This window comes from Bubalus kerabau, chromosome 4 (genome assembly GCF_029407905.1).
Source record: "Bubalus kerabau isolate K-KA32 ecotype Philippines breed swamp buffalo chromosome 4, PCC_UOA_SB_1v2, whole genome shotgun sequence".
Classification (NCBI taxonomy): domain Eukaryota; kingdom Metazoa; phylum Chordata; class Mammalia; order Artiodactyla; family Bovidae; genus Bubalus; species Bubalus kerabau.
Window position 1 is genome coordinate 116,493,772 of NC_073627.1, and position 72,089 is coordinate 116,565,860.

Consider the following 72,089-nt stretch of genomic DNA (forward strand, 5'->3'; position numbering starts at 1 on the left):
TGCCGTTAAGGCTGCAAAATTTCTGTGAATTGAGTATGATTATTCCTGTTTACAGCTTTTGAATCTAGAGACTTTGAGGATTTTAGTGACTTATCCAAGTTCATATTTTTACTACAACACAGTTCACTTCCACAGATGTGTAATGAAAGAGGAGAGGGGGAAAGAGAAAGAAGGAAGAGGGGAGTAATAAAGGAAGGAAACAGGAAGGAGAGAAAGAAGGAAGGAAGGAGGGAAAGAGGGAAGGGATAGAGGAAGGGATGAAGAGGTTGTATACATTTGTATGTTTGTGTGTGTGACTGAGTATGAGTTAGCAACTGTGTACATCCACCAGGTGCCAATTGAGTCCTCCTGTACTCTCTCTCCAGGATGGGCCAAGGTTAAGGGTTGGTGCTGTGGCTGCTTGGCATAAGTATGGAGCGTTAGAGGAGAGTAGAGAGGGCAGACTATTCCCTGCCTTCCTTCCAAAGAGATTGACTCAGCTTGGCTCACTCTTTCAAGCAAGGTTCACTGTTTTCCTCAAAGCTGCTGACTCTGTTCAGGTCTATCTTCTCCACAGGCCTGGGGATGGAAGGTTCAGGTCACTGCACACTGAACAGACCTTGTAGTTTCCCAATACTTGCTCTCTGCAGTTAATCTCTTTGTAAATCAAATTTTCTATATTAATAGTGCCATGTGTTTACTGTGGGAAGCAGACGGATGCATCAGTTTTTTGTGTGTGTATCAGTGTATATCTATTGTCTAATTATTTCCCTATATTCTACAGCATCATGATATTATAAATTTTACAGTGCAATTACTTGGCTGTAGTGGAATTCACAAAATAATGACAAAAAGCACAGTTTTCTGTTAAGGTCCATGAATTAATCTGTAATATTTTTGCTGGGTATAGCCAATTGCTCACATATAAATGGAATCCTGTCTGTTAACCTTCACATTAAGCAGATTTCTAGAGGAAAATGTCTCAGTATTTGCAGCAAGGTTTCCTTTGGCCTTCAAAAGGCCACAGCTATTATTCTAAAAGAAAGCTAGGGTAATAACAACTGTTGCATTTTCAATTCCCATATCAGCAGTGATTATAGACTAGCATTATTTACATCCACTTTTGGATAGATTCTGTTAGCACTGTCAAGATCAAAGCTGAGCAAAACTCTCCCTTCTCACCACTTCATTATCCTTACCCTTGCATGCATAAAAATGAAAATTCTTCCCTGTTATGGAGTAATAATCTTGCTATATTTATAAATGTAAAGTAGATTTATCAAAATAATTGGAAACATGATTCTCCATCACGGTTAACGATTGCAGAGATAGGTTAACATGAAAAAACTAAACTTTATTTTTTTTCCTCTTTTCCTCACCATTTCTTCAATTTATACACAAAGCACTTCATGATGTATATACTAACAAAATTTTATCTCCAGGATGATTAGGTATATCATAATTTATAAGTTTTTATATTATATATTGCATATATTATAAACACATATGCCCTAATAGTGACTACATGATTTATTTTTTATCTCTATAAAGCTTTGAATAGAGTAGATGAAGTGTGGGAGAATAGGAATTAATGAATCAGTCCATGACCTGCTCTTTTTTCATATGATGATGTATTTTACAGCTGAAGTGATTGCATCACACCAAATTTATGATATACTATTCCAGAACGTGATAAGAATATAATTTCAGCTCATTGTAGTGTAATAATAAGCTTTCTTGTAGTTTCACTGCATTGTTTTTATTAAAGTTACAAAGAAAGCAAACTATAACTTTTTTTTTCCCCCCTTTTGCCAGTTAGATTTAATAACTTCTCATTTTCCTGGGACATCTTCACTTATTAGATAACCAAATTCCTTTGGATCTTTCTTATTTTTCTAATATAAATTTAAATCCATTTTTCCTTTTGATTTGTTAGCTATACATATTATTTTCTTGCCCACAAGTCACATTTCATTAAAAAATTGTGATTCTACAAGACACATTATACTGATACTCTGAACTAAAAACAGTGCACTCTTAGAATATTTTCACCTGAAAATGTAAGGATATATTGCATACAGTTCAAATAGCTTCTGGTTAAAGGCAATAATCTCACCCAAGAGTTGAAAAAATTCATAAGAACATAAAAGATTTATCAGTAATTTACTAAATCTAAAATCTGTATGACCTGAATAACCTGTGTTTTCTCCAAATCATGTAGTTTTTCTCCAAACTGATGCTTCCACATATTGTAGCTATGAAGAGAGACTCTGATACATACCAATCTTGTTCTCCCTCTGCCCCTAAACATTCCAAGCTCTCTATTTTCAGGGTGTGTCACAGGATTGCACTTTCTCATGAGCCCAAGTGACTGGTTCTAAACAAGGAGTTGGGAGTGGGAAGGAGGTGTCCTTCTTCTGGTTGAGTATTCATAGGCCTCTGTGAGACATTCCAGAGAACTCTTTTCTTCATTTGTTACCATGACTAGCTGTATTCAAGACAGTCCCTTGTATCCTTGATTCTTGAAAGAGTACAGTGAGCATATCCTCTGTTCCCCTACAGTGGACATATAACTTAATGGGAAAAATATACCTTTGTAGTTTTAAGTCACTAAAATGTGGGACTGCTTGCCACAGCAGAGTAATTTATTAATCTTAATTAACACAGAGGCAAAACACAGAAAAAAATAGTGAAAAACATTCTTGGCAAGGACAGATTCCAATAAGCTAGGGAAAGGGGAAGATAGGTCTTTTAGAGGAGTGCTATAAGCAGGATTTAGGAAAGATATTGTCAGGACTCACAAAACTGAGAAGTTATAACCAGTGTAGGTTTTACCTGAATTGATTAGGGAAAAGTTTAGTTGATGGTTACTACTCATCCATTGTCCAGACAGATTTTGACAGAGATTGCAGAAGAAAGTTTAATATGTCTGTGAGTCCTCTTAAAGGCATAGCTAAGACATTGTAAACATCAATATGAAAGGGCCATTTCCTTTAAGAAGACCAAATATCTGATCTGATTAAGTCCAACAGGTGGAGGACAATTATCAAAATGTTAAGCAGATTTTTAAAAATATATTAATTGAAATGAATTTATATTTTACATAATTGAAATGCTTTATCTACATGATTCTAGATCAACTCAATAAACTAAACTTACATTTTAAAAATCATCCTATTAATTTCTTAAACTTTTATTATCTTACCATTTCTAGACATCTATATCTATGGACTTTTATATGTATATACTTTCATTTTTCTAGGTTTTCTTTTCACATCTTATATAAACTTAAGATTGCAATTTTTTTCTGATAATAACTAAATTATTTTTATGGGTGATTGGTATTATAAGAAGTCATTTACTATATGTCTTTAAGCTTGGAAAACAAAGTATTTTGGGGGTAAATATTTTTAAATTTTGTATTAGACAACTGTGAGTCAGTGTATACTATAAAATATTTAGCACTTGATCATGATTTTTTATGTTTTAATTCTTTTACAAAACTGAACTAATCAGCAGAATAATTTACTACTATAAATTAAGAAGGAATAAAAACATAATATCAAAGCATAAACCTTTATTACTAAGATTATTTCAAACTTGATTCCTAAAAACATGAATAAATAGCTAATAAACTATTGGTTTATATTATTTCCACAAAAATGAAGATGGGCTCTATAGGTCAAATCCAACCCTTTTCTTCTTAATCACATATTAATTTGCATGTAAAGAGACCTTTCAGTTCAGTCGCTCAGTCCTGTCTGACTCTTTGAGACTGCAAGAATTGCAGCACGCCAGGCCTCCCTGTCCATCACCAACTCCCGGAGTTCACTCAAACTCAAGTCCATCGAGTCGGTGATGCCATCCAGCCATCTCATCCTCTGTTGTTCCCTTCTCTCCCTGCCCCCAATCCCTCCCAGCATCAGAGTCTTTTCCAATGAGTCACCTCTTCCCATGAGGTGGCCAAAGTACTGGAGTTTCAGCTATAGCATCATTCCTTCCAAAGAAATCCCAGGGCTGATCTCCTTTAGAACGGATTGGTTGGATCTCCTTGCTGTCCAAGGGACTCTCAAGAGTCTTCTCTAACACCACAGTTCAAAAGCATCAATTCTTTGGCACTCAGCTTTCTTCACAGTCCAACTCTCACATCCATACATGATTACTGGAAAAACCATAGCCTTGACTAGACAGACCTTTGTTGGCAAAGTAATGTCTCTGCTTTTGAATATGCTATTTAGGTTGGTCAAACTTTCCTTCCAAAGAGTAAGCATCTTTTAATTTCATGGCTACAGTCACCATCTACTGTGATTTTGGAGCCCCCCAAAATAAAGTCTGACACTGTTTCCACTGTTTCCCCATCTATTTGCCATAAAGTGATGGGACCAGATGCCATGATCTTCGTTTTCTGAATGTTGAGCTTTAAGCCAACTTTTTCACTCTCCTCTTTCACTTTCATCAAGAGGCTTTTGAGTTCCTCTTCACTTTCTGCCATAAGGGTGGTGTCATCTGCATATCTGAGGTGATCGATATTTCTCCTGGCAATCTTGATTCCAGCTTGTGCTTCTTCCACCCCAGCGTTTCTCATGATGTACTCTGCATAGAAGTTAAATAAGCAGGGTGACAATATACAGCCTTGATGTACTCCTTTTCCTATTTGGAACCAGTCTGTTGTTCCATGTCCAGTTCTAACTGTTGCTTCCTGACCTGCATATAGGTTTCTCAAGAGGCAGGTCAGATGGTCTGATATTCCCATCTCTTTCAGAATTTTCCACAGTTTATTGTGATCCACACAGTCAAAGGCTTTGGCATAGTCAATAAAGCAGAAATAGACGTTTTTTTGGAACTCTCTTGCTTTTTCGATGATTCAGCGAATGTTGGCAATTTGATCTCTGGTTCCTCTGCCTTTTCTAAAACCAGCTTGAACATCTGAAAGTTCACGGTTCACATATTGCTGAAGCCTGGCTTGGAGAATTTTGAGCATTACTTTACTAGCATGTGAGATGAGTGCAATGGTGCAGTATTTTGAGCATTCTTTGGCATTGCCTTTCTTTGGGATTGTAATGAAAACTGACCTTTTCCAGTCCTGTGGCCACTGCTGAGTTTTCCAATTTGCTGGCATATGGAGTGCAGCACTTTCACAGCATCATCTTTCAGAATTTGAAAGAGCTCCACTGGAATTCCATCACCTCCACTAGCTTTGTTCATAGTGATGCTTTCTAAGGCCCACTTGACTTCACATTTCAGGATGTCTGGCTCCAGGTGAGTGATCACAGCATCATGATTATCTGGGTCTCGAAGCTCTTTTTTGTACAGTTCTTCTGTGTATTCTTGCCACCTCTTCTTAATATCTTCTGCTTCTGTTAGAATCATACATTTCTGTCCTTTATCGAGCCCATCTTTGCATGAAATGTTCCCTTGGCATCTCTAATTTTCTTAAAGAAATCTTTAGTCTTTCCCATTCATTGTTTTCCTCTATTTCTTTGCAAGGAGACCTTTAGAGAAGTACTATTCAGGGCCCAGTAAGGAAATGGAATGTTTTCTAATCCTTTATGTCATTTTGCATTGGCTGAAAGGAAACCTATAGTTTGAGCAATCTGACCTGCATATGGGTATTGTGATAAGGAAAGCCCCGTTAGGCTTACCAAACATCCTACTTCCAGTCTTACTTAGCATGAAATATTCTGTATCATATAGGAACCCTAAATAAAACACCAGTACATTTATTTAGCATGAAATCTTCTGTTTTTTTCCTTATCATACACATATCATTTGTAATTTGTTGAGTGTAAGAAGGTAGCTAAGGGGACTTCCTTGGTGGTCCAGTGGTCCCAATGCAGGAAAGCTGGGTTTAATCCTTGATCAGGGAACTAGATCCCATATGCTGCAACTAAGAACTCTCATGCCACAATTAAAGATCCTGCACACTACAGCTAAAAAATTTGAATGTCCCAACAATGACCTGGCATAGCCGAATAAATAATAAATGAATAAATATTTTTAAAAGGAAGGTAGATATGGGCATGATATTTAAAAGTATGAGAATCTTTTTTTCATATTACATTATAGTGATATTAATATAATATTCAAGATTTGAAAAAATACATGTATATGTAATCCAACAACTTAAATCTATGATTCTATTATTTTTTAGTCTAGATGTCACTTTTGTTGGATTTAATATGTTAGGGTATGAGATGAAAGGGAAAGTATACAAGGTCTTTTTCAATACCTCCTATATGCTGTCAATGAAAAAAGTAAGACAAAATCTACATGAGGTGGAGAGTTTTGCACATTTATATATAGCAAGGTAAAAAAATAATGTGAAAGGTTCTAAGAAAATGAGAAAATAATTTTAAAAAAATTCATGAAGGATCAACTTTTGGAATGGTGTACGGAGTACCTTAGTCATAGTTCTCCCACAAAAAACAATGAAAATACTGGCAAAAACCCTAAAATAATTTCAGAACTCTGGAAAATACCCAAAACTGAAGCAGAACAAATAGGATATAATCTATTAAAAAGAAACTGTTGACCTTAGTAGCACAGCAGTATCTGTGATGCTTTAACTTCCTCTTTCTCTAGCATAGAGACACAGCAATAACAAAAAATAAAAAATTTCTTTCAGCCAACAGAAAGGACTGAATCATTCTGTAATTCTGTTAAATGCACCATCCTCAGAAGCATAGTCAATATTGTGCCCAAATTTGAATCTCTCTGGAAAATATCCCTTCTAGGGTGTTATGGCTATTTTATTTAACTCAGAGTTCAGAAAAGGAAGAGGGTAAGGAAATATCCTATCTCAAGGATATTACCAAGACAATAAAATTTTGCAGACAATATCACTGGTGTCTAAGATTGTGATTTCGGGCAAACAAACAAAATCTTTGCCAGGAATTTAAAACTAAGCACTGCTGAATAAGATGACCACAAGGAACTTTGAAATTTTTTCACATATTCCTAGTAATTTAAAGCAGTGTACATTCATAAGTCTATGTGTATGCTCAGGAAACACTTGGAAATATAGAAAGCTCCACACATCTGTAGCATATGTTGAGGTGTTGAGGCCCTGTGTAAGCAGGAAGTGAAAGTTAAAGTGTATTGTAAACTTCCTGAAGCTTAAAGCATACTTTCCCACACATCTTTTTTTTTTGACAGAAAGTGAAAGAAATAAAGGTAAGGTATTTTAGAAAACCTTCTGATCAATCACTGATTCTGCGAATCAAGTTTGGAATATATTTTGACCAGCCACTGACTAAATCATACTGACCTTGGGTTGATTCTAGGAAGTTACCTTAAAATTAAAACAACTACTTAAAAATCTTATTAATAGTAGAACTCAGTGACTGCACAAGATTTGAAGAAATAATTGCCAAAAACTTCTCAAATTTGATAAGAGATGTGAATCTACATTTAAATTTCATGACTCCAAGAAGAATAAACCTAAAGAGCTTAATACCTAGATGCATCATAGTTAAACTGACAAAATTCAAAGGCAAACAAAAACTTAGGAAAGCAGCAAGAATATATCTTATTATATACAAGAAAAGACATGGATGCCAGAAGATAATAGGATAATACTTCAAAGTACAGAAATTAGAAGACTGTCAACCAAGAATTTGATATCCAGCAAAACTATCCTTCAAAAAACGAAGGGATAAAGACATTTCTAGAAGAGCAAAAACTTAAGAGAATTTGTTGCTAATAGGTTGAAATGTAAGGAAACTACATAGTAAATAAAATTTGCAGAAAGAAATAATGAACATTCATAAAAGGTACTATCTAGGTAAATATAAAAAAGTACAAACTGTAACTTGTTTGTAATTTTTGTATTCTACCTGATTAAAAAGTGACTACTAAAACAATAATTATAACACTGTATTCATGGACTTATAATATACAAGATATAATTTTCATGACAATAATAATACAAAGAAAGGGAGAGGGAAAAGAAGTGTATTGGGTCAAAGTTTTGTATACAGTTGAAATTAAGTTAGTATTGATCTGAACTGGACTATTGCAAACTCAGATACTAATTATAACATATATATCAGCCATTGAAGAAATAAATTTAAAAATAATATCACACACACACACATACACGAAAATTTAAATGATAAATGAAGAAGTATCTAATACCAAATTTATAATAATCAAGGAATAGATGAACAAAAACCACATAGAACATATAGAAAACAAATAGCATGATGCCTGACATAAGTATTACCATTTCAGTAATTACACAGAGTGTAAATGAATTAAACAATGCAAACAAAAGACAGAGACTGACAAAATGAGGGGGAAAAAAGTCAAAACATGATCCAACTACACAAGAGATTCACCGGATAAAAAGACAAATTGCTTGAAAGTGAAAAAAAGAAATGAAGGAATATATAATATTCAAGTAGTAACTGCTGTGGTCTAAATGTTTGTATCCCCCCCCACCTAAATTCCCTGGTGGCTCAGATGGTAAAGCATCTGCCTACAATGTGGGAAACCCAGGTTTGATCCCTGCGTTGGGAAGATACTGTGAAGAAGGAAATGGCAACCCACTCCAATACTCTTGCCTGGAAGATCCCGTGGATGGAGGAGTGTGGTAGGTAAAAAAGAATTGGACACTGAATGACTTCACTTTCACCTAAATTCATATTTTAAAATCTTAACTTCAAAGGTATTAGTAGGTAAGACATCTGAGAGGTGTTTTAAGTCATGAGAGTGGAACCTTCATGAAAGGGATCAGCACCTTAAACAAGAGGCTCCAAAGAGATCCTTGGCCCCTTCTTCCAAGTGAGGATGCAAAAAGAAGTCTGCAACTTGGAAGAGAGCCCTCACTTGACTATGCTGAAACCCTGATCTCAGACTTCTAGCCTCCAAATTGTGAGAAATAAACTTTCTGTTGCTTATAAGCAGTTTGGTCTGTTATAGCAGTATGACTAAGACAATAACCAAAAGACAGCTGGGGTACCTAGATTAATTCAGGCAAAACACATTTTAAAACGAAAAAGATTTTTGCAGATAGAAACTCTTCTAAGGGCAAAAGAAATATAACAACTGTGTGTCTACCTAGAAACAACTCTCCAAATTACATTAAGCTAAAACAGACAGAATTGAGGGAGAAATAGACAATAATAATTGGAGATATCAAAACTACACTTTCTATACAAAAATAAAATTAGCAAAAGATCAGGAAGTATAAAAGACTTAAAAAGCATAATAACTAGACCTAACAGAATTTACAGAAATTCTTATCCAACAATAGGAGAATATACGTTCTTTACAAGTGTACATGAAATATTATCCAGCATAAAGATTGTATGCTCTGCCACAAAACAAACCTCAATAAATTTAATTGTTTGAAATCATAAAAATCTATTTTTATATTTTAAAAGATATATTTTATGGCCATATGGAAGTTAAATAGAAATCAACAATTATAGAATTTGTATAAAATTATGATAATTCACAAATATGTGGATATGAAACCATACACTATCAAATAAGCAGTCAGTTATGAAAGAAGTCTCAAGGAAAATAGAAAATATTTTTAGAAGAATGAGAACAAAAACACAAATTTACCAAAACTGATGAAACACAATTAGAGGAGTGATTTAGATGGAAATTTATAGCTTTTACCACTTACAGTTTTTTTGAAGAAAAGCTTCATATCAACCCTCTGATTTAATAAGCTAGAATAGTAAGAGCAAATTGAGTGAAAAAACAAACAGAAAGCAGTAAATAATAAAGGTTAGAGCAGAAATCACTTAAATGAAGAATAGAAAACAAAAGAGAAAATCAACAAATCTAAAAATTGCTTATTTAAAATATAAAACTGACAAAACCTTCAGCTAGACTGCTCAAGAAGAGAAGGAAGCAGATGCAAATTATTCAAATAAAAAATGAGAATGGGGGCGTCATGAAAGGCTTACAGAAATTAAAAAAAAAACAATTGTAAGAAGTACTATGCATAAATGTAAGCGATGAGTTAAATAACTCAGATATAAATAACTCAGGTGTCTAGAAAGACACCTGACAGACCTATAATAAATAAAGAGATTGAATTAATAATTCAAATATTTCCTAAAAGAAAAATTCAGGACCAATAGCTTTACCAGTGAATTCTAGCAAACATTTAAAGGAGAACTAAACTCTTTAAAATTTCTCAAATCATTATATGAGGTCCATATGACCTGACATCCAAACCAGACAAAGACATCACACAAAAAAAAAAAAGAAAAAGAAAGAAGGAAAATCATACATCAATAACAAGGTGAGCAATTTTTTAGGACAGTAGCTCAACATACAAAAATCAATGTATTTTTCTATGCTAGCAATAGACAATCCAAAAACAAAATTAAGAACAGAATTCCATGTAAAATAGCATTAAAAAAAATGTTTCATCAAAGAAGTGCAAGACTAACACTGAAAATTACAAACCACTGTTGAAAGAATTTTTTTTAACAATTAAAATAAATGAAAGCTATCTTATGCTCATGGGTCAGAAAACATTGCTTAAAGTGATAATATTTCAAAGGATCGTCAGATTCAACTAAAAACCTTTTAACATCCCAGCTGGTTTATTTTTGGTGGAAATAGACAACTTGATCCAAAAATTCATATGGGAATTGAAGGGACCAGAAAAGCCAAAAACAATCTTTAAAAAGAGCAAAATTGGAGAACTCAGACTTCTTTATTCTAAACTTAATACAAAATTACAGTAATAAAGATAGCATGGTACTGACATAAGGACAAACATAGACCAATGGAATAAAATTGAAAGTCCAGAAATAATCATAAATTGATTTTCAACAAGGTGTCAAGACTACCAAATAGGGAAAGAAGAGATTTTTCAAACACTTGTGAGTCAATTATATATCTTCAAGAAAAAGAATGAATTTGATACTCACCTCACATAGTATAAAGAAAATTAACTCAGATTGGATTATAAACTAAATTTATCACTAAAATTATTAAATTCTTGGAAGAAAGCATACATGTAAATAATTATGAACTTGGGATAGGTAATGGTATCTTTAGGACACAAAAACACAAATGACAAGAAAAAAAATAGATGAGTTGGGCTTCTTCAAAATTAAAAACTTTCATGTTTTAAATGACAACATAAAGAAAGCAAAAATACAAACAATAGAATGGGGAAAAAATCTAACAAGGGACTTGCATCCAAAATGTATAATTATTATAAATTACAAGTCAATAATAAAATCAAAACTACCCTAATTTTAGAATGGGCTAAAGCTTCAACTGGCATTTCGCCAAATAATATATCCAGATGGCCTATAAGTACATGAAAAGTTGTTTAACAGCATTCAGTTCCGTTTAGTCCAGTTGCTCAGTCATGTCCAATTCTTTCTGACCCCATGAATCGCAGCACGCCAGGCCTCCCTGTCCATCACCAACTCCCAGAGTTCACTGAGACTCACGTCCATCGAGTCAGTGATGCTATCCAGCCATCTCATCCTCTGTTGTCCCCTTCTCCTCCTGCCCCCAGTCCCTCCCAGCATCAGAGTCTTTTCCAATGAGTCAACTCTTCGCATGAGGTGGCCAAAGTACTGGAGTTTCAGCTTTAGCATCATTCTTTCCAAAGAAATCCCAGGGCTGATCTCCTTCAGAATGGCCTGGTTGGATCTCCTTGCAGTCCAAGGGACTCTCAAGAGTCTTCTCCAACACCACAGTTCAAAAGCATCAATTTGGCAAAACTAATACAATTTTGTAAAGTTTAAAAATAAAATAAAATTAAAAAAAAAAAAAGCATCAATTCTTCAGCGCTCAGCTTTCTTCACAGTCCAACTCTCACATCCATACATGACCACAGGAAAAACCATAGCCTTGACTAGACGGACCTTTGTTGCAAAGTAATGTCTAACAGCATTAATTAGCAGGGAAATGGAAATCGAAATCAAGGTGAAATACTACTTCACATTGACTAAAATGGTTCTAGTAAAAAAAACAAAAAGTAGCAAACATTGTGGAGAAATTAGAACTATCACAGCACTGCTGGTGGGAATATAAAATGATGTGATGCCTTGAAAAACATTTCTTCAAAATGTTAAATACAGAGGTATCATGTGACCCCAGTTCTAGTCCTAAGTATGTGTGTGTGCTAAGTCACTTCAGTCCTGTCCGAATCTTTGCAACCCTATGGACTGTGTTCCACCAGGCTCCTCTGTCCATTGAATTCTCCCGGCAAGAATACTGGATTGGGTTGAGGTGCTTTCCTCCACGGGATCTTCCTGACCCAAGAATTGAACCTGGGTCTCTTGTGTCTCCTGCATTGGCAGGTGGGTTCTTTGCCACTAGCACCACCTGGGAAGCCTCAGTCCTAAGTATATGACCAAGCAAAATAAAAACATTATTCCACACAAAACTTGCACATGGTAGTTCATCAAATTATTTATAATAGCTAAGAAGTAACAGAAACAAAACAAATGCACATCAACTGACAAATGCCTAAACATTAAATGGTGCATCCACACAATGAAATATTTCACACAACTGATGTGTACTACACAAAGGTGAATCTTGAGAGCACTGTGATAAGTGAAACAAACTAACAATAAAATACTGCATATTTTATGATTCCATTTAAATGAAATATCTAGTATAGGCAAATCTGTAAAGACAGAAAGTAAACTAGTAGTTGGCCAGGACTAGGGTATTGGGGTCGCTAAGAGTCAGACATGACTGAGCGACTTCACTTTCACTTTTCACTTTCATGCATTGGAGAAGGAAATGGCAACGCACTCAAGTGTTCTTGCCTGGAGAATCCCAGGGACGGGGGAGCATGGTGGGCTGCTGTCTTTGGGGTCGCACAGAGTCGGACACAACTGAAGCGACTTAGCAGCAGCAGCAGCAGGGTATTGGGAGGAAGTGGGTAGTGACTGCTAAAAGATATAAGGTTTCTTCTGGAATAATGAAGATGTTCAAAACTTAGATGTAGTGATTGTTGTCTAAAACTATGACTACACTAAACCTATGGAACAATACCCTTTGAATGGTGCATTTTGTGATATATGAATTGCATTTCAATTAAGGGATAAAAAATTCATGGACAGATATTTAACCCTCCATATTGTGTTTCAAACAGTGTACTTAATCTTGACTAAATATAATAAAAATATGACGACAACAACAATAATAAAATAGCTGCCCTTTACTGATTGCTTGTTACAACGACTATGTGACTATCAGATAGTGATTTTGGTATATTAAGTCTGATTTTTAAGACAACCTTGCAGGATGGATAATATTAATCAACATATTAGAGATGAGCAAATAGAATGTCATATACATTAAGTCAGGAGGTCACAGCTAATTACTTGATAAAATGGTAGAGCCAAGATATAAAATCAGTATAAGACCCAAGTTCCATCTGGCCTTGACAAATATCTAGAGCAACCTTTCATAAAGTGCCTTTGCAGTATTGTTGTTGTTCAGTCACTAAGTTGTATCTGACTTTTTGCAACCCCATCGACTGTAGCACAGAGTGCCAAAAAGCATTCAAGATTTTGTATTTTAAAAGGATTACATGGTTAAGACTGAAAAACACATAATAAAAAAAAAAAGGAACATTTTGTATTGAGAGTCTATAATAAAGAGATTAAGCTAATTCATTCTCTATAGATGAGCAAATGAGCCCATATTAAGACAAACCATTTTCTTAGCATTCTTAATCTATGGCAGCACAAAACTGCCTCTCAAATAGATGGTTTATTCCATTGTATCAGATTTATACCAAAGACAAGGGCTTAGTTAGATTTGTAAACTATTACGTTTGCAGACAATTAGCAACTTGATCACCACTCTCTTCAAAATGAGTTATTTCACCTCTTACCACATGTTAATACATTATCATATGCTGGCTTAACCAATGTCAAGCAGAAATGATAAACTGTTTCCTAAATACCTTGTCAGGCATACAAGAATATAGGCAGTCTCTGCTGCTGCTACTAAGGCGCTTCAGTCATGTGTGACTCTGTGCGACCCCATAGACGGCAGCCCACTAGGCTCCTCTGTCCCTGGGATTCTCCAGGCAAGAATACTGGAGTGGGTTGCCATTTCCTTCTCCAATGCATGATAGTGAAAAGTGAAAGTGAAGTCACTCAGTCGTGCCCGACTCTTAGCAACCCCATGGACTACCAGGCTCCTCTGTCCATGGGATTTTCCAGGCAAGAGTACTGCTAAGTTGCTTCAGTCATGTCTGACTCTGTGCGACCCCATAGATGGCAGCCCACGAGGCTACCCCATCCCTGGGATTCTCCAGGCAAGAACACTGGAGTGGGTTGCCATTTCCTTCTCCAATGCATGAAAGTGAAAAGTGAAAGTGAAGTCTCTCAGTCGTGTCCGACTCTTAGCGACCCCATGTACTACAGCCCACCAGGCCCTCTGTCCATGGGATTTTCCAGGCAAGAGTACTGGAGTGGGGTGCCATTGCCTTCTCCACGGCAAGAGTACTATTAGGGTCCGATTCCTTTCAATTTATTACAGGAGAATTAATGCTATTGTTCATATTTCCTTTACCAAATCTAGCAATCTCTAGGATTCTGATTTCATCAGTTAAGGAGGAATTTTCATAACAAAGGCTGGAAAAAGCCTGGACTTGAGATCCTCTCTTGTTTACATAAAAATTGAGGCTGTATATTTCACATGCACTCATATGCCCCATGAAATGTGCTAAGCATTGTCACTTTTTTTTCCCAAAATAAATGAATAAAACATTTAAAACTTTAACTGTAAACCCAATAAAATACCTACCATTCCTTATTCTACTATTCCCTACTCACCACAGCTATATTTATCTTTGAAGCCCAGTCTGGCCAGTAATCATCTACTTAATAACCATGCATAGTTTTCCTATAGTCTGCAAAACAAAATCCAAATCAAATCCTGTAGCCTGTCATTTATGATTTTTCCCAACAGATGGCCTCAGGCTGATTCACTATTCACACATAATTTCCAGAAAGCATCCCAACTTGCTATTCTTCCAAATAAGATCCATACTTCATAATTGCTGGGTCTTTGCTGATTTCTTCCTATGCTCAAAGTTCTTTCTTTTCTCTGCTGCTTAGCAAAAGTCTATTCATTTTTCATCTCAAAGGTAACTTCCATGACAAATTTGTTCTCAATTCCCAAATCAGAAATAAGTTGCACTTTTTCTGAATTCTTTGGAAAAATTTTTATAAAACTTATCTGATATATTTACAAATATCATCTTATTTATATTTTGCTAAAATCCAAGAGGAAATAATTTACATCCAAGCCTTCGGTATGCTGCTACTGAAGAAACTGATGGTTACAAAATAGACTCAGGTTAAGCATACACTAAAGACCAGAAATTGGGTTCAAAATAATTTAGCTATATCCAAAGTGTGAGCTTTGTGTTAATGATAGTAGGTGACTTTTTTTTCTGTCATGCCAACTGTATTTTAGGAACTGTACTCTTTACTTTAAAAACAGTTCTTTCTTTCTTGAAGCTCTTTACTTTCTGGCTCTGGGACCTAATTTTCCTCCCATATCATGTATATTCTTTTTCAGTTTCTTTTTCAAAAGATATATATATATATTTTTTTTTTTTTTACCTCATCTCAATCCCTAATTCTTGTAATGTCTCAACCTTGGACTCTTTTATCTTCTTTATTTATACTCATTGTGATAGTTTTAAATACTATCTATGTACTTGTGACTCCACGATTTACATATCTAACTCCAATCTCTCTGCTGAGCTATGGACTAAAATATTCGACCACCTGCTCAGAACCTCCATTTGGATGTCTAATTTAAAATTAAAATATTCAAAGGAGATCCTCTCTTTGCCTCTCTTATCAAAGTACATTCCTATACCTTCTTTCTTCCCATATCACTAAATAACATACAATTTATCCAGTACATCAGATGGAAAACTTTGATTCCTCTTTCACATTTACCATCAGTAAGTTCTGTTTGAGACCATCACAGTGCATCATCATTTCTTACCATTCATTTTCTTACTGTTTTTATCAAAGCCACAAACATATCTTACCTAGAACTCATCAAGATTTTGTAATGAGGTCGTCTTCTTTCAATCCTGTGTCAGTACTGAAAAGCTTCCATCTTCCACTCACCACCATTCTCTAACTCTCTAACTTGATCTGAACAGACTGAATCATCAGGCTCCTTGTACTCTAGGTTGCATTTGGTTTTGGCCAGTGGTGAGTGGGTGAGTGAGGCATCAGCAAGAGTGAGAAGCAAGATGCAGATTGACCTCAGGTTGACTTGAATTTAAGGTCTCAGTTTGTATCAGACACTCCTCTTCACACAGCTCTTTCTTTCTCCATTTCACTAACTCTCCATTCTTCTGTGCTTTTGGGCTCAGTAGTGGTAAAACCTCCCTTGGTCTTATTTTATTGCACTGCTGCTGCTGCTAAGTCACTTCAGTCATGTCCAATTCTTCGCGACCCCATGGACTGCAGCCCACCAGGCTCCTCTGTCCATGGGATTTTCCAGGCAAGAGTACTGGAGTGGGGTGCCATCTCCTTCTCGTATAGTTTGCTAATTTGTTGCTTTTTAATAAACAGTCTTTTTATTAAGCTCTCCATACAGTAGCCAAATTGAGGGTGACATTTTGGTCTAGTTAGAATTCCAGGTGACACACACTACCTATAGCTTGCGCTATATATATCAACTATAATTATCTTAAAGTGAAATCACAAAATTGTTTCTTATTAAAGAACTCTCCTGTGATTTTCTAGTACATTTAGGTTAAGATCCAAATTTCTAATCATGACTCTCATACAAGAATGAGCTGGCTCTGGTCATGACTCCAGGTTCATCTCTCACTCTCCCTGCTTTCATTTATTTCATTCCTGCTGTGTTGACTCACCATTTTTTTCCTCAAGCAAAAATATACCACACTAAACCTCTTTCTATCCTAGAGTCTTTGCATCTTACTAGCTCTTCCTGAAATATTCCTCATACACAGGTGACCATTGCTTTGTTTCTTCATTTTCTTTAGGTATCATTTAGACAGGTCTCCTTAATTCCTCTTTCAAAAACAGTCCCCCATTTGTATTTAATATCTAGTTGTTTGTCTGACTTTAGTTTTCTCCTAGAATTTATCTCCACCCAAAACTGTATTTTACAGTTATTTGTTTATTTGACAATTTTCCGTTTTATTCGCCAGAAGTTTCACAATGCCAAGAACTTTATGTTTCGTGAAAGTGAAAGTGATAGTGATAGTCATTCAGTCGTGTCTAACTCTTTGAGACCCCTGTACTATAGCGGCAAGGTCCTCTGTCCATGGAATTCTCTGGGCAAGAATAATGGAGTGGGTCAATCAGTCAGTTCAGTCACTGAGTCGTGTCCAACTCTTTGCGACTCCATGGACTGCAGCACACCAGGCTTCCCTGTCCATCACCAACGCCCAAAGCCTACTCAAACTCATGTCCATCTCATCAATAATGCCATTCAACCATCTCATTCTCTGTCATCCCCTACTCCTTCTGCCTTCAATCTTTCCCAGCATCAGGGTCTTTTCCAATGAGTCAGTTCTTCATGTCAGGTGGCCAAAGTATTGGAGTTTCAGCTTCAACATCAGTCCTTCCAATGAATATTCAGAACTGATTTACTTTAGGATGGACTGGTTAGAGCTTCTTGTAGTCCAAGGGACTCTCAAGCATCTTCTCCAACACCATAGTTCAAAAGCATCAATTCTTTGGCACTCAGCTTTCTTTATAGTCCAACTCTCACATCCATATGTGACTACTAGAAAAACCATAGCTTTGACTAGATGGACCTTTGTTGGCAAAGGAATGTCTCTGCTTTTGAATATGCTGTCTAGGTTGGTCATAGCTTTTCTTCCAAGGAGCAAGCATCTTTTAATTTCATGGTTGCGGTCACCATCTGCTGTGATTTTGGAGCCCCCCCCCCAAATAAAATCTCTCATTGTTTCCCCATCTATTTGCCATGAAGTGATGGAGTGGGTAGCCATTCCCTTTTCCAAGGGAATTTTCTGACCCAGGGATCAAACCTGGGTCTACTGCACTGCAGACAGATTCTTTACATTCTGAGCCACCCAAGAACTCTATATTAACACACCTTTTTTATTTCCTTGAAACCCTGATACAGTGCTTGAGCATGGCAGTCTCTCAATTGATTTATGGTCATTGATGATGGAAGGTTTTTAAAGACGAGCAATGTGGAAGCAGTATGCAGACTGGCTTTTGGAAAGACAGCTATTAATAGTTAGAAATTTATCTTAGTACTAGGTATGTAGTTCCACATAGTCTCAGATAACATAAATTGATCATTAAAAAGGTATTTTAATAAAGGGTTAGGATTATTACAACCAAGTGCTATGGATTTACATATATTTACTTACAACTATTTATCTTGTTTGCAGATTATCCAGGCTTTTCTTGCTACTTGTCTTTTGGAAGATCTGCTTTTTGGCTCATTAATAAATTTATCAGAGTTTGTGTAGGAAAGGAAAGTATCAGAAATTCACTGCAATCACTTTAAAATTTTCATTAGTAGCTCTGATACTAGGAAGTAACAGCATTTTAGAAATAAAAGTGATATGTAATTTATGTAATATTATGATTACTCTTGAATTCAGCTTCACAACTATTTTTCAAATCTATACTAAATATATATTTGTTTATAATTTGAGAATTTTTTTTAAATGTGGCTCTCAAACCCACTCTGTATTATTTGGCTAAGTAGTTAGAGAACACACATGAAACAAGTAGATACCTAGTTCAAGATAAGATGTCGTGCAAGCCCACAGGATATAGTGGATCAAATTTGCTCAGGAATTCCAAAAACACCTCATATGTTTTTCAAGAATAACTTTAATTTGGTTTAACCAACTATTTACAGCCATAGCATGTGACATTTATAGCTAGAGCAATTGATATTTTGTTATGCTTTGCAGAATTTTGAATTTGGTGATTTCAATACTAGTCTAGTTTCTAGGTACATTCTTTTTTCCTGCAAAATAAAAAAATAGGTGCTAGTCTTCTTGTCACAATACTGTAAAACTACTTAGAACATGGTAGTTCCATGAAATGAAGATACTTTCTAAAAACAAAAACTTTAGGATAAAAAATATCGTTAGAAAATTAAGGATTTTAGGAACAATGCTCTCAGGTTAAGAACAGACCAGGACTCCCAAAACTAAGTATCAATCTCAAAAAAAAAAAAAAAAAAAGAAAATAATTATTTCTTAAGGGTACATAAAGCTTTCATATAGCTATTTTATGTAATTCTACATACTTATGTTCATCTTAACATAAAAGATTCTCTAAAACAATTTTAAACATTATTGTTTTCAGCTGGAAAAATGCTACTAACAATCTAACAATTCTACCAAAGGACAGAGTTTCTGTTTTGTACAATGTCTATTATGTTGAGAGGTTGTTACTAAGTCACGTCTGACTCTTTGTGACCCCATGGACTGCAGTATGCCACACTTCCCTGTCCTTCATTATCTCCAGGAATTTGCTCAAACTCAAGTCCATTGAGTTGGTGATGCCATCCAAGCATCTCATCCTTGTTGCCCCCTTCTCCTCCTGCCCTCAGTCTTTCCCAGCATGATGGTCTTTTCCAATCAGTCAGCTCTTCGCATCAGGTGGCCAAAGTATTGGAGCTTCAGCTTTAGCATCAGTCTTTCCAGTGAATGCTTAGGGTTAATTTCCTTTAGGACTGACTGGTTTGATCTCCTTGCTGTACAAGAGACTTTAAAAAATATCATTATTGTGAAATATTTAATGGACATTAAACTTAAAGAAATTCTGTGAGACTTAAGTTAAATAAACAAAGAATAAAGACAAGTTTAAATTCAATATCATCAATATCAATAAGCACAAATTACCAAATTTTAGTTGATACAGGTTAGAATCTACACTGAAAATATTTATACAGCAAATAGAACTGTGTTTAAAAAAACCACAGGAAAGAAAATCAGAAACAATTTTTAAATATTTATTTTGTATTTCAGGAAAGTTTAGAAGTTGCATAAATATTAGCCTCCCTGTATACCTCACACTTCTCTATTGTTGAAATTAACATTATATTTGTCACAACTAATGAACCATTATTATTAACTACAGTTAATATTTCATTCAAATTGCTTTAGTTTTTGCCTCCTGTGCTTTCTCTGTTCCATGACTGCATCCAGAATATCACATTATATTTAATTTCCTCAGGCTTCTCTAGATTATGAGTTTCTTAGACTTTCCTTTTTTATTTTTTTGACAGTTTTGAGGAGTAGTCACCAAGCATACCATAGAATGTCCTTCAATTTGGGCTTGTTTTATGTTTTTCTCGTGGTTCCATTGTTTATGGATTTGATAAGGAAGACCACAGATGTAAACTGCCATTTTCATCACATCGTATCAGGGGTACATGCTATTAACATGACTTTATCCCTGAAGATATTAATCTTTTTCTCCTGGCAGATGTAGTACGTGTTCGTTTTTTGTTTTGTTTTGTGTCTTTCAAAACTTTTGAAAGTTTTCTTCTTTTTTTCCATAATATACTCATTAGTGGAAGTTACTAAAGCTAACTCTTGAATAACATGGGGATAAGAGTTGCTGGTCCTTAGTATAGTCTGAAATCTGTCTATAACTTACGGTTGGCCCTCTGTATTTTTGGTTCTTTCATATTCGTAGTTCCTCCTTATCTGAGGTTCTGCATCCAAGAATTCAACCAACTTCAGATCATGTAGTATCATAGCATTTATTATTGAAAAAAATCCACATGTATTTGGAACTGTGCAGTTCACACCCGTATTGATCTGGCTCACACATGAGGAGTGAGACTTTATCATCCACCTCCTTGAGGGGACATTAACTACCTAATTTATTTGTAATTCTTCTGCATGGGGGATTGGTCTGCTCTCATTGTATCTTTTTATTTATTCATTTATTTATATCAGTCTAGCACATGGATGCTTATTTTATGCTTTGGGCTAAAATCCAAAGCTACCATATTTATTTTATTGCTCAAATTGTTCCAGTTGAGAACCATTGAGAGTTTTTTTCAGTTGGTTCCTGTGACCCTTTGACACATTCCCACTATTATTTATTTATTTTCTGAGTACTGTTTTATATTTTGGCATGACAAAACACCAAATGACTCATCTTGCATCTTCCATGCCTCCATATTCCCTTTGTTCAACTGGGAAAAGTTTTCAAAATCATCTCCTTGTGAATCCTTTTCCCCTAGAGATTAGAAATTCGTTAAGATGCTGGATGGGTTTCAGGATGACTGTTATCCCTATTGCCCAACTAGCACCACGAGGAATCATTCTCATATTCTCACTAGGAGAAATTGGTGGGTTCCTGGAGTAAAAGTATGAATAATTGTGGGGGCCCTCTTTTGACTGCAAAACCCCAAGAGTTCTTCACTTTTAAGTTAGACTGCACTCAGCCTCCAGCAGTTCTTCAAGACTACCATTTAAATGTCCCCACCAGATTAAGGATTCTTGTATGTTCTACAGGTAAGTGCATCTCTGGAGCTGTCTTTCTGGATGTGACTGTTTCTCTAAATTTGGGAGTTTCAGCTTGCCTTGTGACCTTTGTTCAGTGATGGGTCAAAAATGATTGATTTTTAATTCCTTTGAGGTTTTTTTTTATTATAAGAATGGAATTAAGAATTTCAATCTAGTGAAGCTGAAACCCAGAGTCTTTAGAAATAGATACTTACAACTCATACCATGACAGATTAAACTGACAAAATGTAAAACTCCATAAATAATGAAATTAGTAATGTTATACTAATAGTCATGCTTTGAAATATATTTTCTGAAAATTTAGGAAATTTTTATTTTCAAATATTTATCCAATATTTACAAAACTGATCATTTGCAAATATGAGACCACAAGTAAAACTTTAAACTTCAAAGCTAAAAAAGATATATGCTCTATTTATAGTTATGTAAAATAAACTGCTGCTGCTGCTAAGTCGCTTCAGTCATGTCTGACTCTGTGCAACCCCATAGACAGCAGCCCACCAGGCTCCCCCATCCCTGGGATTCTCCAGGCAAGAATACTGGAGTGGGTTGCCATTTCCTTCTCCAATGCATGAAAGTGAAAAGTGAAAGTGAAGTCAGTCGTGTCCAACTCTTAGCAACCCCATGGACTGCAGACCACCAGGCTCCTCGGTCCATGGGATTTTCCAGGCAAGAGTACTGGAGTGGGGTGCCATTGCCTTCTCCAATAAAATAAACTAAATAAACATAAATAAATAAATTAAATTAATTAAAAAGTATTGTCCAATATTTTGGCTACCTAATGTGAAGTAGTGACTCATTGGAAAAGACCTGATGCTGGGTAAGATTGAGGGCCAGAGGAAAAGACGGCAACAGAGGATGAGATGGTTGGATGGCATCACTGACTCAATGGACATGTGCATGAGCAATCTCTGGGAGACAGTGAAGTACAGGGAAGCCTGGTGTGCTTGCAGTTCATGGGGTCACAAGCATCACCAACAACTTAGCAACTGAACCACGACAATATGTATAGTAATATTATTTAACTAGATCCTAATAGTAAAAGGAGAAAATAATAAATTAGTGCAGTATAGTTATAAACAAACATTTTCATAAGACTTGAAACTATTTGTTAACTTCATCATACGTAGCACTAATTTTATTTATTTTATAACAATAGCTTCCCACAAACTGTTAATATTTGTAGAGTAATATATAGTTAGAAAAATTATTCTAACAAAAGAGTGTATCTGTTACTTTAATTTTTAAAATAAACATAATTTAAACTTTCCAATTAAAAATAATTTGTAAGTTTTTGACACAATCTAAACATCTCATTTACAAATTTAGAATTCAATCAGAGTAGTTACCAATCACTGGATCCTGAAATATTTGCACCCAACATTAAAGACAGAGCATAGTAACACATGCACAGTTAGTACAACTATATGTGTGTACATGCTAAATCACTTCAGTTGGGTCCAACTCTTTGCGGCCCTATGGACTGTAGCCCACCAGGCTCCTCTGTCCATGGGATTCTCCAGGCAAAAATACTGGAGTGGGTTGCCATGCCCTCTTCCAGGGGATCAAATCTGTGTCTCTTAAGTCTCCTGCCTTGGCAAGCGGGTTCTTTACTAGTAGCACCGCTAGGGAAGCCCTAATACAACTATAATTTTCCCTAACTATCTAGCAGTGTTTTAAAATGAAAACAGCTTATAATTCCTTTAAGATCATGGTCATTCCTTGCAACTCTGAAGTGAGAAAATTCAAACGCCTTGTAGGAAGACTTCAACTGTTACAGAAACCACCAGGATGGGTAGCAAGGTTTCCATCCATTTTTGTCTTTCACCATTTTCCTTTCTGTTTTGTGGGAGATATATGCTTTAAAAAATAAGCAGTTGAATTTCATTCTGAAAAACTAATTCTTTAAAATAGATTTTTTTTTTACTCCTTTATTTTTTTCACTTTCTGTGCTTTTATGGGGGAAATGGATATGTATAAATATTTTCAACTAGGCTGTTTTGGTTTTACCCAGTTTGGGGATTTTATAATTGATATTTTAATGCTGAGTTTATGCCCTGAGGCAATTTCATGAAGAGTACAATTTCTGAAAATAAACTGAATCAATAGGTTATAAGTTGTAATTTTTTGTGGAAAATGTTCCTTGCAGCTTCAGGCCTCGCATCTTGAAAGATTTTGTATTAGAATATGAAGCAACAGAGTAAAGATGAAATGAGAATTAGAAAGATTCAAAACCTATCAGTTTATAAACGAGTGAAATATGAGTTAAGAATAATATATTGATTGTGTTGAATGAGTATCTAAACATCAGCATTTGTGGCCTCAAAAATAAATCAATTATTTTAAATAAAGCCTTTCTTTTCAAAAGGAGCTGAAGGGAATAAAAAGAATCTTTCACTCATTGAGAAGGAAATGAGTCCATTGGGGAACTTTGCATGGGGGCTTGATGGAGTATAAGAGACAATCAGAGCCCAAAGTGGCTTCTTAAACTTATTTAAAATATTTCCTTTTGCATTTTTTTTTATTTTAAAGCTTTCAAGTTCTAATCATTACCATATGGGATTTAGAACGAAATTGTTAAGAAATTTTTGTTCACAATAATTAGCAGAGAATGAGAGATGATGGGGTGTGCATGAATTTGCTTTTAAAGACAAATGCTTAATAGAAGGACACATTTAATATCGTATGTGAAATCAATTGTTACTGGCAAGAAACGCTAGACATTTCAAGTTCAAATGGACAATGTTAGCATTTGGATTCAGTTATCATCCATGGATTTATCTTTTTTTAATGTTATTAGACAATTAACAACATATCAGGGAAGATATTTCCTTAAGTGTACCATCTTTGTCCTTATAGTGAAAGGTCCATCTAGTCGAAGCTATGGTTTTTCCAGTAGTCACATATGGATGTGACAGTTGGACCACAGAGAAAGATGAACATGGAAGAACTGATGCTTTTGAACTGTGGTGTTGGAGAAGCCTCTTGAGAGTCCCTTGGACTGCAAGAAGATCAAACCAGTTAATCCTAAAAGAAATAAGTCCTGAATATTCATTGGAAGGACTGATGCTGAAGCTGAAGCTCCAATACTTTGGCCAACTGATGCAAAAAACTGACTCATTGGAAAAGACCCTGATACTGAGAAAGATTGAAGGCGGGAGGAGAATGGGACGATAGAGGATGAGATGGTTGGATGGCATCACCAATTCGAAAGACATGAGTTTGAGCAAGTTCTGGGAGTTGGTGATGGACAGGGAAACCTGGTGTGCTGCAGTACATGGGATCGCAAAGAGTCAGACATTACTGAGCGACTGAACTGAACCATCTTTGTAAAGGAACTTCTAAAAAGTTTTGTGTAAATAATGTGATATTGTTCTCACATAATACTTAATATAATTTTTTTTAAAGGAAAGGTAAAGGACCTTGGGCTTTCCCAGGTAGTATCTTTGGTAAAGAATCCACCTGTCCAATGCAAGAGATGTAAAAGACTAGGGCTTGATTCCTAGGTTGAGAAGATCCCCTGGAGAAGGAAATGGCAACCCATTCAAGTATTATTGCTTGGAAAATCTCATGGACAGAGGAGCCTGGGGGCCAACAGTCTAAGGCATTGCAAAGAGCCAGACATGACGGAGCATGCAGGCACCCATGCTAAAGGACCTTAACAAGCAAACACCACACACACATTTTATTGCCCTGTACATTGAAAATACCCAGAAATTGTGAGATTTCAGAAGCAAAGAGCCCATTTAACTCGCAATACAAAAGACATTTCCCTCTATAAAGAGGTCAGATGTCATGGGGAAAATGGAGGATTTCATAGATAAGACAAGGAAAGTTCAGAGTGAATGTGGAACGCTTTCACGGAAAAAAAAAAAAAAGTCTCTTTTAAGGAAGAATGCCATGTAATAAATGGCAACCCACTCCAGTATTCTTGCCTGGAGAATCCCAGGGACGGGGGAGCTTCACGGGCTGCAGTCCAAGGGGTTGGTGAGAGTCGGACATGACCAAGTGACTTCCTACTTTCACTTTCCACTTTCATGCATTGGAGAAGGAAATGGCAACCCACTCCGGCGTTCTTGCCTGGAGAATCCCAGGGACGGGGGAGCCTGGTGGGCTGCCGTCTATGGGGTTGCACAGAGTCAGACACAACTGAAGCAACTTAGCAGCAGCAGCAGTAGCAGCCATGTAATAAAAACAAAGAGAATAGTGAGAACTACCTCCTTAGCTAAACAATAGATGCGGACTTGACCAACAATGAGTGTGAAAGCCATTGGATGAATGGTTATCAGAGAAGGACTGAATCAGAAAATATGCTTTTAAAATAGGGAGGTCTGACTGTCTGTACCTTCAGTTCAGTTCAGTTCAGTCGCTCAGTCGTGTCCGACTCTTTGCGACCCCATGAATCACAGCACACCTGGCCTCCCTGTCCATCACCAACTCCTGGAGTTCACCTTAGTCAAGTGGTTAAAGTTGGCACTGCCATGGAGAGATGGCCTCACTTGATATCTCTCCTAAGAGCACATCATAATCTTTGTGGGGTGAAATGGCTTTCATTAATTTTCACCTGAGTTTTATCCTAAAAAAGTGGTCAGAAGAATTTGGGCTATAGGATGATCCGCAGGACAGTTTGACTAGACCATTCAAATAAGTGTGGGGCTTTCCTGATGGCTCAGTGGTTAAGAATCCACCTGTCAATAGAGGAGATGCTGGAGACTCAGGTTCAATCCCTGGGTCAGGAAGATCCACTGGGGAAGGAAATGGCAACCAACTCCAGAATTCTTGCCTGGAGAATCCCGTGGACAGAGAAGCCTGGCAAGTTACAGTCCATGGCGTCACAAAGTGTCAGACAAAACTAAGCATGTAAATACAATGAAGAAGTGAAGGAGGTGACTTAAGACAGATAGCAGCCAAATGTACTATGTAAACCTTGCCTGGTCCCTAAATTGAAACAACCGCTCCCTATAAAAGACATCTTGGGAACAACTGAGGACATTTGAGAATGATCAGTATTTGGTCAATGCCATTAAATTAGTGTTGGTTTTCTTAGATAGTATTGATATGGTTTTGTAGGAGAATGACCTTGCTTTAAGAAGATAAGGTTTTTAAATATGAAGGGTTATAATGCCTCAGCCTACTACTGCCTTTTGGCAGAGAGGTGAGGGGGAAAAAAGAGAGGAAGGGGATTGAGGATGGGAAGAGGGGAAGAAAAAAGAGGGAAAGAAAGAAAACTAAAGAGCAAGAAAGAAAGAGGGAGATAAAGTAAAGGGAAAGAAAGAGAAACACCAAAAGATGGGAGCAACTGTGACAAGGTTTTACGAACTGATAAAACTGTTTAAGGAGTGTTTTATGGTGTTATTTATCAACTATTCTGTAGACCTAAACTATCTCAAAATAAAATGAAATGAATGTTTACAGAAGAAAAAATAATATGCATATAAATAGTTTCTTAGTTTCTTTAATCTTAGAACATATATATTAAAAAGCATGATATGGGCACTATGCTCCTATTATTATTTATAAATATCATTCCAAATTGTTTGTATTCCAAATTGTTAGTCTCAATGAGCCCAAACAGATAAAATATAAGAAAATATAAATATAAAAATAATAGAAATCATATTTTATGTCAGGAAAGCATAGGGGAAGGGGAGACAATTGAGAGGTTTGTTGATAAATATTTTAATTGAATCAGATAATGCATGTGCTTTCTAAGGAATCAAAGAATGTAGATTGTTAAAATTATTGTTACAATAATGAGATCTGAATCATCACTGACAACTTTATTCAGAAATTTGAGACCAGTAGGAAAAAAAAATGGAATTTTAATAAAAATATCTTGAGAATCTACTATATGCAAAACAGAAATTATGTTATGAAAGGAATGATGTGCAGCTAATGTTTCTTATATAATATTATATTTAATATGTGCTTTGGAAATAAAAAATGAATGAATACTCAATATTTTGTGCTCTACTTATTTAAAAAAAACAGAAAAGAGCCTGAATAAGTAATTTACATTGAGTTAACCTAAAAATGATCAATAATATTTTAAAGTGGAACTAATAAAAAATTGAACATATTTGGTTCAGATATTTTCCAAAATATAAGTACCTACAAATAGTCATAACTTTCACCAAGATATACAGGCAATGAACCAAAATAACCAAATCTGGTACTTTGTTAGAAAAGTGTATATGACACAGAAACCCACCTTAGAGTCAGTCTTTTTTTGATATTCAGAACATAGATCTCTTACTTATTATCAGTTGATCACTGCAATTTACATATATTTCTCAGTCTTAACTCCCTCTTCTATGGAAAAGAATAATACTTGTAAATTTCTAAACATAGTGTGTCATATAAAAAGTACTCCATGTTATTTATATTATTGTTGCTATCCTTACTGAAAAGCAATCTTTAATCATTAGATCCAAAATATAAATAAGAAGAGTTTTAAAGGTGATATAAAGCTTGTCACAACATGAATCACTTTATATAAAAACTATTAGTAATTACTTATATATGAAGCATCAGTTTCTTATAAAAATATATATTCTTTAGTGGATAGAGGTATAAAGGCATAAACAAAACTTTCTCTAGGTTTCTTTCCATTTTTATTGCCAAGGAAGAGAAGAGACAAAAGTTGAAAAGTGAAAGTGTGGAACAAGCGTGGTCATTCTAACTACAGACAGAAAGCTTATACTGGTCTCTGGCAGAGAGCGGTTACACCTACTAACAATCACCTTTTCAAGTGGCAGGAGACAAAAACTTCCCTAGGCTCCTTATGGTCTTTAAATCCATTTCAATGCTTATGTTACAATAGTGAATATGCAAAAAAGAAAAACAAGCTTTTGTTGTTATTTTATAACCTTTAAATTAGTTCAATATTGTATTTTTCTTATATTTAATAATATTTAGAGAAGCTTATATCCTCTTTTATTTAGTTTCTTTCTCAGTTCAGTTCAGTTCAGTCGCTCAGTCATGTCCGACTCTGCGACCCCATGAATTGCAGCACGCCAGGCCTCCCTGTCCATCACCAACTCCTGGAGTTCACTGAGACTCACGTCCATCGAGTCTGTGATGCCATCCAGCCATTTCATCCTCTGTTGTCCCCTTCTCCTCCTGCCTCCAATCACTCCCAGAATCAGAGTCTTTTCCAATGAGTCAACTCTTCCCATGAGGTGGCCAAAGCACAGGAGTTTCAGCTTTAGCATCATTCCTTGCAAAGAAATCCCAGTGCTGATCTCCTTCAGCATGGACTGGTTGGATCTACTTGCAGTCCAAGGGACTCTCAAGAGTCTTCTCCAACACCACAGTTCAAAAGCATCAATTCTTTGGCGCTCAGCTTTCTTCACAGTCCAACTCTCACATCCATACTATGACCACAGGAAAAACCATAGCCTTGACTAGACGAACCTTTGTTGGCAAAGTAATATCTCTGCTTTCAAATATGCTATCTAGGTTGGTCATAACTTTCCCAAGGAGTAAGCGTCTTTTAATTTCATGGCTGCAGTCACCATCTGCAGTGATTTTGGAGCCCCCCCAAAATACAGTCTGACACTGTTTCCACTGTTTCCCCATCTATTTCCCATGAAGTGATGGGACCGGATGCCATGATCTTCATTTTCTGAATGTTGAGCTTTAAGCCAACTTTTTCACTCTCCACTTTCACTTTCATCAAGAGGCTTTTGAGTTCCTCTTCACTTTCTGCCATAAGGGTGGTGTCATCTGCATATCTGAGGTTATTGATATTTCTCCGGGCAATCTTGATTCTAGCTTGTGTTTCTTCCAGTCCAGCATTTCTCATGATGTACTCTGCATATAAGTTAAATAAGCAGGGTGACAATATACAGTCTTTTCCTATTTGGAACCAGTCTGTTGTTCCATGTCCAGTTCTAACTGTTCCTTCCTGACCTGCATACAGATTTCTCAAGAGGCAGGTCAGGTGGTCTGGTATTCCCATCTCTTTCAGAATTTTCCACAGTTTCTTGTGATCCACACAGTCAAAGGCTTTGGCATAGTCAATAAAGCAGAAATAGATTAGTACAGATAAACATAAGTTGAGCTGGACTGAAGGATGTTCTTTCATGTCCTCTAAAATCAGCAATAATTTGTTTACTATAACCATGCACCTTTTTCTTAAGTTTTCAGAATTACTACACAGAATCTGCTATTATAGTATTGTTTCCATTCATTGTAAAATGTTAACTGATTTATACTTTACGATATCCATGATATTTTTCTCACTCCCCTCAGAATGCCAGAAAACAGGGAAGCCCAGCATGCTGCAGTCCATGGGATCGCAAAGAGGAGGACACAACTTAGTGACTGAACAACCTCATTGGATCCAGTGGAACCAGTGACTTGATGGGTGGAGCAGTAGTGGAAAGAACAGTGAGCCAGTTTTCCATAAGGTCAGATGATTGACTGAAAGCAACTAAGTCTAGGCCAGCCAGCAGCCACTACAGTGATACAACATGATCTGCTCCCAAATTCTTTATACAAAGTTACCACTGAACCAAAAATATCTTCTTTTTTTTCTCTTTTTGGCTGAAGAGAGCACTCTGTGGAAACAATCAGCATACAGCAGGGGAAAAAAAAAAAAAAAACGGAAGGCAAAAGACATGATGAAAGGAGGAGAGTAGAGAGAAAATGAGATAGATATGGGAAAAGAGAGCCAAAAAGAACCAGTCTGTCGGTCAGAACAACAGAAGCCTACTTCTGAAGAGGCAACTACAGATATGAATGCTGGGCCATTAGTCTGCTATTGGACTACCAGAGTGACATGTCCCCTGAATGACATTCCAATTCTTTCCAGTTCCTAACTAGCTGATTGTGCAGATGTTCTAAAGGATGCTCCTGTTTCTCATGAAGCCCTCTGAAAAAAAACGCTTCCTTCACTTTCTTATTTATCCCTAAGCTAGCTCCTATTATCTAGGCTGTCTAGTTATGATTACAGAGGAATAAAGGGAAAGTGAAAGTGTTAGTCACTCAGTCATATCCAACTCTTTGCGGCATCATGGATTGTAGCATACCAGGTTCCTCTGTCCATGGAATTTTCCAGGCAAGAACACCAAAGTGGGTTTCAGTCCGTTCTCCAGGGCATCTTCCTCACACAGGGACTGAACCCAGGTCTCCTGCATTGCAGGCAGATTCTTTACCATCTGAGCCACCAGAGAAGCCCCACAAAGGTGAGAAAATAGTATTATTAACATACATAAGTCAACTGAATTAAAGTGGGGAATACCCATGTGTGCCCAAGAATTTTTAATCAATCTTCATAACCCTAAAAAAAGGTTCTATTGTGATATATTCTGGCCAGAGCCCACATTAGGACACTGGCTTGATTCTAGTGATGCTTTTCATCCATATACTTTGTTACCTGTAACTGACAACCAAGATTATAAAGTTTTGATTTTCCCTCAGGCTATGAAACCATATGCCATTTGTCTGAGAATTCCAGGTTAAGTTTTTAGACAGAGAAAAATAGGAGATTAGATGCTTCTACATTTAAACAGTGCTGTTGCATCAATCAGTATAGTGCAGGAAAGAAAAAGTCACTCCAGGGATTCAGAATGGGAGGAAATTTAAGATTTTTCAGATTTCACAACTATCAGAATAGCTGGGAGAATAATATTCAAGAAGGCCACTACTAATTTTCAACAAATTTGGAAGGACAAGTATTGCAAGGAAAAGGCCATCAGAGACTCCATCTACCTACAGCACCAAAAGGAGGAGGAGGATGCCTGAAGGTGCTAGAAAACCTCTCATCTGCCAACTGCCAAGACCCACATACCTACATAAAAGCTCTCACCAGAGAACAACGGCTTTCTCTCTCTTCAGTTTTCCTAACCTTCTGTGAGTATTGGCAGAGTCAAACTCACACTGTGCTGAAAAAGGATTCTGGGAAATATGCTTCCCAGATTTCTTCCTTCAAACCCAAGGGTGAATGTAAAAGACAGGAGATGGGAGGATATTGACTTGACAGCAGACAATCCTACAAAGCAGCTAAGGAGCTTCCAGACTTCAGAGCTTAATAAGCCTTACAGGGCTCTCAAAGGTAGATAAGATGTTCCTGAGATGACCAACTCATCAGTGGTCTTGAGCCTTTAGAAAAGCTAATTATAGGCTTAGAGAGAAAATGCTTTTTCTCTTCCTAATAGAGGAGAAAGGTAAGTGCTTGATTGCTCCCCCACCCCACTACATCCACTTGAAGAGTACTTACTGGAGGTGCACTTGACTGCATGAGCACCTCACACCCTGGTTCAGTGCTTGCCAAGTGGTCAGACCAGATAGGAAGTGCTGGGTCTGCCATTTGAACTGAAGAAAGTGAAGTTAGAGGATTTATTAATTTAAAAGATGGTATGTTTGGCCCTTTTCCTTAACTCTTGGCATATGCCTGCTTCCCACCAGAATTTGAAGGCAGAATGTTGGTTGAGCAACAGCAGAGAGGCTAGGGAAACCAGTGATAAGCTAAATGTACACACAGCATTCACATGCAAAGATGAGTGAATTTCCCAGGGGTCTGAATGGAGGTCATAGAGGTAAGCAGGCTGTGAGCCACTGTGAAAGAATTTTGCATTGAAGGTAGCCTCTAGGTGAGGGGATACCAGTGGTACAGAGTAATGGATAGATCTCTGGGAACAGAAGCTGAGCTTGTACCAATATATCAGGCAGAAAATACATTGCACATATCAGTGATGTGGGACCTGTTGGAAAACCATCAGTTGATCATTTAAGATGCTCCACACATGTATACCTGTGGCGGATTCATTTTGATATTTGGCAAAACTAATACAGTTATGTAAAGTTTAAAAATAAAATAAAATTTAAAAAAAATAAAAAAACAAAAGTCAAAACACACACACACACAAAAAAGATGCTCCACATAAAAGAGACCAGCAGTCAAATGATACACTATTTTGCCATTTTCTCCTATTTTTTTCTCCTTAACTTCAATATATCAAAGAAAAAAGAGAAAAGCAGAAGACTGTGGAAGGAAAAGAGAGTTAAATACAGCTTTTAAACCCTTTCCCATTATGGGTCTCTTAGCCACATGTCAAACCTAAGCATAGGGAGAGGAAAAGGGGTTGAACTGAATGTGAAATTTAGAATTAAATTTGAAAATCCTGGGTATTTAATATTTAAAATGCATTTAAATTAGGTGGCTCAGTGGGTAAAGAATCCGCCTGCAACACAGGAGACGCTGGAGATGAGAATTCAATCCCTGGGTCAGGAAGATCCCCTGGATAAAGGCATGGCAGCCCACTCCAGTATTCTTGCCTGGAGAATTCTATGATCAGAAGAGCCTAGAAGTAAGTAAAGGATGGGCTTATAACATAAGTAAAGAGAGAGTGAGGGACCACTGAGAGTACATATTTGAAGGCAGGGGTCAAAGAAAAATAAAAAAATGTTTTTGTTTACACTCCACTGTGCTCTGTGTCTTCAGCAAAAATGTCTATTCTTATTCTTTAAGCATTTCTCTTCCTTTTTTGTACCTTCTATATATTTCTACACATTTGAGGCAAATTTTACTTATAATAAATTTCCCATTGTAGGTGAATTTTAGCAACTGTATATGATCATGTAACCTTCATCATAATTAAGTCACAAATATTTTTAACACCCTAAAATTTTTCCATGTGCCTCTCTGCAGCTTAGTGTCTGAACTGAGCCCATCACCTAATTTTTGATCTTTCTGTCACATTTTCTAGATGGTCATACATGTGTATTTAGAAAGAATATAGTATTTTATGTTTGATTTCACTAAGAAAATATTTTTCAGATTTATCTAAGTTGTTGAATGTAGCAGTATTTTGTACTGTTTTATTGTTGAGTATATCACAATTTGTTTATCCATTCACCAACTGAGGAATACTTGAGTGCTTTCCAGGGTTGTATTTTTAAGAATAAAGTTGGTGTGAACATTCATACACACATCTTTATGTGGACATAGGTTTGCATTTTTTTTGGGTGAGATTGTTGAGTCATGTTGCTAGTTATGTCCTTGTTTTTGCGTTTATAATTAACTCTAATACCTAACCCTATTGGTTTTACTCCCTCATAGTAGAAATCACTTACTTAACAACAAATAATTATACAAAATTACCCCCCTATTTATCTTAAAGTAACAGCTTTTTCAATTAATATTTTTTCCCTTTTCCCCCCCAAACTTTTGAAAAGACAACAATTACTTAACCTACAGACATAGTGAAGTGTCTCCTTACTTTTGTGATCACAGTGTCACATTTACTCTGATGAAGTCTATTAGCTAATAAAAGTAATTTATTATCAATTAAATGACCTCAGTGTTCAAAGTTATATTTTTGCTTTTAGGGAAACAATCTACATTCTTGCATTTTAAAACTCTATATAATGGGAACTGGGCATCAGACAAGTTTGTAGGCATCATCAAAACTTGTGGGACCCAGGAAGGCTCTCAGAGTTTAGGACTAGACATGGTGACTCTGTTACAGTACCTCTGAGCTGATGTGGCACACCCAGACTGAAAAGGGGATATTCTTAACTTTCTCTGAAGAAAATGCTCACACAAGTTTTGAGAAGTCCTACATATATCAACTTAATTTTTTTTTAACAAGCCTGCAAGATATACACAATTAATTCATTTCTAAACAGGCTAAAATATGAGACAACTGAAATGAAGGAGCTAATGCATCACACAGCTCTTCCTCTTGTCTGATTTCTACACTGAGAATGACACATGTTCAAACATGTGAACAGAAATCCAAGTAGCACCTTTATTACTGACTATGGCTAATTTGAACACATGGCTTAAGGATTGTTATTCATATGGACTTGCTAATAGTACATCCCTGACAAAGACATGTCTACCCTCAGAAAAGCACAGTCCTTTCCAGGCAAGGGTGGAACTTTTACTTCTAGACTTAACAAAAGGTCTAGAAGCAGGTGAAAGCTCAGGCTCTTATTAATAAGTTCCCAAAGAGAAAGCAGCAGAAAATCATCTAAGTTACACTCATCAGATCATTCATATCTTCTCCCCTGGAGAGGTGTAGGTAAGGAAGCTGAAAGCAACAAAGAGAGTTAATTTCTACTTGGAAGCACAAAGCCAGAAGAAAGTGGGTTCCCCATTCCTAATTTCTTCAGCTTTGTATTTGTTTTACTTCTTAAGTCTACGGCTGACCAAAAGTTTGGCTTTACCAGTTGGGGAGGAAGTCAGCTGCTTATTAGTGCAGTCCTGTAACTATTTCATCATACTGTTGTTATAATCCCAACCACTGTTTCTGTATGTATACTCTTGGGTCCCACTATTGAATAAGTTTGATTTTGCTGCTGGATGGCTTGGAAATAGGTCAAAAGAGCACTTTTATTAAATTAACAACAAGGCCACTCTACCCTAGGCTGAACTTCTATTCCCTAATCTATTTCCCATCTCAAATTAAGTCTATCTATGCTGTTCAACACATTTTGAGAGGTCTATTTATTTACTATTTTACCAAATATGAACTGGGAGCCCATGGCAGGCACTGTTAGAGTACAAGACATTAAAAAGTAAATAAAACATCATTTCTGCCTTCTTGAAACGTGTATGTTGTAGGAGAAAAACAAAACATACCTATAAAGATGTAAATGTACAATATGTTAGGCTGTGATTAGTGGGACAAAAAGAGGGAAATGGGAGAGGAAGAAAGTGGGAAAGTTACTGAATGATAAAGCATTCAAGGAAGATTTCTTTGATGGAGTGAGATTTGCACAGAGACTTGAAGGAAGAAAGAGAGAGTACCCTGTGTTTGTCTGGGAAGGGTTCATTCATAGCACAGGAAACAGAAAGTACAAAGGCCCAGAGTGAATGTCTGGAGGCGAGTGACAAAAAGGAGCTGAGAATGAAGAGGTGGAGAGAAGGCGAATCACACAGAGCTGTGCAGACCACGCTGAGGGCTTCTGCTGTTACTTGGAGTGAAGCTAAAATGGGAAGCTATTAGAAAGTTTGAACATATACATGTCATAGTGAGACTTGCATGTTAAGTGAACTGTACTGACTTTGGTGTGGAGAAAAGGATGTGATGAGGTGAGTATAGGAATAGTTAGAGGTATGCGAGGGATTTGGGGGCCTGGATCAAGATATTCATAGTAAGGGTGATGAAAAGTGGTACAATTTCTGGGTATATTTCGAAGGCAAGTGAATAGAATATTCTAATACTCTGCTGTGGATGATGAAAAGGAGAGAAGAATTAAAATTCTAACCTAAGCAGTGAAGAAAGTGGCACTTCCATTTTCTACAACAGGGAATACTGCAATAAGAACAGGTTGGGTGATGGAGCTGATGGGGTGAAAATCAGATGCATTTTCAGAGATGCAGTACCTGATGTACCTGTTAGATAGCCAAGTAAATATTTTGAATAGATAATAAGAGTTCAGCAGAGAAATAATGGGACTCACTAAAGAGACAGCATTTAAAGGTGTGAGCTCAGATGAGAACATGTAAGCAACAAAGACAGAAAATAATAGGACCAATCAAGACCTCCAGGACACTTCATCATTAAAAGGCTACACTGAAAAGGGTCATTCATCAATGGAGCAGAAACATTTCAATCCACATCTGGCTCATAGTTCATGTTGCCAGGCCCAGTGAACCAGCTGAGGCTTGAAGGAGATAACAAATAATACCGAGAGGCAGAAGAGTCAGACATATTGAAATAAAAGCATCTGAGAGAGTTGGGGAGTGTTGCTCAAGTATGTACAAATGATAAACTACCTAATATTGACCCTTAGCTAGCACAGGATCCACAGGCTTTGAAGAAAAGATTTTCTGCATTTAATTTACCATGACTTTAAGAATGGTCCTATGCACATACTGTCTGAAAGCAAAGAGATCCCAAAGAAGAAAAGGTAGAAGCAACCACATTTTCCCCAAACTCACATATTAGACAATTTTTTGTCATTCCCTAATGTAGTACGTTCAAATCACTGGTGAAAGGGGGCAACTTCAACCACCAGAAGACATTCAGCAATGTTTGGAAACACTTTTTGGTTGTCACACTGTGTGGAGGTGCTACTGGCATTGAACAGGTCGAGGTTGGCCTGCTGCTAAACCTCCAGTAAAGCACAGGATATCCCCCTAGCCCTCCACAACAACAAATTATCTGGCCCAAATGTCAGGAGTGCTATGGCTTAGAAACTGCCCTAATGTGAATGTTTAAGGAGTTATGTAGAGTTATTTTTCATAGTTATTTATATTTCTAACTTAGAGAAATATATTATTTTTAGATTTCATTTTTTTCCACACTCAGCATTGTTTTTTTATATTGTGGAAAAAAAAAATATATATATATATGCACATAGAGAGAGAGAGAAAGCTTCCCTAGTGGCCCAGTGGAAAAAGAATCTACCTGCCAATGCTGGAGATGCAGAGGATGTGGGTTCCTGATCCAGGGTCAGGAAGATCCCCTGGAGGAGGAAATGACAAATCATCTCAGTATTTTTGCTGGGAAAACCCCATAGACGGAGGAGTCTGGCAGACTACAGTTCATGGAGTAGCAAAGAGTAGGACACAACTGAGCATGTCTGAAAATATACATAACATAAAATTTACCACTTTAACCCCTTTTATGCATAGTATTCAGTGGCACTGAGTATGTTCACGTTGCTATTGTATTATTCCTTTTATATGAAGTATCCACAGTAGTCAAATTCAGAGTAAACACCGTTTTGAATATACTTTTATTTCACTAAATACTAAAAGAGTCATTTCATGTAGCAGGGATATAGAAGGAGTTAGCTTCAACACTTCTGGAGCACCAAAACACACACAGAGACAAAAAAAAAGAGGTTATCCATGTATAAGAGCCATCTATCTAAAAGGTAACTCATATGTAAGAAGCTATGAATCTTAGGGTTAGAGCAATAAAAGGGAAAAGAAAACAAGGAGCTTAGAGTAAAAGATTTCATGAAGCTGGTGCTCAGACTTCTCAGGTGGGGGCGCCACCTAGTCGTAGTAGTGCTGATCGCTCGGTAGTGTCCGACTCTGCGATCCCACGGACTGTAGCCCACCAGGTTCCTTTGTCCATGGGATTCTCTAGGCAAGAATACTGGAGTGGATTGCCGCTCCCTTCTCCAGAACATTTTCCTGATCCAGGGATCAACCCCGAGTCCTCTGCATTTCAGGCTGTTTCTTTACCGTTTGAGCTACAGGGAAGACTGGGAAGCCCACCCAGCCACTGCTAAAATCTCTAGGAGGGCTCACTGAGGATGCCATAAGAAGCTGGAGGCTGACCCAAGAAGGGTTGTTGCAGTAAGTATGACACATATAGGAAAATCAAGAAACCAGAATCAGGGAACACTTTCTGTCTTCCTTTTATCCCTGCCTAATCATTTCTTCTCCTGCTGGTCCTCAGTCACTTCAGTCATGTCTGACTCTGTGGAACTCTATGTACTGTAGCCCTCCTGGCTCCTCTGTCCATGGAATTCTCCGGGCAAGAATACTGGAGTGGATTGCCATGCCCTTCTCCAGGGAATCTTCCTGACTCAGGGATCGAACCCTCATCTCCTGAGTCTCCTGCGTTGCAGGAAGATCCTTTACCCACTGAGCCACTTGAAAAGCCCAACAATTTCTTCTAGTGTCTCCTTTTGTCAGAATCTAAGAAAGAAAGAAAGCTTTCAAGGAAAAGCAGTTTGTAGCATCCTAGCTGCAGTATTACAGAAAAAACTGTAGACTGTAGAATGAATGTCAAGTTGAAGGATGAGTTATATAACAGCACAATACATATAAACTATTGCTATTAACTAGCACATAAAATACACCTTGCTATGCATCCACCATATTTCACTTTTGAATTTACCTATTCACTCTCTTAGATTGTCCCCAACTACCTGCCACCACAACTTATGATGAACATATTACTCTAAAATAGAGCTAGCTACTAGATCATAGAGGTTATGAATATTTATTTTATTCAGTAGTTCCAGATTAACCTTTAACTGTTTGAACTTCTTTAAAATCATACCACCCATCAGTAAAGTTGAATCTTTATATTGGCAATTTTTAATAGAAGTATCATGATGGCTTTATTTGATTTCTTAGCAGAACCTTTGAAAAAATTAGAACAATTATTTGACTCTACTGAAATCTAGAATCAATTGATGTTACAACTTTTCTGTGTTGAAGCTCCTCACCTCCAAATTTCTCACTTGTGCCTTTACCTAGAAAATGCGTTCACCATCACGGTCACCACACTGGGTTCACTTACACCACTGTACTTGTATTTGTTCACCAGGTTATATCCAACAGAGTCTATTGCATCCCCATAGCCAGACAATTAACACAATGGAGAAAACACACAACCAAGCTTATTGGTCCCATTTAAAATTTTGATCACTAACTCAAATGGACTGGCTAACAACAGACATGTAGAGAATAGTAAATTAAAAATTCCTAATAATATACTAAATGGTACAATCTACTCATAGTTAAAGATAAAAAAGTTAAAATTATAAGATGCTATTGTTATTAAATTGGCAAAAGAAGATAACACTTGATGACACCTGGTGTGTGAAACAAGCATTCTCTTATCCTTTCAATTCATTCTTTTGATAACACATATTTACTAAGTTGCCTTCATATGCCAGGCATATTTCTTGGCAGTGTGAGTAGGAATCAAACTAGGTGATGTCTCTTACTCCAAAAGTTAACACTTTAGACGAGAGAAGGAAAACAAACACATAACAACATGTCAGATATTGATAAAAAGAAACTAATCTAAGTCAAAGGATAGACAGTAATTAACAGAGCAGTGTTTTCTCATTAGATGGTCAGGGCATACCTCTGTGAAACAGAAGCCTAAATGAAATAAGGGAGTTAAGTTATGTAAGACTATATGGCAGAATATCCCAGACAATTAAGACAGCAAGTGCAAATGTCCTGAGGTAGTAGTATTTTTGGCCTATGACAATAGTGTGGTTATAGTAAAATGGATAATGGAATAACAGTATTTATGAGATCAGAGAAATAGCAAAGGCCAAGTCAGTAAGGGAATGATAACAAACATATTCAATTCAGATTCTTCTGGGAATTATAAGTTTGCTCTTCAGTTCAGTTCAGTCGCTCAGTCATGTCCAACTCCTTGTGACCCCATGGACTGCAGCACACAAGGCTTCCCTGTCCATCACCAACTCCCAGAGTTTATTCAAACTCATGTCCATTGAGTCGGTGATGCCATCCAAAAATCTCATCCTCTGTTGTCCGCTTCTCCTCCACCTTCAATCTTTCCCAGCATCAGGGTCTTTTCCAATAAGTCAGTTCTTTGCATCAGGTGGCCAAAGTACTGGAGTTTCAGCTTCAACATCAGTCCTTTCAATGAATATTCAGGACTGATTTCCTTTAGGGTGGACTGGTTGAATCTCCTTGCAGTCCAAGGGACTCTCAAGAGTCTTCTCCAACACCACAATTCGAAAGCATCAATTCTTTGGCACTCAACTTTCTTTATAGTCCAACTCTCACATCCATAATGACTACTGGAAAAACCATAGCTTGGACTAGACGGACCTTTCTTGGCAAAGTAATGTCTCTGCTTTTTAATATGCTGTCTAGGTTGGTCATAGCTTTTCTTCCAAGGAGCAAGCATCTTTTAATTTTATGGCTGCAGTCACTATCTGCAGTGATTTTGGAGCCCAAAAATAAAGTATTTCACTGTTTCCATTGTTTCCCCATCTATATGCCATCAAGTGATAGGACCACATGCCATGATCTTAGTTTTCTGAATGTGAGTTTTAAGCCAACATTTTCACTCTCTTCTTTCACTTTAAGCAAGAGGCTCTTTAGCTCTTCTTCGCTTTCTGCCATAAGGAATCATGAACTTCCAGAGGTTCAAAATGGATTTAGAAAAAGCAGAGGAACCAGAGATCAAATTGCCAACATCTGTTGGATCATTGATAAAGCAAGACAGTTCCAGAAAAAACATCAACTTCTACTTCATTGACTATGCCAAAGCCTTTTACTATGTGGATCACAACAAAATATGTGGATCACACACACACAAAAATTCTGAAGGAGATCAGCCCTGGGATTTCTTTGGAAGGAATGATGAAACTCCAGTACTTTGGCCACCTCATGCGAAGAGTTGACTCATTGGAAAAGACTCTGATGCTGGGAGGGATTGGGGGCAGGAGGAGAAGGGGACGACAGAAGATGAAATGACTGGATGACATCACTGACTCGATGGACGTGAGTCTGAGTGAACTCCGGGAGTTGGTGATGGACAGGGAGGCCTGGCGTGCTGCGATTCATGGGGTCTCAAAGAGTCGGACACGACTGAGCAACTGAACTGAACTGAACTCACAACAAACTGTGGAAAATTCTTCAAGAGATGGGAATGCCAGACCACTTGACCTGCCTCTTGAGAAATCTGTATTCAGGTAAGGAAACAGCAGTTAGAACTGGACATGGAACAACAGACTGGTTCCAAACTGGAAAAGGAGTAGGTCAAGGCTGTATATTGTCACCCTGCTTATTTAACTTCTATGCAGAATACATCATGAGAAATGCCAGGTTGGATGAAGCACAAGCTAGAATCAAGATTGCCAGGAGAAATATCAATAAATTCAATTATGCAGATGACACCACCCTTATGGCTGAAAGTGAAGAAGAACTAAAGAGTTTGCTCTTAGAAGGAGTATACACTGGTAGAAACTACTCAAAGGATCATTTGGTAATATTTATCAAAATTAAAAGGACACAGACTCTGAATCAGCAATTCCAATTATAATTCTTTACACTCAGAAATAGCCCCACAAGTGTGAAAGATTTATGTACAAATATTTCTATTTCAATAATGTGGGGAATGAGAAGGGAAATAAACTAAATGTTTATTTGTGGGTGGGTGACCATACAATTTATCATCTGAACTGGGACAATTCTAAGAATGCATGAAAGAGCTGTTTACAATTATGCAAGGATATCACACATAAACCAGAACTGTCCATGAAACACAGAAGTGTTCACTATCATGTAACTATCAATAATTTATCTATCTGCATAGAGACTGCTCATATAAAACTTTGAAAAAGAGATATGCAGAGATATAAAGAGACATAGATACACATACAAATAGGTTTATGCAAGAAAGCATTTCCAAAAGATTAAAAAAATATTAGTGAGCTCTGGGAAATGGGATTTGGGTAGGAGGAAGAAGAGTTTTAATATTTAAAACATTATTTTGAATTTTTGGAATTTTTGTCCATAAACAGAATAAAAAACTAACAGATCATATTATTTAAATGTTCTGCTCTGCATTAAGAAGAGCCCATTGAATGGCTCATGAAATTTTTTTTCCCTTCTGTCATCTTTCTATAGCTACTGATTTCCTTTCCTCTCTGCCAAAGGCATGTTTTAATTTCAATTCCAATCATCTCAGGTCAATTAAATAACACCTTAACAATATTGTAGAAGATGTTTTAAACAATATCTACTTAAGTGACCTGAATTATCCACATTTTCCATTTTGTTAATACAAATGGATCTTACTGCTAGCAGACAAGTGAGCAAGTTTCTAACCCACTTGCCCATTTCTGTTCCTGTGAATTGGGCTGAATGCTTCCTAAAGTTTCAGTTGAATTTGTAGTTGACTTAAATTAGGGGCATTTGTCTTAGTAATTACATAATTTTATTAAATAATACTTCAAAAGCTGATGATCATGTGTGTGTGTATCAGTGATACATGCTTTGAGAAATAGGGTAGAAATGAGAACAACAACAACACAAAACCCCAATATATCAAAATGGGTAAGGACAAGAACTGTGATGAAACTTGTGGGAGAGTATAGAGAATTGTTAATTTTCCAGTCAGACTGCTTCAGGATATTTAAATTTCCTTACTTAAAAAAAATCAAAATTGGAAATGATAAAACACTGTCTTTATAAGCATAGTTTAGGTGAGAAAAAGAAAGATTCAGAATAAAAAGCCTTGGCCCTACTTCAAAAGCTCTATTTTTAAATTAAAATATGGAGTTTGAAGTGGCTATAAGCTTATGATTGTCCTTTTTAGCTGACTGTTCCAATTAACAGTCTCAATCCAAGTTTCACCAATTGTTTTTTTTCTCTTTAATCCTCCAACTCAAATATTTCCTTTTCAATGAAAAATTTCCTGAACTTTCATAATTGCCTCTAATGAATCAGTTATCTACAGATGGTTTAGAACAATAGACAAGAACAATAAACTGTTTCTAGCCCCAGCCTCTCTATTAAACTTCATAATTTCACTTCTGCATGCTATATCATTCATTCAAAGAATGGCATTCATTCAGTCCTTTAAAGAAATATTTACTGAATGCCTACTGCATGTGAAGAAGTATACTATACACTTGCAAAACAAGGAGTTAAGTTCTTCAAAGAATTAAGTTTAGTGAAAAAGACTAATTAATGAAAAAATAAATGCAATTATCAGTTGCAATAAAAATAGGCATTGCTATAAGATGAATAAACATGAGCTGATGGAGGTACACACAAGTCCATTCTTATACAGACATCTCAAGCAGAACACGTCCCAAACCACATCTATTATTCAAGTTTGCTTTCTCTTCAATTTACATTCAAGTGAAGGATATCACAGTCCACCAAAGGCAGAAAGCTATACATCCAATAACAAATCATGTTTTATCAATCACATCACTTAAAGATTACTGCACTCATCAACTCAAAAAATCCTTAATTCTGGTCCTCATCATTTTTTCCTTGGATAATAAAATACAGTTATCTACCTTCTTCAAATTAAGCTTCTTTTCCTTTGGCTTTATAGTTGACAAATAAAATCGTAAAATGTTGAAAGTATACAACATGATGATTTGATATAGGTATGAAAGGATTCCCACCATCAGGTTAATGGATACATCTATTACCTTATATATTTACTTTTTTATTTTAATGAGAATATTTACATTCTACTTTCAGGGAATTAGCTGTTACACATTAGATCTTCATACCTTTTTACCTTAAAGCTGAAAGTCTGTACCCTTTTGCCCACCTCTCTCTATTTCCCCCACCCCCAGGTCCTGGTAACTACTTTTCTACTTTGTTTCTATGAGTTTGACATTTATTTTTCAGATTCCAGTTGTAAGTTATGTAGTATCGGCCTTTCTGTCTGGCTTATTTCAGTTAATATGTCCTTCAGATTCATCCAATTTGTAAATGACAGAACTTCCCCTTTTTAAGACTGAATGATATTCAGTTACATATTACAATTACATAATATTGGTATTTTTAATCCATTTATTTGTTGATATATACTTGGCTTGTACCTATACCTCAGCTATTGTCTAATGTGGCAATGAACATGGGAGTACAGATCTCTCTTTCAGATAATAGCTTTGTTGCCTTTGGATATATACCCAGAAGTAAGTTTGCTGGTTCATACAGTAGTTTTACTTTCAGTTTCTTGAGGAACCTCCATATTGTTTTTCACAGTAACTATTTAAGTTTACATTTCCACCAACAGTGTACAAGGGTTTCCTTTTTACCACATCCTGTCCAACATTGTTATATCTTGATTTAGATAATAGATATCCTAATAGGTGTGAGGTTGTGGTTTTGATTTTCTATTTCCTGACAATTAGAGATGCTGAGCACCTTTCATGTACCCAATGGCCATTTGTGTCTTCTTTAGAAAATGTCTATTCAAGACATCTGCTCATTTTTTAACGTTTGTAGTTTTTTTGGTTTTTTTTTTTGTTTGTTTTTTTTTTTTTTGCTATTGAGTTGTGTGAGGTCCTTGTGTATTTTAAAAATTAACTTCATATCTACGCAAATACTTTTTCCCCATTTCCTAGGTTGACTTTTCATTTTGTTGTTTGTTTCCTTTGATGTGCAGAAGTTTTTTCATTTGATATTGCCACATTTATTTTTGTTATTTTGCTTTTGTTGCTTTTTTTTTTTTTTTTTTAATTGGGCTCTAGGGGATGGAATGGGGAATACCTCTGTTAAGTTATGCCCCACTAGGAAGATGTCCATTCTAACTTTCCTGGGATAGCTTTTGGAGCTTTTTCTTTTTCTTGGAGCCGCTGCTCTTGCTGGCAGCAGCCTTTTCAGGTCTACTGCTGAGTGGCTCCTCCTTGGAAGACAGTTTCCGCTTTTTCTTGGGGACCCTCTTGTTTTCTGACTCATCAGGGTCAGTAACTGGTTCCTCTTTAGGAAAAGATTTCTTCCTCTTGGGAAGACTTCCAGTACCAGCTGTCTCTTCAAGATCACAACTAACTAGCTCTTCCTTGGAAAAAGATTTCTTTTTCTTGCATTTGGAAAAAGAGACAGATGGGTCTTCCATTCCATTCTCCTGAAGAGCCTCCTGGGGCTTTTGCTTTTGCTTCTTTTGGGGTCTTTCACTTGTCTCCTCACACTCCTTCAGGGCACTGCTATTTGCTGAAGAAGCCAGGGCAATTGCAGCCAGCCTTTTCTTTTCCTTCTTCAAGCGTTTCTTCTCCTATTTCTCGAGCTTTATAGTAATCTCAGCAACAGCTTCCTCTGCCTGAACCATTGCCTCCTTCATGACATCCAGATTCTTTCGGGGAATCTTCAGTCTCATAGAAGGACAGCCACTCCTCAACTTGTTCTCAAAGCTTCTCCTCAAAAACACTGGTGGGCACCTCAGAGAAGCAATCGATTCATGAGGCAATACTGCATTTGTTTGCTAGGTATTGGGAGATGTGACCTTTGTTCTTGGCAGCTGCTCAGCCAATGAAGGTAGAGTGGAAAATGAGTTCGTATTTTGGGGTGTTACCCCTTGTCTTCAAGGCTCTGGAAACTTTGCCCCTTTGCTGGGCCCAGGGAATCACTCAGACACCAGGACTGGCTATCACTGTTGCTTTGCTTTTGATGTCAAAAACAAACATTGTGAAGATGAGTGTCAGGGAGCTTACCCCCTGTTTTCTTCTGAGAGTTTCACATTTCTAGGAGTTTAAATTTTATGTTCAAATCTTTAATCCATTTTTGACTTGAATTTTGTGTATGGTATAAGGATCCAGTTTCACTCTTTTGCATGGCTATTCAGTTTTCCCAACACCATTAAAGAGACTGTCCTTTTATCATTGTATGTTCTTGGCTCCTTTGTCAAAAGTGTATTGAGCATATATGCATATGTTTATTTCTGAGCTTTTTTATGTTAATACCACACCTCTTTGATTACTATAGTTTTGAATTATAATTTGAAATGAGTAAGTGTGATGTTTCCAGCTATGTTGTTCCTCAAGAGTGCCTTGGCTATTCAAGGTCCTTTGTGGTTTCCTAAACATTTTAAGACTTTTTTTTTTCTATTTTTGTGAAAAATGACATTTGAATTCTGATAAGGATTATATTAAATCTGTAGATAACTTTGGGTAGTATGGACATTTGAAAAATATTAATTATCATGAGTATCTTCTGATACCTTCTGCACTGTGGCATCTGGAATATTTCTCCAAAAGGTAATTGTGGGCATACCTCACTCCTGTTTTCTCCTTCCATGACTCTGCATTGCCTTCAGGATGAAGATCTACCTCATCTCTGATCATGCTTCTGCTTGTACCTTTCTTTCTTATGATTGTACTAAAGTCTGATTGAGAATTAAACTTTAGAACATTCATAAACTAAGCATATTCATTCAAGAATGTTTTAAGTAGTTTTTCTCATAACTTCTGCCTCTCAACACACAGCACTGCAGCTGCAATTTCCTCTAGAGCCAATCACAATGAATACATTGCAAGCACAGATTTAGAAGCATGGCATGCCTTCATGGTTATATAGTTGACTGATTATGTGGTCCAATTCGAGCTATTACCAATTTGGATTTAAGCCATTGTTTCACATGGCTCCCTTCCCTGAAATTAGGATAACAGCTCCTGGAGGGCAGACCTTTGCAGAATTTGATCAGAGCTTCTCTTAGACATAACCCAAACAGCAGAAGAATTAATACAATCCTTCAGTAGCTGGCATAAATAATTATAAAGTACAATTTTGATATTTTCCTTTTAAATTATGAAGTTCATGCAACACTTAATTGCTTATTCACCTATAAGATATCTTAAGTGTCTACAATATGAGAGGTACTACTCTAAGTGGTAAGATTCAAAGATTAATAAAGCATAGACTCCCCCCTAAGTGGAATAAACATAAAGATAAGTATTGTTAACATTTTCCAATAATAAAGATGTGGGTAAATTATTATTTCTTATGCTAACATGTCTAATCTAAAAGCTACATATAGTTAAAAATCATTCTAAAATTTATTCATTCAATTCAAACATAGTCTTTGAATTTATATTTTGTATCAGGTACTATATAAGGAACAATGGGAAAAGAGGTGAACAAAAAGCATAAATAATACCCTTGTTTTAACCTTCAAATAATATCAGTCTAGTCAAAGATGATGTTATTGAAATGGTTAATTCAATGAATACTCATAACTATGTTGAATACTCTAATGTAGAAACTCATGATTCTATAAGAACATTTAACAATGGGATTAATCTCATCAAAGCTGGTCAGGGAGGGCATCCTTGAGGAAGTGATGATGGAGCTTAGGTCTAATGAGTGGCTAGAAGTTGACTAGACAGGGAGGAGGGAGAGGGTGCTCCTGGTAAAGAAACCAGCTTGCACTAGGACCCTGTGAAAGGAAGCAACACATTGTATAAAACCTCAAAGGACCTGATAGGCAATCAAGTTGGAGTAGAGAAGGCAAAGAAAATGAAGGCATGGAGCATTTTAAGGCACTGCTAAAGGGTTTTATGCAGGGATAGGAACAGCATGGGAGATGGGTCTGAGGAGAAATGAATGGAGCTGGGAGTGCTATAAACAGATGTGTTCTGTAAAGATAACTGGCTACCCTAGAGAGAAATGATGAGGAGGGACAACAGTGACTGTGGGGAGACCTTCAGGGGCTTTCACAAGGGTCTAGGTATGAGGTGATGATGCTATGAAGCAAGATGCTACTAGTGCCTATGAAAAGAAGGTGAAATTATGAATATAATTAGGATGTAAAATTCTTAGAACTTATTGATGAATTAGTGAGGGAAATGTAGATGTCTTCTGATTTGGTAACATAAATGAATGGTGCTACCATTCTCTAAGATAGGTGTAAAAAATCTATCCAGCAGATTCCTTTTCTCTTATTGTCTTTTTTTTAATGTCAAATGCCAAATAGGGTCAAATCTGGATTTGTAAATATTAATTAAATATTAATCTAATTTTATTTCTCTAATTTATCTTGTAAGAAATGAAGTTAACAACTTAAAAACACCAGAAAGTACTTTATGCATCACATTTGCATGAAAGGGTAACAAGCAAGTAGCTTATCATGGGCTGGCATCTGAGCAAGCCTATGATCACCACCCTGATATCATCCAAACATAAAATATCCAGAAGATGGTGCCTGAGCTTTGACTGGAAGATGATGCCAGAGTTAAACAGGATTCTTAAATAGGACTGGCATCTTAGAAACCAACTTATGTCTTAAGCTTTGTACTCTAGAGGTTAAAAGAAAGAGTTAAGGTTTGAATTAATTAATTCATCAGCTCTCATTAATGCAGTTCAAATGCCTCAAATTATGGACATTATAGGAGATATGCTTTCTTCTAGGAAGCATATTTGTGTTAAGAATAAATGAGTTACAATGAATGATCTCCACGCTGCAATTTTATTTTTATTTTTAATTAATTTTTATTGGAGTATAGTTGCTTTATAATGTAGTGTTAGTTTCTGCTTTAGAGCAAAGTGAATCAGCTATATGTATACATATAATATATATCCCCTCTTTTTTGGATTTCCTTCCTATTTAGGTCACCACAGAGCACTGAAGGGAATTTCCAGTGCTATACAGTATTCTCTCTGCATTTCAAAAACTTCATAATCAATTTGGAGGACAGATTTAATTTCTAAATTCAAAGGCAAGGGTATCCTGTAAGTTGACTATCAGTCTTAAAGATTTTGTAAATGAGTATTATATTTTGGGGGAAAAAATGAAAAATAATAGAAATTTAATATGAAACAATTCTTCCATATTAAACAGGCTAAATACAATAATTTTTAGGCTAGTTTCTGACTTAGGAAGGATGCTGCTGTTGCTGCTGCTACTAAGTCGTTTCAGTCATGTCCGACTCTGTGCGACCCCATAGACTGCAGCCCACCAGGCTCCGCTGTCCCTGGGATTCTCCAGGCAAGAACATTGGAGTGGGTTGCCATTTCCTTCTCCAGTGCTTAAAAGTGAAGAGTGAAAGTGAAGTCGCTCAGTCGTGTCCCACTCTTAGCGACCCCATGGACTGCAGCCTACCAGGCTCCTCCATCCATGGAATTTTCCAGGCAAGAGTACTGGAGTGGGGTGCCATTGCCTTCTCTGTGGAAGAAGGATAATAGGAGTATAAAGGGAGGAAAAATAACTGGATGGTGATGATGATGATTTTGATGTTGATAACAATAATGAACAATCAGATCAGATCAGTTGCTCAGTCATGTCCGACTCTTTGTGACCCCATGAATCGCAGCACGCCAGGCCTCCCTGTCCATCACCAACTCCTGGAGTTCATTGAGACTCACGTCCATCAAGTCAGTGATGCCATTCAGCCATCTCATCCTCTGTCGTCCCCTTCTCCTCCTGCCCCCAATCCCTCCCAGCATCAGAGTCTTTTCCAATGAGTCAACTCTTCGCATGAGGTGGCCGAAGTACTGGAGTTTCAGCTTTAGCATCATTCCTTCCAAAGAAATCCCAGGACTGATCTCTTTCAGAATGGACTGGTTGGATCTCCTTGCAGTCCAAGGGACTCTCAAGTCTTCTCCAACACCACAGTTCTAAAGCATCAATTCTTTGGCACTCAGCTTTCTTCACAGTCCAACTCTCACATCCATACATGACCACAGGAAAAACCATAGCCTCGACTAGACGAACCTTTGTTGGCAAAGTAATATCTCTGCTTTTGAATATGCTATCTAGGTTGGTCATAACTTTCCTTCCAAGGAGTAAGCGTCTTTTAATTTCATGGCTGCAGTCACCATCTGCAGTGATTTTGGAGCCCAGAAAAATAAAGTCTGGCACTGTTTCCACTGTTTCCCCATCTATTTCCCATGAAGCAGTGGGACCAGTTGCCATGATCTTCGTTTTCTGAATGTTGAGCTTTAAGCTCACTTTTTCACTCTCCACTTTCACTTTCATCAAGAGGCTTTTGAGTTCCTCTTCACTTTCTGCCATAAGGGTGGTGTCATCTGCATATCTGAGGCTATTGATATTTCTCCCGGCAATCTTGATTCCAGCTTGTGTTTCTTCCAGCCCAGTGTTTCTCATGATGTACTCTGCATATAAGTTAAATAAGCAGGGTGACAATATACAGCCTTGATGTACTCCTTTTCCTATTTGGAACCAGTCTGTTGTTCCATGTCCAGTTCTAACTGTTGCTTCCTGACCTGCATACAAATTTCTCAAGAGGCAGATCAGGTGGTGTGGTATTCCCAACTTTTTCAGAATTTTCCACAGTTTATTGTGATCCACACAGTCAAAGGCTTTGGCATAGTCAATAAAGCAGAAATAGATGTTTTTCTGGAACTCTCTTGCTTTTTCTATGATCCAGCGGATGTTGGCAATTTGATCTCTGGCTCCTCTGCCTTTTCTAAAACCAACTTGAACATCAGGAAGTTCATGGTTCACACATTGCTGAAGCCTGGCTTGGAGAATTTTGAGCATTACTTTACTAGCGTGTGAGAGGAGTGCAATTGTCCAGTAGTGTGAGCATTCTTTGGAATTGCCTTTCTTTGGGATTGGAATGAAAACTGACCTTTTCCAGTCCTGTGGCCACTGCTGAGTTTTCCAAATTTGCTGACATATTGAGTGCAGCACTTTCACAGCATCATCTTTCAGGATTTGGAATAGCTCAACTGGAATTCCATCACCTCCACTAGCTTTGTTCGTAGTGATGCTTTCTAAGGCCCACTTGACTTCACATTCCAGGATGTCTGGCTCTAGGTCAGTGATCACACCATTGTGATTATCTGGGTCATGAAGATCTTTTTTGTACAGTTCTGTGTATTTTTGTCATCTCTTCTAAATATCTTCTGCTTCTGTTAGGTCCATACCATTTCTGTCCTTTATCGAGCTCATCTTTGCATGAAATGTTCCTTTGGTATCTCTGATTTTCTTGAAGAGATCCCTAGTCTTTCCCATTCTGTTGTTTTCCTCTATTTCTTTGCATTGATCGCTGAAGAAGGCTTTCTTATCTCTTCTTGCTATTCTTTGGAACTCTGCATTCAGATGTTTATATGAACAATAGTAAGGCACTAAGTACTAGAATACTATACATGGATTTGCTCCCAAGAACCATTAGGGGCAAAAACTATTACTACTGTTTTACACATGAGGAAACTGAGGCATAGAGAAATTACACAGTCTGGTGTAGGTGAGGCACCTGGGGAAGTTAAGCAAAGTCTTAACCTAAGTAATCTTTACAATCTGTGCTTTGAGCCACTATAATCTCTCTTATGGCTTCCCTGGTGGTTCAGCTGGTAAAGAATCCACCTGCAATGCGGCAGACTTGGGTTCAATCCCTGGCTTAGGAAGATCCCCTGGAGGAGGCATGGCACCCACTACAGTATTCTTGCCTGGAGTGTCCCCATGGACAAAGGAGCCTGGAAGGGGTCCATGAGGTTGCATAGTCAGACACAACTGAAGCAACTAAGCAGCAGCAGCACCAGTCTCTCTTAATGGTAACTTGATTTCAGAATCACTAAACTTTGGTCTTATCATGCTGTTAGAAGTTTTGAATGGAAATGGAGTGGGACAAAACATTCATTTCCCTGATGTATCCTACTGTGAATCAGCCCCCCACCCCACCCCCACACACAAAACAACTAAACAGGAAGCACTGTACTAATCCAGTTTGAGATGGATTTTCCCCCTCTAGGAAAAAGCTCCCCCTTAATTCACTACTAGGCAGAGATTCCAGTGTAATTCAGAACAGATATATTTAAATGCAATAATTGAAAATTTGGACTTGACTTTTTATCTCTGTGGTACACTGTGCGCTGTGGCCTGAAAGGCAACAGCATGCTGCTGGGAAGAATTTACAAGTGACTTTTCCTCTGGGAAAAAAAAAAGAGAAAAAGGAAAAGCAAACTGCTGTGGGTCCCTAAATGTAACATATTATTCCCAAAGGTGGCTTTGGCTGTTCTTTATACTGCTCACCTGAGCTCATTAATTAGCATTTCAGTATTTTTTTTTGTTCCTGGGGATATGAGGCAATGTGGTGTAGTGGGGAAGGTTTGCTACCAGCCTGACAAGATGGGCAGTTTAACTCCACCATTTAGCAGCTCTAGGACTTGAGCAAGTTACGGTAACTTCTCTATTATTTGCTACTCTGATATGCAAAAGGGATATGTTAAATGTGACTAACGTCTAAGCCTTTTTTTTGAAGATAAGTTGTACATACATAAATAAGCTTATTATGTTTAAATAATTATATATATGTATATATATTTTAAGTTCTTAAAATAGAACCTGACACATAACAAATACTCAAGAGATGCTCACAATTACTACTATTATCTGACTTTAAAGTAATAGTTTGCTAGTGTCTGCAAATAAAGATCCAGGACAGTATTTATTTATAAATAAATCCTAACTTTTGGAGAGAATAAAAACACACCTTTTTTATTTCCAGACTTTTAAAGAAATCATTTTGGGCATAATAAAAGCAGCTGAGCGTGATTTAGATTTAACTATTTCATTTTTTAATTAAAAATTGCTCAGGGGTTATATTGACTGCAAACATGGTAAAGAGAGACTGCTTTCCAGACAGCAGCCTGGAGGTTATTGCTGAGTGGGTGCCCATGATCCCAGGCTATGTACCAAAGCTCTGACTGCTTTGTGTCAAAGTAGAAGAGTAATTGACATTCTAGTAAATACAGGTTGAAAAACGACCTTGATTTTCACTTTGTCCCTGACTCAGCAGGACAGTTGTTTCTTCTATCTTTTACCTGGATGAATAAAGACCATAAAATACTATTTTAAAACAAAACCAACAATATCCTCATGGGTATATGCTGAGCAAAAGCCTCATATGTGTTTACTACCCTTTTTTTAGTGTTCTAATTTCATTTATTGATATGAACAAATATGAATGTAATTCTTCAGAGGTTGTCTGCCTCTAGTCTAAATAAAATATTTCATAAATTATATATACATGTAAAAAGAACATAAACTCAAAAGGTACTATTATAATATACACTTTTCCATTCAAAGGAAGGTATGGAAATTCTATGACCTGATATTTTAGTGCTAAAATAAATGTTGGTTGTTTGTGCGCTAAATTTAATGATTTAATCATTTGTCTCTTTCCTTCTATCACCAAAATCTAGTATTCCCTGACAATTTTCTCATTTGTTTATATGTCATACAACAGAATTCTTAAGAGTTAACATCATAATAGGTTTTTCTAGACTGATTATTTGCAAGGCTGAAAGCACATTACCTTAATACTTTCCCTTGTAAATAGCACATTAGCCATCCAAATCTGGCATATTATCTGGACTCTTTGACATCGTCTTATGTCTCTGCTGATGACTGGGTGCTGCTGGTAAAGTCTGCAGCTGATGCATTTATTAATTTCTTGCCTTGGTAGGACCTTTGTTGACATATAAGATCCAGATAGAAAGCCCATGTTATCAATAATGGCTACTCTGTCAGGTGGTATTAAACAACATTGTCACAACTGCATATAATGCAACTTGCAAAATATTTTGAAAATCATCATGCTTTTAATATGCTAGTAAACTTGAGATTCAGTATAGTTTCAATTCTTCAGCTACATTTTTGTCATAGTATCTCATCAACTTTATAAGAACAATGTCTTTTTCTTGCTTGAATGGTAAAGATAAAGCATTAAAATCATAAATTTAATATTAATCAGGGACTTTAATAACCAAATATTTAAAATAGCCATTTGAGTAGATAGTCATTATGCAAAACTGCTAGCATTCCTAGAAACTTTAGACATCATTAAGACCAAGAGAAGCAAATTTAAGAGGTAGAGGGCCCAGATGTAAATAGCAGGTAAGTGTGAGACAACAGGTCCTAAAATATGGTAAAGCAGAGTATGGCCAACAGAAGAGTTCATACCTCTTCTGAAGGGGCAGCCTCTAGTTACTTGTTGCCATAAAGAAATGCCAGCTCTTTGTGGCCGGCTCATTCAATTTTTTTGTAGAAAGAAATTTTGAATCTGTGTGAAATTACTTATATTTTTTAAATTGGAGGTTAATTTAAAAATTAAACATTGTGAGTGCTAAACAAAACAAAGCAAAAAATGAAGCTATCTTTAGGTATGATAAAGTTTATAGGTTGCCTCTTCATAGGTCACATTTTTAGAATAACATGTTAATATTACACATGAAGTAACTAATAATCCCTCCCCACAATTCAGTAACTTGCCTAAAGTAATGAAAATATATCATGGCAACTCAAGGTTTTTCAAATTACCATCTTCTGCTCATATGACTTCATTATACTGACCTTACCATTCCATGACATAATTTACAAGTTTATAGTTATGATAGTCAATTTTAATAAGTAACTATGTGTGTGTGTATGTGTCACACAACTATTTGTCAAGTGAATTATCTTTATATATAGTGTTGTGTTCCTATATATTTCCTCATTTAATTCTACCTATCAGCATCTTTGTACTAGGAAGGAAAACTGGAAGCCAAAGTCTTGTATATTCAAAAATGAAGAAGGAAGAGTATTAAGAACCAAGTACAGAATTTGATAAATTTAAAGCCTAGGACTGGCTCTTATATGTTGTTTAAGAGAAAAATGGGTATATTTCTTACTTGAAAGCAGAATTTGGTAATTATCATAATACTAACCTACAGAAAGTTATTGCTTTTTATTTTTCAAACTATCTTTATGTCCATTATCTTCCAGTATGTGGCTTTTTCTGTAAGAAATGGTTATCCTTTGAAACTCTACTCACATATTCTCTTACTGTCTTCACTATTTAAGTTTCCATCCTTTACGTGCTTCTCTGAAAAGTGAAAGTGTTAGTCGCACAGTTGTGTCTGACTCTAGGGACCCCATGGACTATAGCCTGCCGGGCTTCTCTATCCATGGAGTGGGTAACCATTCCCTTCTCCAGAGGATCTTCTTTACCATGTGAGACACCGGGGAAGCCCATATGCTTATTTAGTATACTTTATGCTTATTTTTTTCATCACTTAGAGAATCCCCTAAATTTTCACTTAATTTTCTATCCTGCAATTTCTCAACTAATAAAAAAAATGGTTTCTCTTATCAACTTGTTTTAAAACTAAGGAAAGAAAAATAGAAAAATAATGGTATTTAAAATAGAACAACAGTCTGCAGTGGTTGACAGGATATAGACATTGGACAATGTAAAATTACATGGTGCTGTTGGGATATGAAGGTTGAAGCTCTTTTATGTAATATGGGCATGCAAACACACAAAACAATAAAATTATAAGTATACACATATAATATACATGTAAAATACGTATGTATACAACACTTAAAAATTGATTGGAATTATACTCATGGTAAGAATTCTTTGGTAAAAGGGAAGAAATTTTGGATTTATATTGGCTGTAAAGGGGGCTTTAGATATATTTATGTCTATGAATCTATGTATCCATTTAAAAAGAGAAAAAGTTATATAAATATGATAGTTAATTCTTAGTCATAGGGATATATGCTTGTAATATTTTTCATTTTTTGTCTGTAATTCTGAAAAAAAGTAAAGTTTTCAGATAATTTTGAGTAATGCTATTACTTCTATGCAAACTTTTTTTCTCCATTAGACTTTTTAAAAAAATCACCAGCACTAAAAAGAACCAACCACAGGTTAAACTGCTAGTCGCTCAATCATGCTTGACTTTTGGTGACCCCCGTGGACTGTAGCCAGCTAGGCTTCTTTGTCCATGGAATTCTCTGGGCAAGAATACTGGAGTGGGGTGCCATTTCCTTCTCCAGTGGACCTTCCCAACCCAGAGATTGAACCCTTGTCTCCTGTATGGCAGGCAGATCCTTTACCATCTGAGCCACCTGGGAAGCCTCAAAATGTTAGTCACATCTTGAATCTATGGTCACAAAAATGTCTTTGTACCAACCTATGTCCAGAATGGCTCTCTAGTGTAATGTTTTGGCTTAAGTTAAGCAAGATGGTGGACTCAGACATGATAATACTTTTCCTACAACTCAATAGATATCCTAAAACTTACTTAAAAAGTAAAGTATATCAGTGTCAATACCACTCTTTCTAAACAGCATAACAACAGGCCTCAGCTCTCATTCAAACTACCCTCTTTTCGTTCTACTCTAGGAAGTGGGACTAATGGCCAGTGATCTCTAAAGCAGTTCTTCCGTCCTGTAACATTCTGCTTTCCTATAAGATTCAGTAGCATCTATGGTAGATCCTTTTCCACTCTTGCCAGGTTTGGGGTCTTCCCTATAAATTTCTCTGGAATTTGGCAGAAAGTAGAAGAAAGCAAGAGGGTGTTTGCTATGACCAGTGCGTTCTCTTGGCAAAATTTTATTAACCTTTGCCCTGATCATTCTGTATTCCAAGGCCAAATTTGCCTGTTACTCCAGGTGTTTCTTGACTTCCTACTTTTGCATTCCAGTCCCCTATAATGAAAAGGACATCTTTTCTGGGTGTTAGTTCCAAAACGTCTTGTAGGGCTTCATAGAACCATTCAACCTCAGCTTCTTCAGTGTTACTGGTTGGGGCATAGACTTGGATTACTGTGATATTGACTGGTTTGACTTGGAAACGAACAGAGATCATTCTGTCGTTTTTGAGATTGCATCCAAGTACTGTATTTCAGAATCTTTTGTTGACCATGATGGCTACTCCATTTCTTCTAAGGGATTCCTGCCCACAGTAGTAGATATAATGGTCATCTGAATTAAATTCACCGATTCCAGTCCATCTTAGTTTGCTGATTCCTAGAATGTCGATGTTCACTCTTGCCATCACTCTTGCCATTGGAAGTTTGACCACTTCCAATTTGCCTTGATTCATGGACCTAACATTCCAGGTTTCTATGCAATATTTCTCTTTACAGCATCGGACCTTGCTTCTATCACAAGTCACATCCAAAACTGGGTATTGTTTTTGCTTTGGCTCCATCCCTTCATTTTTCTGGAGTTATTTCTCCACTGATCTCCAGTAGCATATTGGGCACCTACTGACCTGGGGAGTTCCTCTTTCAGTATCCTATCATTTTGAGTTTTCATACTGTTCATGGGGTTCTCAAGGCAAGAATATTGAAGTGGCTTGCCATTCCCTTCTCCAGTGGACAACATTCTGGCTTACCTCTCCACCATGACCCACCCATCTTGGGTGGCCCCACAGGGCATGGCTTAGTTTCATTGAGCTAGACAAGGCAGTAGTCCTAGTGTGATTATATTGACTAGTTTTCTGTGAGTATGGTTTCAGTGTGTCTGCCCTCTGATGCCCTGTTGCAACACCTACCCTCTTACTTGGGTTTCTCTTACCTTGAACGTGGGGTGTCTCTTCACGGCTGCTCCAGCAAAGCGCAGCCACTGCTCCTTACCTTGGATGAGGGGTATCTCTTCACCGTCACCCCTCCTGAACTTGAACGTGGAGTAGCTCCTCTAGGCCCTCCTGTACCCGCGCAGCAGCCACCGCTCCATGGACACGGGGTAGCTCCTCCCAGCCACCCCCCTTGACCTCGGATGTGGGATAGCTCTTCTCGGCCATGCTTGTGCATCGTTGCAGCCTCCCGCGCTTGTGTACTGTCCAACAACACAGGAGAAGACTCTACACATGGGCATCACCAGATGGTCAACACCAAAATCAGACTGATTATATTCTTTGCAGCCAAAGATGGAGAAGCTCTATATAGTCAGCAAAAACAAGACCAGGAGCTGACTGTGGCTCAGATCATGAACTCCTTATTGCCAAGTTCAGACTTAAACTGAAGAAAGCAGGGAAAACCACTAGACCATTCAGGTATGACCTAAATCAAATCCCTTATGATTATACAGTGGAAGTGAGAAATAGATTTAAGGGATGAGATCTGATAGATAAAGTGCCTGATGAACTATGGACTGAGGTTTGTGACATTGTACAGGAGACAGGGATCAAGACGATCCCCATGGAAAAGAAATGCAAAAAAGCAAAATGGCTGTCTGGGGAGGCCTTACAAATAGCTGTGAAAAGAAGAGAAGTGCAAAGCAAAGGAGAAAAGGAAAGATATAAGCATATGAATGCAGAGTTCCAAAGAATGGCAAGAAGAGATAAGAAAGCCTTCTTCAACTATCAATGCAAAGAAATAGAGGAAAACAACAGAATGGGAAAGACTAGAGATCTCTTCAAGAAAATTAGAGATACCAAGGGAATATTTCATGCAAAGATGGGCTCGATAAAGGACAGAAATGATATGGACCTAAAAGAAGCAGAAGATATTAAGAAGAGGTGGCAAGACGACACAGAAGAACTATACAAAAAAGATCTTCACGACCCAGATAATAATGATGGTGTGATCACTGACCTAGAGCCAGACATCCTGGAATGTGAAGTCAAGTGGGCCTTAGAAAGCATCACTAGGAACAAAGTAGTGGAGGTGATGGAATTCCGGTGGAGCTCTTTCAAATCTTGAAAGATGATGCTGTGAAAGTGCTGCACTCAATATGCCAGCAAATTTGGAAAACTCAGCAGTGGCCACAGGACTGGAAAAGTCAGTTTTAATTCCAATCCCAAAGAAAGGCAATGCCAAAGAATGCTCAAACTACCACACAATTGCACTCATCTCACATGCTAGTAAAGTAATGCTTAAAATTCTCCAAACCAGGCTTCAGCACTACATGAACTGTGAAATTCCAGATGTTCAAACTGGTTTTAGAAAAGGCAGAGGAACCAGAGATAAAATTTTCCACATCCTTTTGGATCATAGAAAAAGCAAAAGAGTTCCAGAAAAACATCTATTTCTGCTTTATGGACTATGCCAAAGCCTTTGACTGTGTGGATCACAATAAACTGTGGAAAATTCTGAAAAAGTTGGGAATACCAGACCACCTGACCTGCCTCCTGAGAAACCTATATGCAGGTCAGGAAGCAACAGTTAGAACTGGACATGGAACAACAGACTGGTTCCAAATAGGAAAAGGAATACGTCAAGGCTGAATATTGTCACCCTGCTTATTTAACTTCTATGCAGAGTACATCATGAGAAACGCTGGGCTGGGAGAAGCACAAGCTGGAATCAAGATTGCCGGGAGAAATGTCAATAACCTCAGATATGCAGATGACACCACCCTTATGGCAGAAAGTGAAGAGGAACTAATAAGCCTCTTGATGACAGTGAAAGAGGAGAGTGAAAAAGTTGGCTTAAAACATCGAGAAACAAAGGGAGAAAAATCAAATCGATAAAATTAGAAACGAAATTGGAGAGATCACAACAGACAACACAGAAATACAAAGGATCATAAGAGACTACTATCAACAATTATATGCCAATAAGATGGACAACGTGGAAGAAATGGACAAATTCTTAGAAAAGTACAACTTTCCAAAACTCGACCAGGAAGAAATAGAAAATCTTAACAGACCTATCACAAGCACAGAAATTGAAACTGTAATCAAAAATCTTCCAGCAAACAAAAGCCCAGGTCCAGACAGCTTCACAGCTGAATTCTACCAAAAATTTAGAGAAGAGCTAACACCTATCCTGCTCAAACTCTTCCAGAAAATTGCAGAGGAAGGTAAACTTCCAAACTCATTCTATGAGGCCACCATCACCCTAATACCAAAACCTGACAAAGATGCCACAAAAAAAGAAAACCACAGGCCAATATCACTGATGAACATAGATGCAAAAATCCTTAACAAAATTCTAGCAATCAGAATCCAACAACACATTAAAAACATCATACATCATGACCAAGTGGGCTTTATCCCAGGGATGCAAGGATTCTTCAATATCCACAAATCAATCAATGTAATACACCACATTAACAAACTGAAAAATAAAAACCATATGATTATCTCAATAGATGCAGAGAAAGCCTTTGACAAAATTCAACATCCATTTATGATAAAAACTCTCCAGAAACCAGAAATAGAAGGAACATACCTCAACATAATAAAAGCTATATATGACAAACCCACAGCAAACATTATCCTCAATGGTGAAAAATTGAAAGCATTTCCTCTAAATTCAGGAACAAGACAAGGGTGCCCACTTTCACCATTACTATTCAACATAGTTTTGGAAGTTTTGGACACAGCAATCAGAGCAGAAAAAGAAATAAAAGGAATCCAAATTGGAAAAGAAGAAGTAAAACTCTCACTATTTGCAGATGACATGATCCTCTACATAGAAAACCCTAAAGACTCCACCAGAAAATTACTAGAACTAGTCAATGACTATAGTAAAGTTGCAGGATATAAAATCAACACCCAGAAATCCCTTGCATTCCTATACACTAATAATGAGAAAACAGAAAGAGAAATTAAGGAAACAATTCCATTCACCATTGCAACGGAAAGAATAAAATACTTAGGAATACATCTACCTAAAGAAACTAAAGACCTATATATAGAAAACTATAAAACATTGGTGAAAGAAATCAAAGAGGACACTAATAGATGGAGAAATATACCATGTTCATGGATTGGAAGAATCAATATAGTGAAAATGAGTATACTACCCAAAGCAATTTATAGATTCAATGCAATCCCTATCAAGCTACCAAGAGTATTCTTCACAGAGCTAGAACAAATAATTTCACAATTTGTGTGGAAATACAAAAAACCTCGAATAGCCAAAGCGATCTTGAGAAAGAAGAATGGAACTGGAGGAATCAACCTACCTGACTTCAGGCTCTACTACAAAGCCACAGTTATCAAGACAGTATGGTACTGGCACAAAGACAGAAATATAGATCAATGGAACAAAATAGAAAGCCCCAGATAAATCCATGCACATATGGACACCTTATCTTTGACAAAGGAGGCAAGAATATACAATGGATTAAAGACAATCTCTTTAACAAGTGGTGCTGGGAAATCTGGTCAACCACTTGTAAAAGAATGAAACTAGAACACTTTCTAACACCATACACAAAAATAAACTCAAAATGGATTAAAGATCTAAATGTAAGACCAGAAACTATCAAACTCCTGGAGGAGAACATAGGCAAAACACTCTCTGACATACATCACAGCAAGATCCTCTATGACCCACCTCCCAGAATATTGGAAATAAAAGCAAAAATAAACAAATGGGACCTAATTAACCTTAAAAGCTTCTGCACATCAAAGGAAACTATTAGCCAGGTGAAAAGACAGCCTTCAGAATGGGAGAAGATAATAGCAAATGAAGCAACTGACAAACAACTAATCTCGAGAATATACAAGCAACTTCTACAGCTCAACTCCAGAAAAATAAATGACCCAATCAAAAAATGGGCCAAAGAACTAAATAGACATTTCTCCAAAGAAGACATACAGATGGCTAACAAACACATGAAAAGATGCTCAACATCACTCATTATCAAAGAAATGCAAATCAAAACCACTATGAGGTACCATTTCATACCAGTCAGAATGGCTGCGATCCAAAAGTCTACAAATAATAAATGCTGGAGAGGGTGTGGAGAAAAGGGAACCCTCTTACACTGTTGGTGGGAATGCAAACTAGTACAGCCACTATGGAGAACAGTGTGGAGATTCCTTAAAAAACTGGAAATAGAACTGCCTTATGATCCAGCAAGCCCACTGCTGGGCATACACACTGAGGAAACCAGAAGGGAAAGAGACACGTGTACCCCAATGTTCATCGCAGCACTGTTTATAATAGCCAGGACATGGAAGCAACCTAGATGTCCATCAGCAGATGAATGGATAAGAAAGCTGTGGTACATATACACAATGGAGTATTACTCAGCCATTAAAAAGAATACATTTGAATCAGTTCTAATGAGGTGGATGAAACTGGAGCCTATTATACAGAGTGAAGTAAGCCAGAAAGAAAAACACCAATACAGTATACTAATGCATATATATGGAATTTAGAAAGACGGTAACAATAACCCTGTGTACGAGACAGCAAAAGAGACACTGATGTATAGAACAGTCTTATGGACTCTGTGAGAGAGGGAGAGGGTGGCAGTTTTGGGAGAATGGCATTGAAACATGTAAAATATCATGTATGAAACGAGTTGCCAGTCCAGGTTTGATGCATGATACTGGATGCTTGGGGCTAGCGCACTGGGATGACCCAGAGGGATGGTATGGGGAGGGAGGAGGGAGGAGGGTTCAGGATGGGGAACACATGTATACCTGTGGCGGATTCATTTTGATATTTGGCAAAACTAATACAATTATGTAAAGTTTAAAAATAAAATAAAATTAAAAAAAAAAACAACAAAGAAAACAAAGATCATGGCATCTGGTCCCATTACTTCATGGGAAATAGATGGGGAACAGTGGAAACAGTGTCAGACTTTATTTTTTGGGGCTCCAAAATCACTGCAGATGGTGACTGCAGCCATAAAAGATGCTTACTCCTTGGAAGAAAAGTTATGACCAACCTAGGTAGCATATTAAAAAGCAGAGACATTACTTTGCCAACAAAGGTCCATCTAGTCAAGGCTATGGCTTTTCCTGTAGTCATGTATGGATGTGAGAGTTGGACTGTGAAGAAAGCTGAGAGCCGAAGAATTGATGCTTGTGAACTGTGGTGTTGGAGAAGACTCTTGAGAGTCCCTTGGACTGCAAGGAGATCCAACCAGTCCATTCTGAAGGAGATCAGCCCTGGGATTTCTTTGGAAGGAATGATGCTAAAGCTGAAACTCCAGTACTTTGGCTACCTCATGCAAAGAGTTGACTCATTGGAAAAGACTGATGCTGGGAGGGATTGGGGGCAGGAGGAGAAGGGGACGACTGAGGATGAGATGGCTGGACGGCATCACGGACTCAATGGACGTGAGTCTGAGTGAACTCCAGGTGTTGGTGATGGGCAGGGAGGCCTGGTGTACTGTGATTCATGGGGTCGCAAAGAGTTGGACACGACTGAGTGACTGAACTGAGAAGAAAGGAGAGGGCTTTGCAAGTGGCTCAGTAGGTAAAGAACCCACCTGCAATGCAGGAGACACAAGAGATGCAAGTTCAATCCCTGGGTGGGGAAGATCCCACAGAGGAGGTCATAGCAACCCACTCCAGTATTCTTGCTTGAAGAATCCCATGGACAGAAGAAGCTGGTGGGCAACAGTCCATAGGGTTGCAGAGTCAGGCACAACTGTAGTGACTAAGCATGCATGCACAGAAGAGAGAGGAAAACTAATACATGCTAAATAGTTGTATTGGAACTAACATTTTATACATGGTATTTATTCAGTTCTTAAAATATTACTAAAAATATATACACTGTTTTCTCCATTAATGAAATAAACAGCTGGGGTTCATGGAGGTCCTAGCATTATTAGAAAGACTACAGTTCTTATCTAACTCCCAATCTGATTTGTTATACAAGGAAAATGCTTTCAGTGTTCACATTCCAAAGCTGTTCATCAGAATTCATAGAGTGATCTTAGTGCTGTAATAGAGCTGTTATTTATCTTCTTACCCCTTACAAGTTAGCTTTCTAGGAAACAAGGATGACATATTTATATATAAACCAGGTGTTCACTGGGACTTCCCTGGTCACTCAGAGGTAAAGAATCTGCCTGCCAATGCAGTAGATGCAGGTTCAATTCCTGGGTTGGGAAGCTTCTCTGGAGAAGGAAATGGCAACCCACTCTGGTATTCTTGCCTGGGATATCTCATGGACAGAGGAGCCTGCAGGGCTACAATCCATGGGGTCGCAAAAATGTCAGACACAACTTAGTGACTAAACAATAACAGCAAGTGTTCATTAAAGGGGGAAGCAGAATTAGCATTTTAAAAAACATCTGTAAGTGATTCTGATAGATGAGCCTCTGCCTCTACCCTGTTGAGAATCTGTGATTTAGACAGAAAGGTTAGAGGCATGACTCTTTAAATACATTACCATCATCTATTGCCCCCCAAAATAGGTAAATGACAAGGTGACTGAGCAAATTTAACATATGTCATTTCATTGAAAGCTGATAGCTCTTTTGCATACTTTTGCTCACCATTTGCCCAAACCAAGGGATCATTTGATGTAAATATTGTTTGTTTGGGTACCAAACCATGCACATACTTATTGCTCCTGTTGAGTGTAACTGAACTTCATTTGATGGGCAAAGTGGGGAAACAGTTCAGTAGACCTTCTGGGACTCATGCGTACAATTAACTTTAAAGATAACTTTACATGGAGAAAGGTAAAATTACGGCAAGAGAACTGGGTCAGCTCAAGTAGTTGGCTTTCAGAGCAGTTAAAGTATTTAAGAAAGCAAATAAAATCATAATTTAACCCCATCTTTGAAAAGGGTTATTTGCAAAGTTTTTAATTTGATGTCCACATAAAAATTGCCTACATATAATAAAATCTTAAATGTGATCATTTTCACAAACAGTATAAATGAGAATACATAAGGCTTTCTTATTAGCAATTTACATATTTATCTAAACAAAAAAGATTAGACCTGTATACTAAATTCTGTTCACTTTTGTTAAACCAGGTTGTGCATTTCCCAGTTTTCGATCATTTAGGATTCTTTCTTCTTTTTTATCCTCCTTTTTTTGAAAATGTGGGTTTATTAAAAGTAGTTATTTGCCAGTGACTAAGCCAGCACTCAAGGCATATTTGTCTTAGTCAGTTCCCAGTTCAGTTAAATCAGAAATCCCTGAGGGTGGAACCCAGGCAACTAGATTTTACAAATCACACTAGGTACAGCCAATTATAATGTGCAGCCAACATTGAGAACCATTCATATTTATCTCTACACTGACTATCTGAAGCCTGCCAGCTTACTAGAATTTACAGAGATGCTGTTCTTGCCACAAGCATCTCCAAACAGCTGAAATTTTCTATGGCAAATATGAAGGGGAAGATCAATTAAGACCAGTTTTCTGAGAACAGTTAGCTACATCTGTTGCATTAAAATAAATTTGACAGGTGGATGAATCCCAAAGAAGAGATCATATTTATTTTTTATCTGTCTTTTAATAGCCTGTTTTACTAGTGATGCTTTTGAACTGTGGTGTTGGAGAAGACTCTTGAGAGTCCCTTGGACTGCAAGGAGATCCAACCAGTCCATCCTAAAGGAGATCAGTCCTGGGTGTTCATTGGAAGGACTGATGCTGAAGCTGAAACTCCAATACTTTGGCCACCTCATGAGAAGAGTTGTCTCATTGGAAAAGACCCTGATTCTGGGAGGGATTGGGGGCAGGGGGAGAAGGGGACGACAGAGGATGAGATGGCTGGATGGCATCACCGACTTGATGGACGTGAGTCTGAGTGACCTGCGGGAGTTGGTGATGGACACGGAGGCCTGGCATGCTGCAATTCATGGGGTCCCAAAGAGTCAGACATGACTGAGCGACTGAACTGAACTAAACCTACTAGTGAAAATTTTAATACATTGTTTAATGAACCAACATTTTACAAATAAAAGACAAGAAATATTTTTTACAAAAGAAGACACTGCCACCTACCATTATTTCATATTTGCTTGTTAGTAGATGCCTTAAACACATCTTCCAAATGTATTGTTTTGAATGATATACCAGTACTACAAGAAATATACTATTTATTTACCTTTTCAAAAATAAGTCTCACCTCATTCCTCAAAAAATAAAACTATACATAAAATGTGTTGTTACGTGTTTATTGTTCTTAGATTATAATTTTCTGTTTGTATAGCATTTTAGCTAACACCTTTGGAAACTTAAATATGATATTAATTTTATAGTATTACAAATATAATTATAAAGTGTCCATTTTTTTTAAACCACAGACAATTGACACATTACCATTAACCCCCCAGATGTATGTATGTTGTAGGTTCACACACAGAAAAAAACACAGACCAGTTCAATAGAATGAAAGCAAAAGCAACAATTATTAAAAGGTAGATACACTAGAGTCACATTTCTGAGACAGAGAGTGAGGGCTTGGAGAGAACACTGTGACACACACTGAAATATCAGCAAAATGAAGAGATCTGAAAAATCATTTGCACATGTATTAGCTCTTTGTGATTTCTATTATTTCTATTACCTTGATTCTTATACAGTTAAGAATTTTAAATATGTTTCTTAACCATTATCTAGAATTGTATTGATGACTTTCTGTGTTGTTTTCTCTTTTTGTTGCTAATGACAAGATTGGAATATTGTTCTGGTTAAATCAAATGAAATTATAAATTATTTAAAACAGATGACCAAAACTCAATGTAATTCTTCCCTATTCTATTCTTCTGACGTCTGCCTCCATTTACATGATGCTGAATATCTAGAGATTCAAAAAAAATGTATTTTTATTATTATTTGCCTCACATCAACATTATTACGAGAGAAGCTTAGTATTTTTGTTTACAGAATAAATAATACAATAGGGATTCTAAACATTATTTGTAATTTTCTGAGTTCTTAAAATAGTTACCAGAATACATGAGTTTCATTTAAAAGCTCTTTTAGCTCAAGTACCTTCAGTTATAATTTGACTTGGCTCAGCACTTGGTGGCAATACATTTAGAGACCGAGAAAGGGGATTTATTAAATTTTGAGCATTCTGCTTTATTTTTGTGACCAAACTTCAGTATAGATTTAAATTTCTGAACATACATGTAAGAATTCCACCAGTGACAAAAGCTATAATCACCTCTAAGCTGTCCAAGTGTTTCCAAATTATATGTCACCAGTATTTTTTTGTCCTAACCAGAGGAAGTTTAAAGCCACATCCTAAACTCCTACATTTGATTTATTTTTCAGAATCCCTTACCAATGTGTTGTTGGAAACTCTTTTTATCTCTGGATGCCTTTTTAATATATCTTTATGTAACTGTTTTAATTGCAACTAAGCCAATTCATCTATGAAAATACATTCTTAAATAGAGCTCACTTTTCCTCTGAGGCTCTCATAATAAATTGGGGATGAATTATATCAGGGAATCATCCATGGCACATTAACAAATGCAGTATGATTATTTGGCATCTAAACACTACATACACACCTATGTTTATCCCAAAGTGATCACCAAAAGCAGTTCCTAAAGACGTCTTCACCTGACAATGAGTTAAAAATATAATTCATCAGGAGATGGAGACATATCATTCAGAATCCAAACTTCCTAACAGAGGTAAACTCTTCTCTTGCTTTGAAATGCAAATAAAACACACCAAGTACAATGGGAGGGCATTCAGTGTACTAAGTACAATGAGAATAGTCTAAAAGACATGTAAATATATCAGATGATTTATCAATTTCATTTTCCCATGGCAAGTTTTCTTAGAGTCTTCTTTCTGCTTTAAACTAGACTTTAGCTTCTCTAAGCCTGGAAATATCCTCAGACACTCTGTTTGCAAGTCTGTTTGCAATCTCCTCCTCTCAATTGTTTTAATTAATTATTTAACAACAACAAAAATTAAAAGATGGTTACACATGCACCAACAGTGGAAGTACAGCATAAACCAGCATTAATGATTTAGTCTGTCTAGTCACCTGAGGTACAACTGCAAAATATAAGTAAAAAAGGAAGTAAAGCCATCTTTTCATAGTTACTTGACACTACATGATTTGTCTCCATTCCTACATAAAATTAGTTCTTCCTCCTGGATCCTTCTTCTCTTGAAGAGAGACCCTTCATTTATACCACATATCCCTCCAGCTACCTCTTTCCATTGAACTCTTTATAGTAAAACACTGCCAAATCTTAAACATTGTCTACTACAACTTACACAAATTCTTGCACAGTTGAAAACTTCTTCCTTTATGACACATTTTTCTTAAATTAGATTCTGAGATGCTTCTCATTTTCTTCCTGCCTCTAGTCTTTTCCCTGAAGTCAACTGCAGGTTCCTTCTACATTCCTGGACCAATGAATATCATAGTGTTCCAAACAAGTTTTGTTTCTGTTTTTCTCAAAGTATATATCTTCTTTGTCAATTTACCTAGATCTATGGTTTCATATACTATCATTGTGCTAAAGACTCCCAACTGTGTATCTCTAGCCTTAACCAAACTCTCAATTTCCCAAAAAGAGTTAACCTTCCCTAGGTTAATCTGTTTCATTTCAGTAAAATATGTTTCTGTTCTACCAGAAGTTCAACCAAACCTAACCTGTACACACTCAATTCTTCTGTTTCTTATTCATATCCCACAGCAAATCCTCCCAGCTCTCCTTTCAAAAGTAAATACCATTTCTAAACTTTCTTAACATGTCCACCATGACTTTAGTCTAAATCTCTGTTAGCTTCCATTCAGATTACTGCCAAATTCTCATTTATTCCTACTTTTTCTACATTCACCCCATTGTAGTAGCCATAATCATCCTTTAAGAGAGAGACCAAATTATTTTACAACACTGTTCAAAGCCATTCAATGTTTCTCTACCATATTTAGGCTAAAACTAACTCCTTATGATTGGTAGAAAACATCCTTTACCTGCTTCAATAACCACTCATTTCTCTGCCTCTCACTGTTTGCTCTCTTGAAAACATCATTCTTGTTTCCACTTCAAAGATTCTAAACTTGTTCTCCCTTCTTTCTGAGCTTCTCCTTATTCCAATAGTCACATGATAGTTTTTTACATGTATACATTTACATTATATCGTTGGGATTTACTGTGAAGAACAGAGCAGACCACTGACCTCAGACTCTTTCGAACTATTTATATAAGTGGGAAATAACTTTTATTGTTTTTGAACAATCATACATTTTTCAGTCTAATTGTACAACAACCTGACTAAAGAAATAGGTATCAAAGTTGTCCAATTTTCTGCCTTAAGGGGATGAATGCTAAACAAAATATTCTTGTGTCAGAAGAAGAAGATAATTATTATTCCAACATAGAGCATAATATTATTATGAATTCCTATGTTTGCAAATATGAGCCTTCTGCTAAGCCTCATATGTTAAAGTATAGAGCTGTTACAGTTCTTTCATTTGCTTTGGGAGTCAGGGAAGGACTCTAATCTCTTGTTTGTAATTTGATAATTAGCCTTCTGAGTAATAAAAGTAAAAGCAGAGAGTAAAAGAAGAGAGGAGGCCTGGAAACCCAACTACTCCAAATACAAACTTTCAATCAATTCTCTGACATTTATCTCTGTGTGTCATACATATCTTCTGAGGTATCTTTGGCCTTTTAGGTTATTTTAGTAGTAAGCTGTTACTACCTTTGTGGACACTTGTTATGGCTTCCTCTTATCTACTAATTCAATAATCACTCCATTTCCTTTTTGGCTTAAAAAATTGAATTGTTCTTCTGTTCTTGTCTATGTCACTATTTCCTTTGTCTTGTTCAGCTGTATCTCTTTTGAGCCTTTACTATCTATTACTCTCATTTAAGTGAGGTTTAAGGAGAACAAGGAGATAATTGATAACTAGAAGTTACTAACTTCAAATATACCTACAAGAACAAGAAGATAATTGATAACTAGAAGTTACAAACTTCAAATATACCTAAACATCTTCCATCCTAAAGCAAAGCAAACCCACTTAAAAAAAGAAAGCCTCACAGGACATTATAACCCTTTCATGATGTCATTCAATTTCTCACCTTTCCTTTACAGTTAGTTCTCAACTGGGGTCAATTTTGTTCCCCAAGAGAACAACTCAGTTCAATCAGTTCAGTCACTCAGTCATGTCCAACTTTTTGTAACCCCATGGACTGCAACATGCCAGGCTTCCTTGTCCATCACCAACTCCCAGAGTTTGCTCAAACTCAGGTCCATCGAGTTGGTATTGACATACAACCATCTCATCCTCTGCTGTCACCTTCTCCCCCTACCTTCAGTCTTTTCCAGTATCAGGGTCTCTTCAAATGAATCACCTGTTTGAATCCAGTGGCCAAAGTACTGGAGTTTCAGCTTCAGCATCAGTCCTTCCAATGAATATTCAGGACTGATTTCCTTTAGTATGGACTGGTTGCATCTCCTTGCAGTCCAAGGGACTCTCAAGAGCCTTCTCCAACACCACAGTTTAAAAGCATCACTTCTTTGGCACTCAGCTTTCCTTATGGTCCAATTCTCACATCCATACATGACTACTGGAAAAACCGTAGCTTTGACTAGACAGACCTTTGTTGGCAAAGTAATGTCTCTGCTTTTTAATATGCTGTCAAGGTTGGTCAGAGCTTTTCTTCCAAGGAGCAAGCATATTTTCATTTCATTTTTTTTTTAATTAGAAATGAAATTAAAAGGGAACAGCTAGTCTTGCATTTTTATTTTTTGCTGCATATTTTACCAATGTCTGGAGATATTTTCACTTGTCATGGATAAAGATACCACTGGAATCTGGTAAGCAGAAGCCAGAGGTACTGCTAAACATCATATAATGCATAGAACAGTACCCTCTCCCTCCATAGTAAATACTTATCTGGCCCCAGTGACACTAGTGCTTAGGTTGAGAAAACTTGCTTTAAACTATCCAAGAGTGTGATACACTTCCCCTTCCATTCAGATCTCAAGCCAGAGAAATCTAGATTTTTCTTTCCTTCTCTAGTCTTCTGCAACCAGTTTGTTCTTGGTCATAGGAAATATATAGAGGCTAAGCCTGGCAGAGTATCTTGGTCTACCAACTGATGCAGAAAAAAAAAAAAAAATCACAATCTAAATATAAATGTCAACTGGATTGGCTTACTTCTAACCCAGTCAAAGGAGAAAAGGAAAGGTATAAGCATCTGAATGTGGAGTTCCAAAGATTAGCAAAAAGAGATAAGAAAGCCTTCTTCAGTGATCAATGCAAAGAAATAGAGGAAAACAACAGAATGGGAAAGACTAGAGATCTCTTCAAGAAAATTAGAGACACCAAGGGAACATTTCATGCAAAGATGGGCTCGATAAAGGACAGAAATGGTATGGACCTAACAGAAGCAGAAGATATTAAGAAACAGGTGGCAAGAATACACGGAAGAAATGTACAAAAAAGAGCTTCATGACCAAGATAATCACAATGGTGTGATCACTCACCTAGAGCCAGACATCCTGGAATGTGAAGTCAAGTGGGCATTAGAAAGCATCACTATGAACAAAGCTAGTGGAGGTGATGGAATTCCAATTGAGCTATTTCAAATCCTGAAAGATGATGCTGTGAGAGTGCTGCACTGAATATGCCAACAAATTTGGAAAACTCAGCAGTGGCCACAGGACTGGAAAAGGTCAGTTTTCATTCCAATCCCCAAGAAAGGCAATGCCAAAGAATGCTCAAACTACTGCACAATTGCACTCATCTCACACGCTAGTAAAGTAATGCTCCAAATTCTTCAAGCCAGGCTTCAGCAATACGTGAACCGTGAACTTCCAGATGTTCAAGCTGGTTTTAGAAAAGGCAGAGGAACCAGAGATCAAATTGCCAACATATTGTCACCCTGCTTATTTAATTTCTATGCAGAGTACATCATGAGAAACACTGGGCTGGAAGAAACACAAGCTGGAATCAAGATTGTTGGGAGAAATATCAATAACCTCAGATATGCAGATGACACCACCCTTATAGCAGAAAGTGAAGAGCAACTAAAAAGCCTCTTGATGACAGTGAAAGAGGAGAGTGAACATGTTGGCTTAAAGCTCAACATTCAGAAAATGAAGATCATGGCATCCGGTCCCATCACTTCATGGGAAATAGATGGGGAACAGTGGAAACAGTGTCAGACTTTATTTTTCAGGGGCTCCAAAATCACTGCAGATGGTGATTGCAGCCATGAAATTAAAAGATGCTTACTCCTTGGAAGAAATTTATGACCAACCTAGATAGCATATTCAAAAGCAGAGACATTACTTTGTCAACAAAGGTCCATCTAGTCAAGGCTATGCTTTTTCCAGTAGTCATGTATGGATGCGAGAGTTGGACTGTGAAGAAAGCTGAGCGCCAAAGAATTGATGCTTTGAACTGTGGTGTTGGAGAAAACTCTTGAGAGTCCCTTGGACTGCAAGGAGATCCAACCAGTCCATTCTAAAGGAGATCAGTCCTGGGTGTTCTTTGGAAGGAATGATGCTAAAGCTGAAACTCCAGTACTTTGGCCACCTCATGTGAAGTGTTCTCATTGGAAAAGACTCTGATGCTGGGAGGGATTGGGGGCAGGAGGAGAAGGTGATGACAGAGGATGAGATGGCTGGATGGCATCACGGACTTGGTGGACATGAGTTTGAGTGAACTCGGGCATTGGTGATGGACATGCTGCAATTCATGGGGTCGCAAAGAGTCAGACACGACTGCGCGACTGAACTGAACTGAACCCTGTCACATGGCAGTTATAAGGCATTCCCACTTTCCATCACAATCTATCTGATTGTCCAAAAGGTACCAAGATAAAACAGGATTGGTTATAACACTTTATGAAAACTTCCCTCTCTAAATAGGAGGCACTTAAGTTATGAAAGTTCATATTCATATGCTTTCATCTATAGAAATGACAAAATTCAATTCTCCAAGGTAGAAAGAAATGAGTAGTCTGAAACTGTTCTCTTATGGGGTGAAGGGTAAGAAAATATCCTTATAAAGACACATCTGCTAATCCTACAGATTAGCAAATCT